The sequence below is a fragment of the Myxocyprinus asiaticus genome, chromosome 38 (genome assembly GCF_019703515.2).
Source record: "Myxocyprinus asiaticus isolate MX2 ecotype Aquarium Trade chromosome 38, UBuf_Myxa_2, whole genome shotgun sequence".
Lineage (NCBI taxonomy): Eukaryota > Metazoa > Chordata > Actinopteri > Cypriniformes > Catostomidae > Myxocyprinus > Myxocyprinus asiaticus.
Window position 1 is genome coordinate 27,428,139 of NC_059381.1, and position 62,140 is coordinate 27,490,278.

The 62,140-nt window shown below is 37.0% G+C and overlaps 5 protein-coding genes and 1 non-coding gene across 10 annotated transcripts; 4 read left to right on the forward strand and 2 right to left on the reverse strand.

The window, feature by feature from the left end:
* The first annotated feature begins 16,399 nt into the window (after positions 1–16,399).
* mrps17 (mitochondrial ribosomal protein S17) lies at positions 16,400–19,662 on the forward strand. Its single transcript, XM_051677697.1, has 3 exons — positions 16,400–16,523; positions 16,700–16,844; positions 19,307–19,662. The coding sequence occupies exons 2-3, from the start codon at positions 16,722–16,724 to the stop codon at positions 19,598–19,600; spliced, it is 417 nt and encodes a 138-aa protein (XP_051533657.1). The 5' UTR covers positions 16,400–16,523; positions 16,700–16,721; the 3' UTR covers positions 19,601–19,662.
* Positions 19,663–20,832: 1,170 nt separating this feature from the next.
* Positions 20,833–30,646, reverse strand: fam114a2 (family with sequence similarity 114 member A2). Of its 5 annotated transcripts, none has more exons than XM_051677694.1 (15): positions 30,512–30,612; positions 30,267–30,311; positions 29,401–29,647; positions 27,767–27,866; positions 27,529–27,633; positions 27,312–27,439; positions 25,991–26,125; positions 25,069–25,227; positions 24,783–24,906; positions 23,824–23,909; positions 23,629–23,742; positions 23,367–23,506; positions 23,202–23,274; positions 21,449–21,502; positions 20,833–21,338 (listed from the first exon to the last, which is right to left on the reverse strand). In XM_051677694.1, the coding sequence occupies exons 3-15, from the start codon at positions 29,626–29,628 to the stop codon at positions 21,240–21,242; spliced, it is 1,545 nt and encodes a 514-aa protein (XP_051533654.1). In that variant the 5' UTR covers positions 29,629–29,647; positions 30,267–30,311; positions 30,512–30,612; the 3' UTR covers positions 20,833–21,239. The 5 variants fall into 5 exon arrangements, with proteins under 5 accessions (XP_051533654.1, XP_051533656.1, XP_051533651.1 ...); XM_051677696.1 differs by having other exon boundaries at positions 30,267–30,308; positions 30,512–30,592; XM_051677691.1 differs by having other exon boundaries at positions 30,215–30,311; positions 30,512–30,547.
* A 2,469-nt stretch (positions 30,647–33,115) lies between these two features.
* Positions 33,116–35,436, forward strand: LOC127429206 (membrane-associated progesterone receptor component 1-like). Its single transcript, XM_051678080.1, has 3 exons — positions 33,116–33,472; positions 34,289–34,444; positions 34,695–35,436. Exons 1-3 carry the CDS (start codon positions 33,184–33,186, stop codon positions 34,787–34,789), a joined length of 540 nt encoding a protein of 179 aa, XP_051534040.1. The 5' UTR covers positions 33,116–33,183; the 3' UTR covers positions 34,790–35,436.
* A 3,242-nt stretch (positions 35,437–38,678) lies between these two features.
* On the reverse strand, positions 38,679–38,789 carry trnal-caa (transfer RNA leucine (anticodon CAA)). Its single transcript has 2 exons — positions 38,752–38,789; positions 38,679–38,724 (listed from the first exon to the last, which is right to left on the reverse strand). It is a non-coding gene; the product is annotated as a tRNA-Leu (tRNA).
* Positions 38,790–39,085: 296 nt separating this feature from the next.
* On the forward strand, positions 39,086–40,208 carry LOC127428897 (cytochrome c oxidase subunit 7B, mitochondrial-like). Its single transcript, XM_051677564.1, has 3 exons — positions 39,086–39,210; positions 39,795–39,916; positions 39,991–40,208. Exons 1-3 carry the CDS (start codon positions 39,174–39,176, stop codon positions 40,063–40,065), a joined length of 234 nt encoding a protein of 77 aa, XP_051533524.1. The 5' UTR covers positions 39,086–39,173; the 3' UTR covers positions 40,066–40,208.
* A 1,642-nt stretch (positions 40,209–41,850) lies between these two features.
* Positions 41,851–53,576, forward strand: pgk1 (phosphoglycerate kinase 1). The gene is made up of 10 exons (XM_051677578.1): positions 41,851–42,018; positions 43,935–43,985; positions 44,207–44,362; positions 44,700–44,844; positions 46,637–46,740; positions 46,880–46,999; positions 48,343–48,457; positions 49,339–49,518; positions 52,579–52,756; positions 52,864–53,576. The coding sequence occupies exons 1-10, from the start codon at positions 41,954–41,956 to the stop codon at positions 53,001–53,003; spliced, it is 1,254 nt and encodes a 417-aa protein (XP_051533538.1). The 5' UTR covers positions 41,851–41,953; the 3' UTR covers positions 53,004–53,576.
* Positions 53,577–62,140: the final 8,564 nt, after the last annotated feature.

Genomic DNA, 62,140 nt, shown 5'->3' on the forward strand with positions numbered 1-62,140 from the left:
GCAATTAATGATAACACAATCATTTAATTATTTGTTATGAGTTGGTTGATTTAATAGGTTGATTAATTCAATGTTGGTGTTTTTAGTCAATTATAATGGTCTATTTTATTTCATTTTATTTTTTTGCAGTCAGTCACCTCATGGACCATTTGGAATCCTCTCAGGGCCATATCTGAGCCTATGGGAGCTCTAAAGGAATTCCTACTAGGAGGAAAAAAAATAAAAAAAAATAAAAATTGAATTAACATTTAATTTAAAACAATTATTTTGCTTTGCAAGGCCCCCTGGTGGCTCTGGGGCCATAAGCGCCCACTTATAGCTAGAAACAAATGGCCCTGAATCCTTCACAGACCACCAGTTTGAGAACCACTGTTTTAGAAATGTCCTCATTTCAACCAACTTCATTAGCAAAACTTCCCTCAAACCTCCATGGTGTACTCTATTATATTTTATTAACTATGGCAAGGCAAAGTGAAGTCATCAATGTTCAAGTGTGTCTACATGACGTCCCCTGCAACGACATTCATGTCTAGAAATTTAACTCTGGTCTCACAGTTTAGATAATTTGATACACCTTTTTGAAATGGCTGTCTTATTCATTCACTTCCACTCACATCAGTTTTTGTAACAACTTTTGGACAACACAAAAACTATGGGGGGAGAAAAACTTCTCTATTAAGGCATGTCTGTCCATGTCTATTAATCAAGGTTCCCCTGAGAAGTTTGAATATTTATGCAGGGAACTTAAATAAGTGGAGCATGACATTTGTAATTACTTAGTTAAAGAAGTCAGAATAAATTCAGGCTTGATAAGCAGAAAATGTAGTAGAAGAAATACCCAGGATGGGCTATAAAATGTAAAGACCGACATTTTCAAGCCCTTAATTGGGAGTATACTGTAAATGTGTTGCTTATGTTTCATTGGCATTTTCAACAGTGGTCTTGGACTCTATACTGACACCTATCGGTGTGGATGCAGCATCACACAAAAGCAAATGTTTCTGGTTACTGGTGCCATTGTAAAAAATACCCTTTTCAGAGGCATATTTATTGGTGAATAATTAATTTACTCAGCAACCAATCATCTCAGATAATGGGGTTATAAAGATAATGCAAGTAGTATTTGTGTGGTCATATGATATCTAGATGGCGCCCCTTGTAGGATATATATTTTTTATAGACAACTGATATGAGTGCAGTTTTCATATTATGTGCATGTTTGAGTAGTACTCGCAATAACTGTTCATTTCTTTAGGGGTATTTTTTATTGTGGTAAAAGTAACTGAGTAAGGTTAAACTCATGATATTTGCGTTAGCGCCTTGTTTTAAAGTAATATTCCATGTTCAATGCAAGTTAAGTTCAATCGACAGCATTTGTGGAATAATGTTTATTACAAAAAAAATTAATTTCGACTCGTCCCTCCTTTTCTTAAAAAAAGAAAAAGCAAAAAAACGAGGTTCTAGTGAGGCACTTGCAGTGGAAGTGAATGCAGCCAATATTTGGAGGGTTTAAAGGCAGAAATGTGAACCTTATTTTATAAAAGCAATTACATGAATTCTTCTGTTAAAACTCATGTATTATTTGAGCTGTAAAGTCATTTAAATCATCTTTTTTACAGTCGTTTTAGGGTTTTGGGTTTGTTGACATTTCATCGTCATGGCAACGAAGTTGTAAAATTGGCTATTACTTTAAAAGGATAGTAAGCGATTTTATCACACTAAAATCATATCAACATGCATATTGTTTATATCTTGTGGATATACTTTTTGAAACAGTGAGTATTTTAACGTTTAGGGATTGGTCCCATTCACTTCCATTGTAAGTGCCTTACTGTAACCCAGATTTTTGCTTTTTTTAAACAAAAAGGAGGGGCAAGTCAAAATTATTTTTTGTGTTAATCAACATTATTATGCCACAAATGCTGTCGATCAAGCTTAAATTGTACTTGTACTGGAACCGAAATATTCCTTTAAGAACCCAAATGGGACATTTCTTCACTACAGTACTAAGCAAAGGTACCATAGCTGATCTCTGGTATTTGAAAGAAAGTTATCAGCGGATACAATCTATACTGGCAATGACATCAGATTGCATGATAATGACATCGCCAAGCTTTACAAAGAATATGATTTTCTTTAAAGCAGGCCCTGACGTAATGTTTAGAGAGAGCTTTGTTCCAAAAACTCAGGAATACGACAAGGTCAAAACTAGCAAATCGGTGTGGAGGAATAAAATCATTGCCAGTTGAGTTTCAGATAAATAAAAGCCTAATATGTACATGTTTTCTGTTTACATAGGATAAACTAAGAATACCATTTAGGATACTGGCACTCATTAAAGGGATATTTTACCTAAAAATAAAGATTGTAATCATTTACTTACCCTCATACTGTTACAAACTAGGGCTGTCAATCGATTTAAATTTTTATCGAATTAATTACATGACATGCCGATTAATTAATAGAATTATTCAAAATGATATCGAATTATTGTTTTGTATATATATATATATAAAACAATAATTCGATATAATGATTAAATAATTATATTTCAATCATTATAAATATATTATATATTTTAAATATAATTCAAATAATTAAGATGCATTATATTATTGTAGCAGATGAGTAAAGAATTGATAATACCATACAAAAAGTGGCTTTAGAAGGCAATATATTGTTTATTTCCATATAATTGAACATAAGCCTGTACATATGTACATATGCGTCAGACGGACACTTTTGGGGCGTCTCACTTTGGTAGTGTCACGACATAAACACCGCATTTTTAGGTATAAAGTTTTACATTCAAATTTAGCTTGTATCTTTAATGATGAAACAAAGACACCTATAAAATAATGTTTCATTATTTTTATTTTTTTTTCAATTCAAAGCCGAAAAGTCATTGACCAATCTACTGGTCGGGGACTTTCTTCCATGGAAGAAAAAAGGAATTGCATATTTTTTCCATAAAATGAAAGTGAATGGTGACTGTGGCTGTCACTATGCCTAACACCTCTTTTGTGTTCCATGAAAGAAAGTTATAAGGGTTTGGAACAACATGAGGGTGAGTAAATGATGACAGTATTTTCATTTTTGATTGAACTCTAGTGTCTCTGTCTGTAGCGCTCACACTATGTTCCCTGTTTAAAGCTTGACAGGCACTGTTTGCTGAGGGCAGTGTGGATGGCAGAATTGAAACTTTGTGTTCATGTAAACAGCATGACAAGACTTGGACCGGACTGAAAGTCTGCTGCAACACAGATGACAAGACGGGCTAACAGAGAAGAAAGAGGCACTCTGGGATATGTCCTCACAATACGCCTCACTGCTGCCCAGCTAGTTGAGACTGTTTCTCTTGCGTGTTGGTGTGTGTGTGTGTGTGTGTGTTTGTGTGTCTATTTGAGTGTTTTGCTCCATTGCTGTGGCCTCCCAAGGACACCAAGGCTGTGAGCTTCATTCTTCGCAGATTTTTCCTTTATGCATATGGTACATTATTTATATGTTTTAAGTGCTATGCATTCCTCAAATGTATTTAAAGGAATAGTTCACCTAAAAATCATTTACTTACCCTCGTGTTGCTCTAAACCCATATGACTTTCTTTCTTCAGCGGAACACAAAAGGAGATGTTAGGTTTAATATTAGTTTGACTGACAGCCTCATTGTTAGTGTTTTTGAGCATATGCGACTTGCATGAAAATAGCAGGTGTGTTGTTGCAGGTGTGTGACACAAGAGTGAAACTTTTATGGGCCGAGACCTACGTGGTGATTCAGATGGGGGGATAAATATTATTGAAGTATTTAATAAATGACTTGTGACGGTATTTCCATAGTGATCTCATGTTTGTTTTCAAGGGACACTGACATCAGCTTGCAACAGACATGTACCAAGGCAACATCAACATTACAATATAGCATCTGCCATAAAAGTACACAAGCCATTTATCATCGTAAATGTAAAGTCAAATCATTGAAGCAATGTGAAAAAGCAATAAGAAATACATTTGTACTGTGTGAACAGATTTGGAGCAATGTGGTTGTAAACAGGAAACTCTAAACAATCTAAGAAGACAAATGATTCGAATTGTACAATCACTAGTTCTTCCACTATAGCATTAGGAATTTAAAATTTAAAGGGGCACTCAGCAATATTTTCCTAACTGCTAAACTTTTAAACAGAAAGTTAAAATATACATTAATATACGGAATTAATAGTATTTTGAAGATTATGTTTAAAATGGTGTACACTCCCATGAGAAGATGCTAGTCATTTTAGTCTTAGAGAAAAAGCTGCTTTATTCTACATATTGTGCTTGGCATATTGCACGCTTTTACTCGCAGAATAAATTAATCATGGCTAAACTCCAATTAGCGAATTTCTATAATGATATTGTAACTGAAAATGTTTGCTATTGTGTGATGTAAAAATTGTGTGATGTTTGAAGAAAATGTGCGTGGTGCTGCTTACCCATACAAAAGTCAATACCACAATACTAAGGTGTTGTGGGTCATTGCCAGGGCGTTGCTATGTGGTTGCTAGGTGGTTGTTTACTCACATTATTTTTTTAACCCTTTTTATGGCTTGGGTCCATCCTTTAATGTAAGTCTATGGGAAATGTTTTTTTTTTTTCTTAGTCTGTTTTATCATCCGGCAAGCAAAAATTCTACAACTACCGGTAATCGCTTAGAAAAGTATTAGCACACTTATGCACATGCCGATGGTGCAGGTTTTTTTATATCCCTATCCCTAAGTTTGAGCAATTAGAACCCATCACTAATTAATAAAAGTCACACTTATTTTTTAATAAAGTATTACAAAAGGCAACAGTATGTAGGGTTGCCACCTGTCCTGTAAAATACGGGCTCGCCCCGTATTTAAAGATAAAATGATGTGTCCCGTATATAAAATCGATACGGGAATCGATTTGTCCCGTATTTAAGCTGGTCATATGGCGTCACGGTGAAATCGTTCCAGATCGCTAATTTAACATTGATATAATTTGAAAAATTTGCCTACTGTGGGTAAGGGACCGTCCACAAATGGTGGTAAAACTGTGGAGTTTTTTCTATATAAATGTTCAGTAAGATCAAACAATGTATGAATACAATCATAAAGACAAGTACAGGTGAAGGAAAAAAAAAATACAAATTATTAAAAAAAATTAAAACAAATATCTATAAACCATCCAAAATGTATACATAAATAAGATAAAGAAGACAAAAAATATAATAAATATATTTTTAACATATAAATGATGTATTCTTTTAATAAGACATGGGTCAGGAAAGTTCTCATTTTAGCATATAAGAAAGGATATACAATGTTTATTAATAATGCATATTAACTCAACACATTTATTGCTAAAACTGTGGAGGATGTGGTTAGGGGCCGTAACCATCCAGCCAATCACAGGTGAGTTTCATGACAACCCTTACGTAACAGGCCATCAGTCAGAGAGTCTAATCAACATGGATCCATTCATTTCTACAAAGCTGCTTTCAACAATGCTCATTTATCCATGTTTTTATCAGCATTGATGTTGATCTAAATTAATAATCTAGAGACGAGGAACACGCAAACGAGAGTTATTTATCGGCATATCGTTCTTGATTGGCAGCATTACATGAAATGCACTGCAGAAAAAACAAAAACAAAGGACAATCCTTCTTTTAAGCACACATTGTAAGTGGAGTTTATTTTAGTGCCTGAGTCTTCATTAAGTTATGCTTTTTACATTATGTTTGTGAGGTAAAAGTTTGATCAGTTATTTTTGCCAATTTAAGCAGATTACTAGATCTGTGTTAAATATGTAAAGCTATTTTTAATATCAGCTCCTGTTTTTTAACTAGATGTTGGTGTGCAGTCAACAAACTGTAAGAAAAAAGATAGATCTGCTGTGATCTTAGAACATATTACTGAAGTGAATAGATTTGTAGACACGCTTTTTTATACATGCAAACGTATGGATGTTATTGAAACTCAATTATTATAAGACTTTTATTGTTGTCTTTTGATAAAAGTTATGCTCAGCAGCTCACAAACTGTAGGGAAATGATAGATTTTCTTTGTTCTTATAATGCATAAAACCTCTACTAGTCTCTTTAAAGTCTCTTTCAAATTTTCTTTTGATCATTGATTCAGTGACTAACTCATTTCACACAAGACATCACCAGGTGGCATCACTAGAAATGGTCACAGAATCATTAAATGGATCTGAACGAGTTTTGGTGAATGTAGTCAAAACACTCGAGTCGGGGGGTCTGGGTAGCTCAGTGGTAAAGACGCTGGCTTTGGTGGTCATGTCTGGAATATGGCCAACAATAATAAATGACATCACTGGAGGGACAAGGAAAGAGAGACAGTGTGTTTGTGCTTCATGCTTTTTCAGAGTTTTTCTATGCAAAGACTAACATACAGTAAACAAACTTACAATGCAAATAGCCAAACCTTACCCTACATTAAAAACTGTAAAAGCAGGGACCTGGGTAGCTCAGTGGTAAATGGAGTTCGCTAGTTCGAATCCAGAGCATGCTGAATGACTCCAGCCAGGTCTCCTAAGCAACAAAATTGGTCCGGTTGCTTGGGAGGGTAGAGTCACATGGGGTAAACTCCTCGTGATTGCTATAATGTGGTTCGTTCTCGGTGGGGCGTGTGGTGAGTTGAGCGTGGTTGCCACAGTGGATGGCGTGAAGCTTCCACAGGCGCTATGTCTCCGTGGCAAGGATTGAGGCAAGTCACTACATCACCACGAGGACTTAAAAGCACATTGGGAATTGGCTATTCCAAATTGGGAGAAAAAGGAAAAAAACAAACAAAACAAAAAAACACTCCAGTCACTTGGATACATTTAAATCGCAAAAGCACAGAGTAAAAAATTAAATTGTGCACATGCACAATTGGCATTATTGTAATTGATTAAATAATTTATTCAAGGACCAGCTTGTGCTCAGTCTTTTAGTAACTGGGTTTTCATCTAACTATTTTTATGCACATTTTGAAATTGCGCATAAGAAATCCTGAATAGAAACGCTTGATATGTGAATAAACTTTCTAAATTCACATAAAATTGAATGCGCTAGGAGAAGGTGGATTTTCCAGAGTTTCGCATTATCTTGGATATTAAAACGCTCCCCGAAGCAGGGAGGTCATTAAGCTGCTCCGTCATGACGAGGCGGTTCCCTTATGAAAATACGCATTACGTAGTAGATAGAAATGCGCAACAATTTGTAGTTTCTTAAGCCTAATATTTAGAAATGCACTTATTTTTATGTGTGAAACAGAAGCAAGTGCTCCACAAGAATTCATTTTGCAGCTATTTTTGCTATATTTTGCAATTAATTTGCAATACTTGAATCTTTAAAATACTACAAATACTACAAATAGACTGGTGGCCAAAAGTTTGAAATAATGTACAGATTATGCTGTTTCGGAAGGAAATTGGTACTTTAATTCATGAAAGTGGCATTCAACTGATCACAAAATATAGTCAGGACATTACTGATGTAAAAAACAGCACCATCACTATTTGAAAAAAGTCATTTGTGATCAACTCTAGACAGGCCCCATTTCCAGCAGCCATCACTCCAACACCTTATCCTTGAGTAATCATGCTAAATTGCTAATTTGGTTCTAGAAAATCACTTGCCATTATGTCAAACACAGCTGAAAGCTATTTGGTTTGTTAAATGAAGCTTAACATTGTCTTTGTGTTTGTTTCTGAGTTTCCACAGTATGCAATAGACTGGCAAGTCTTAAGGTCAATTTTAGGTCAAAAATGTCAAAAAAGAAACAGCTTTCTCTAGAAACTCATCAGTCAATCATTGTTTTGAGGAATAAAGGCTATACAAGGCTTGAAATTGCCAAAAAACTGAAGATTTCATACAAAGGTGTACACTACAGTCTTCAAAGTCAAAGGACAACTGGCTCTAACAAGGACAGAAAGAGATGTGGAAGGCCAGATGTACAACTAAACAAGAGGATAAGTACATCAGTTTGAGAAATAGGTGCCTCACATGTCCTCAGCTGACAGCTTCATTGAATTCTACCCGCTCAACACCAGTTTCATGTACAACAGTAAAGAGAAGACTCAGGGGTGCAGGCCTTATGGGAAGAATTGCAAAGAAAAAGCCACTTTTGAAACAGAAAAACAAAAAGAAAAGGTTAGAGTGGGCAAAGAAACAGACATTGGACAACAGATAATTGGAAAAGAGTGTTATGGATCTTAACTCCATTGAGCTTTTGTGGGATCAGCTAGACTGTAAGGTGCGTGAGAAGTGCCCAACAAGACAGCCACATCTATGGCAAGTGCTACAGGAAGTGTGGGGTGAAATGTCACCAGAGTATCTGGACAATCTGACAGCCAGAAAGCCAAGGATCTGCAAAGCTGTCATTGCTGCACGTGGAGGATTTTTTGATGAGAACACTTTGAAGTAGTTTAAGTTTTTTTTTTTTCAAATTGTAATAGTAATTTTTCACATTATTAATGTCCTGACTATACATTGTGATCAGTTGAATGCCACTTTGGTGAATAAAAGTACCAATTTCTTTCCATAAGAGCAAAATCTGTACATTATTCCAAACTTCTGGCTGCCAGTGTATATAATAATTATATATTAATATAATACTTATACTTTTTATATTAATATATACTGTAATATATCAAGTCAAGTCATTTTTATTTGTATTGTGCTTTTCACAACAAACATCGTTTCAAAGCAGCTTCACAAGAAATCATGCATTAACAGAAAAAATGAAACTGTAACATCTATAAAGTCTAAAGAATGATCATTGTGTAGTTTGATTAAATATGATTGTAAAATGTGTATAAAATTAAATAATTAAATAATAATTGTATTTAGAACCCCATTGAGCAAGCTGAAGGTGACTGTGGCAAGGAACACAAAACTCCATAAGATGTTGGTTAATGGAGAAAAATAACCTTGGGAGAAACCAGGCTCACTGTGGGGGCCAGTTGCCCTCTGGCTAAAAAACATGAATATAATGCCAATATTACTTATTTATGTGCAGTACAAGTCATGGTTTTAAATTTGTCAATTAAGTTCCATTGTTTAAAAAAAAAAAAAATGTTTTTATGAACTTTAAGATTAATAACAAATGTCTTTGAAGTCCATCCTGGATTAACTGCAGAAGTTCACATAGATGCATTGTCCTTTGTTAGTTGGGTGATGAAGGCTTTTGTTGCAGTTAAATGATAGTCTGTGTATTCCATTTCAAGAGTGTAGTCCATCAATAGACAAAGTTGATGCAGGCGGAGATCAACGAGGTGCATCGCAGTTCAACCTGCAGGTCATTTCGGTGAGGTTCGGTGGGGTCCATCCTAAATCCAAGATTCAGGCAGTGGCATATGAAGTATCCGATGTCTTACAGTTGGAGTTGGCATCATTTCATCTTCTGCAGTCAAAAGACTGAAATGATGTCTGGCTAGCACCGGCTGTAGTTTGTCATCATCACTCAGCCACATGTAGCAGTGGAGTTTGATACCAAGCAGGAACGGAGTTGGATCTGGCCGGCTCTGGTAACTGGTATGAATCCCAAGGTTGAGACATGGAAACAAATAGAATAACATTAGCGTAGATGCCATTCAATTTTATGCAGAGTTATAGATCATGATAGATGTTTCTGGTTCTGGAAGACCTAACTAAAGCAGACTAATTTTGAGTTGATGGATAAATTTGGTGTATGCTTGGCTAAATAGATGAGTCTTTAGTCTAGACTTAAACTGAGTGTGTCTGCATCCCGAACAGTGTTAGGGAGACTATTCCATAGTTTAGGAGACAAGTATGAAAAAGATCTACTTCCTTTTGTGGATTTTGATATTCTTGGAATTATTAACAAGCCAGAATTTTGTGATCGTAATGAACATGACGGAATATAGCATGTCAGAAGGTCACTTAAGTCCTGTGGAGCTAGACCATTCAAAGCTTTGTATGTAGTTAACAGAATTTTAACAGGTAGCCAATGTAACAACAATAGAATGGGGATAATATGATCATATTTCTTGGATGTAGTCAGCACTCTAGCTGCTACATTTTGAACCAATTGAAGTTTATTTATTGAACTTGCTGGACATCCTCCCAGTAATGCATTACAATAATCTAGTCTTGAGGTCATGAATGCATGAAAGTTTTTTGGCATAAGCAACAGAGAGCATGTGTCATAACTTAGTAATATTTTTGAAGTGGAAGAATGCTGTTCAACAAACATTGGAAATTTGATTTTCAAAGGACAGATTGGTATAAATATAACACCTTAAGTTCTTCGCTGCAGAAGACGATGTAACAGTACATCCATCGAGAGTCAAATTATATTTTAGCGGCTTATTTTTTGAGGTTTTTGGTCCAATAATTTGTACCTGTTTTGTTGGAATTGAGTAGAAGAAATTTCTGGCCTTCCAATCTTTGATTTCATTGGTACACTCTACTAATTAGGAGAATTGTGAATTTTCATTAGGTTTAGAAGAAATATAAAGTTGGGTATCGTTGGCATAACAGTGGAAATGTATTCCACGATTCCTGATAATATCTCCCAGGGGAAGCATGTATAAGGAGAAAAGCAGAGGCCCTAAAACTGATCCCTGTGGCACTCCATACTTAACTTTTGTTTGATTTGACAATTCCTCATTTACACATACAAAGTGGTGGCGGTCTGATAAATAGGACCTAAACCATACTAATGAAAGTCCACTAATGCCAACATAATTCTCCAGTCCATTCAAGAGAATGTCATGATCTATCGTATCAAAGGCAGCACTAAGATCTAAAAGCACTAGAAGAGAAATGCAGCCGTGATCAGTTGATAAGAGCAAGTCATTTGTAACTCTGATAAGTGCAGTCTCTGTACTGTGATGGGGCCTTAATCCTTACTGAAATTGTTCATATATACCATTATTTGACAGCTGTGAACAACAACCCCCACAAAAAAAAAAAAAAATATCAACACACTTTTAAAATGATTGCTACGCCCCTGGTTACAGGCTACACAGAAAGCCAGTGACTCACATAAAAAAGACTTTAAAGACCCCATGAAATTAGAGTTTGTGGCTTTTAGTCCATGTCTATTAGCTTTTTATTAAAACTCTTATTTTGAAGTTTTCCACTGGACTACGTTTCCCAGAATTCACTGCCCTAATCGCTTCCATCTGTTCATCGTCATCCCCACCTGCCTTCCATTCCCTCATTAGTTTCCCTGTGTATATATACCCTCTAGTTTTGTTCATCATTTGTCAGTCCTTAAAGTGTTTTGTTGTGTTAAGGTTTGATGTTTAGCTTTATAGTTTATTCAACTCCAGTGTTTGTTCCACTCCAGCGATTACTACTGTTCAGCTTTTTGTTTGTTCTACTCCTACGATTATAATTAAATGATTGAAAGAATCTACTCCCGCGTCTCCTCTCTTCCACTCCACGACCCAACATTACAGTAGTGCAATTATCAAACCGCAAAGGCTGTGATTCATTTAAATAGTCTGCACGTGCTGCTTGCAGCACTTCCTGTATGTGTGCAGCTCTGTTCTTTGTAGTGTACTCCACATGCTCAAAGCACATTTGAGTCAATGAGATGAGCGCATTAACTTTACAGCTCTCTAGATTCACTAATGCTGCCTTCACATGCTTTTGGAATCACCAAATCACAAAGTAGACAAAAAAAAACAAGATCATTCTTCTCTGTAGATCCTCTCAAGCGCTTTTAGGTTGGATGGGGACCATCGGTGGACAGCCATTTTCAGGTTTCTCCAGGGATGTTTGATTGGGTTCAAGTCTGGGCTCTGGCTGGCCACTCAAGGACATTCACAGAGTTGTCCCTACGTCATAATGTCCTCTGTTTCACTGTTTATTTATTTAGTCTGGTTATTTTTAAATGGTGTGAACACCCTTTTTCTTTTTTTTTACAATATTTTTATTTGCAGTAGAGAATGTTTGCACAAAATTGTTAAAATTAAACACCATAAAATGTATGTTAATAATCATATCGCAGTTCAAATCACAATCAGATTTGTTGTCTAAATCGTTCAGCTCTATAGATCAAATGCTCTCTAGAATGAGAATGTCCCTCCCACTAAAACCACCTGCAACAAACTTTGCAAATAGCAAATCATGTTTCATTGCTTTGATGTAACTAAAGCCTTTTGACTATTTTTAAAATAGGGGGCATATGCCCTTAGTTATCCTTCATGTTTCAATAGGAAATATGTCAACACAGGAAAGAAAACTCTGCTCATCTAGTGAATTCACTGCTTCTTTAAAGGTGAAGTGTGTTAGTTCTGAGCCACTAGTGCCACCAATCAGAATTGCAGAATTAGTGTTCAAACAGGTTTCCCAAACACTCGCCCATCTTACATTGGCCAGACTAAAAACAAAAAATGTCCTAACCAAAAAACGAATTAACCAGTGTTTGAGCACTTTAGGGAATTAACCTAAAATGGCTTATTTATAGTTGTCTAACCACTTTAAGCTGGGAAAGTATTAAGTATGTTAACATTTAAAAAATTTCAAACATCACCTTTTCACTGTAGCACCAGACAAGATCAAGACATGTTAAAGATGGCCGATGGCAAAGTGACATTACATTTAGAGAATCTTCATGGCTTTTTGGAAATCTGTGTCCTGGGCTGGCATTGTGACCACTCACCAGAGCCGCCGATAAGGGAGTACAGCTTGACTGATATGGAACAGACTGGTCAGAGTCAGTACATTGATGGATATATTACATGTTCCTGAATGAGCAGGAGCATTGCAGAATGATGGTGTGCTAGTCCTCCACTAAATATTCCATTGCACTGCCTTAAATGGGAATCACATAGAAACAGGCCATGTTTTCTGTGTTGTTCTGATTAATACCAGATTTGACTGCGCTGGCCCTTTTCCAGTTCCCACCCAGGGACAAACTGATTTCTTTTTCTTCCACTATTAAACACACATTAGCGTGTATCATGATCTGTTCCCCTATTTTAGACACATTTTTCATATTTTATAAATGCCTGTTCCCTCAGTCTTGACTCCAAGCCACTTGGAACAACTGGCCAAATAGTTCAAAAGGGAGTTGGATCACTACACACAAAACACAATAAAATTTGCTCTGTGCAGGGCAAACTTTATAGAGTGAGTTTACAACTTCAATGTTGATGTCGGTTTGTACCTTAGTGAAAAGTGACATTGCCATTACACACAAATCAGCATTACAGCAGGTTTGAGCGTAAAAATTATGTCTAAATATGTGTGAGCTCTTTTTTTGCATCAAAATCAGGTCGTCATCGGGGAAGGGGATGTGGGGGCAACCAGTAACATTGTCCCAGGACCTGTGATGAGGGGGCCCCACTAAGGTCCTCTATGGTATATTATGGACCCACCCATAAGATTTTGTCTCAGGCCTTGTGAATTTTAGAAGCGGCCCTGATCAGAATACACATAAACACAAAGGTAGTCTATACAAGAGAGAGAACATACAAAAATGATTAATTCGAGAAATGAGCATTTAAAAAACTATCATCATCGTTATTATTATTATTTGACTATCATGTTGTATCATTACATATTTTATCACGTGGACGGCTGTGGACGTGTGCGCCGTTTACCTGGGGAAGTAACGGCACCAGGATGCACTGTGGGAAGATGACAAGCCAGTGGAGGGAGTGTGATGCACTGGGCAATATTCTGCTGGGAAACCCTGGGTCCGGCCATTCATGTGGATGTCAATTTGACACGTACCACCTACCTAAACATCATTGTAGACCAGGTACACCTCTTCATGGCAATGGTATTCCCTGATGGTAGTGGCTTCTTACAGCAGGATAATGCGCCCTGCCACACTGCACACATTGTTCGGGAATGGTTTGAGGAACATGATGAAGAGTTCAAGGTGTTGCCCTGGCCTCCAAATTCCCCAGATCTCAATCCGATTGAGCATCTGTGGGATGTGCTGGACCAACAAGTCCGATCCACAGCTGCTCCACCTCACAACTTACAGGACTTGAAGGATCTGCTGCTAATGTCTTGGTGCCAGATACCACAGGACACCTTTAGGAGTCTTGTAGAGTCCAATGCTTTGGCAGGTTGGAACTGTTTTGGCGGAGGACCAACAGCATATTAGGCAGGTGGTCATAATGATTTGGCTCATCAGTGTATAAGCATTTAAAATCTTAACTCTCTCTTCCAGCTAAAAAGACTCATGAACATCCATGACATCACATGAGAAACCTTGTCCAATGAAATACTTTCTAGAACAAGAACGCTTCCTCCCCCCACAACTGTTCAGCACGTCTGGCTGTGTTCTAACTGGTGCTGATCATGCCTTTGCAGGGCACTTCGAAGGGAGCACAATCCATGCTGTAGGGTCATTCTAAAAAGATTTCCCAAAAATAATTGCTTAAAAAGTGAGTTCTGACTGACTGTTAACACCTTTCAGCCATCTGAAGCTCTCACAGTGGAGGGTAATTGTCTTCTGAGGGAATAGGGCATAGGGATGATCATTTCTGAATGGGACGCACCAATGCGGGAGTGGGAAGCGAGGTAAGTTGCTGGAGTTTATTTTTTTTTTGTACAGCCAGAGGTATCTTGGGATGTTTAGCTCGACTACGTTTTATTTATTCTTTATGCATAGTGTATTGTGATTCAAAACATGGATATTATCTATTAACTGCTTGTTTCTCATTCATCTGCATTGGACTTGCACAACAGCAAAGATCACAATGTGCTGTATGCGTTTGTAGGTTGGTTATGGATTAATGTTGTCAGTTAGATCATCATTCGGATCTCAAGTCTTTGGAAAAGCTGGCCGGTATTGAGATCGCTTCTCAAGTTTCCCCTGTAAGCGGCTCTGACATTAGCAGCATGGTGGAAAGAGGTGTGTGTGTGTGGCTGAAAAACAAAGCCTACTGACTATTTTTAAAAGTGGGATGAGTCGTTCGACATGTCCCACCCCCACTTCCTGTTTCAATAGAAAATATATCAAAACACCAAATCGAACTGCGCTTGTCAAGGCACTTCACTGTGACTTTTGTGTATATTTTAAGTAGATTTTAAATATATGTAAAGTGGGACACTTTCTGATAATTTGTCATTGCAATTGTTTTAAATATGATCCAAATGGCTACATCAGTGTTTTCCCATACTAGTTTAGGATGTACATATGCTGCCTTCATGTGCTATCGGAATTATCCTACTTCCCACTTCTGAAGTGGTAATTATGAGTACGTCGTGTTCACGTGCTTTGTTGTCGGAAAGAACAGGAAACATGGACGACGCCAGGTTCATTCATAAATATTTCTTGAGGAACTTTTATTTTGACACCCTAATACATATTACTCAGTTAGCTTGCTGACGATAATGGAATTTTGGTCAAATACAAGCTATTTTCACGGTGTAAAAATGTACAAAATGCATAGAATGGTGCTGATATACATAAATGAATATGACCAAAACGACAAGCGCTAACAATCAGCTGTATTTAGAAAAATGAACAAAACATGTACTTCACCTCCGCCATGTTGAAAGTTTAGGACTCCTCACATCTCGGAAACTCTGGTATCTTATCTCTGAGTTTCCCAGTTGTATTTACGACTTGAGGGGTCATTCATGTGCAAGTTCTGAGTGGGAAACTCGTATTTACGATAATTCCGATAGTATGTGAAGGCAGCATTAATGCTGATTGCTTTTGTAATGGTAGAATATGCATACAGTGATGATTAAGAAAATTAATCTTCAGATTCCACTTTGCCAGTTGTCCCACCTGTACCTGTATTCACCCAATATATTATCTAATTTTACACTTATAAAAGAAGAAAATAAAAAGAAGAAATAATAAGAAAATGTATTGTGTTTCGTGCATATGCTTATAACACTTGACAGATACTTGAAAACACAATTGCTACCTACATTTTTTTTAAATATTTGGAATGTTGTTGGAGGACAAGAAAGTACAATATTTAATTAATGTAATGTTTGTCTTCTGTAAATTGTTTATTAATACATTGTAGTGTGAAGAATTTACATTGATCATTGTATAAAAAAAAAAGAAGAATTTTTATGGGGGGGGGGGGGGGGGGGGGGTTGATCTATGTCCCTGTGCAGTGTATGTAGACAAAACCTTACTTTTCAGTTTTTATAAGAGATCTTATTTGTAACTATTTTCCATCCCTAAGATTTATGAAAATGAAACAATTTTATGACAAAAAAAAACACAAGACTTTAATTTATTAGGAGATGAGAAAAAGACTCCTATTTGTTTTGTTTTGTTAATACCTGTTGTCCTGTAATGTTTCTGTATGTGCCTTGATTTATTGTTTATTCATTCACATTTGATAGAACATATTGAATGTATATTTCTATTTTTTTTAAATAATAAATAATATACTTCCAAACCCTTCAAGTTGCCATCGTTCCGTTATCTCCTTTGACACTCCGTATTACGTCATCAACATGCGCGATAAGCCTTGACATTCAGACGCATGCGGAATATTTTCATGAGTTTTTGACCTTTACATTAACGCTTGTCTTTCAACTGAATTGGGTAAGCATATTGGTTACATGTTTCACTTATAAAAAAAAAATAAAAAAAAAACACAGAACCGCGTGTTGTTGTCCAATGGAAACTATATAACTTGAGCAAACTTGTTAGCTAACGACTGTGTATTCTGTTACTGAGCTTTACCAGTTCGTTTTACATTGATGTAACCTGAATTCCAGAGCTTTCTAAGCCGCAAACGACATGTCCGTCAAACAAGCATCGGTCCATGCGAAATGGATCATTGGCCGGGTGATCGGGACCAAAATGAAGAAGACGGCAAAGGTTCGTGTTACCAGACTTGTGCTTGATCCATACCTGCTCAAGGTAAGAGACAGTCATAATGTTGCCTTAAAATACATGTAGCAGTAAGCAAGACTGTTCTAATCGAACATGTACACTTATTGTGTCGTGATACAGTGCATTCAGAAAGTATTCAGACCCCTTCATTTTTTTCACATTTTGTTATGTTGTAGCCTTATGCTAAAATGCTTTAAATTATAATTTTTTTTCACATCAATCTACACTCCATACCCCATAATGACAAAGCAAAACCAAGATTTTTGATAACTTTGCAAATATATTAAAAATAAATAACTGAAATTTCACATTGACAGAAGTATTCAGACCCTTAACTCGGTACTTAGTTGAAGCACCTTTGGCAGTGATTACAGCCTCAAGTCTATTTGGGTATGATGCGACAAGCTTTGTACACCTGGATTTGGGGATTTTCTGCCATTCTTCTTTGCAGATCCTCTCAAGCTCTGTCAGGTTGGATGGGGACCATCGGTGGACAGCCATTTTCAGGTCTCTCCAGGGATGTTCGACTGGGTTCAAGTCTGGGCTCTGGCTGGCCACTCAAGGACATTCACAGAGTTGTCCCTAAGCACTCTTATGTTGTCTTGGCTGTGTGCTAGGGTCTTTGTCCTGTTTGAAGGTGAAACTTTGGCCCAGTCTGAGGTTCTGAGCACTCTGGACCAGGTTTTCATTAAGGATATCTCTGTATTTTGCTGCGTTCAGCTTTCCTTCAACTAGGGCTGGGCGATATGTAAAAAATGTTTTATCGATAATCGCCTTAAAAAATATCGTGATATACGATTACATCGTCAACCCCCTGCCAAGGGTTGGTGAATGTTTTTTTTGCTTTATTGATTTTGCTTTAAAAATGTAATTTATTTATTGAAACACGAAAAACATAAAAGACATTTCTATTCAAATAGCAATTTAAACTAAACGAAAAAAGCAATAAAATAACGAAGTGATCAAAAAATCTTAATTAACCACCTCCCCAAATCCAAATATTTACTGTCTCCAACCGCCCCGTTTGCCATCACGCAAGTATCAGTCATCACAGTTGGAAAATATAAATGTAAAGACAATAATAATCAAAATAAATAAGCTTAATAAATTCCCTTGTGTTCCCAAAATAATGCTGCCAAATGTGTTTTTTCTTTTCTTTTTTTCTCCCCTTTTCTCCCCAATTTGTAATGACCAATTCCCAGTGCGCTCAAGGTTCTTGTGGTGGCATAGTGACTTGCCTCAATCCGGGTGGCGGAGGACGAATCTCAGTTGCCTCCATGTCTGAGACCGTCAATCTGTGCATTTTATCACGTGGCTTGTTGAGTGTGTTACCGCGGAGACATAGCGCATGTGGAGGCTTCACGCTATTCTCCACGGCATCCACGCACAACTCACCACACGCTCCACCAAGAGCGAACCACATTATAGTGACCACGAGGAGGTTACCCCATGTGATTCTGCCCTCCCTAGCAACCGTGCCAATTTGGTTGCTTAGGAGACCTGGCTGGAGTCCCTCAGCATGCCCTGGATTCGAACTTGCGACTCCAGGGGTGGTAGTCTGCGTCTTTACTCGCTGAGCTACCCAGGCCCCCCAAATGTGTGTTCTTATCGAATTTGTGTTTGTATTGCGTTTTGGTAATACAGTTAATGCTGCCTAAAGAAAATAAAACAGAACTCAATTTTAGGTTTAAGGTGAACGTGTCTTGTATTACTTTGATTTAATTACATTTGTCTTTGTTTCTTTAATACAAAGATATATATTACTGAACCTGCAGAGTTGCGTTCACAATGCATACTAACCGTGTAAATATAAAGCGAACTAAACTCACAGCACCTTCTGAGATGATCGGAGATAATTTGCAGGATTCTTACAGATGACATTATTCTTGCAAACGGTTTTCAGATGAATGAAACAGAGGAAAAAAGTGAAAACTCTTTACATGCGCTTGTTCCACGAGACAGGCTTGTGCTGCATGCCTCTGAACAAACAGCGAATCAGACACAAGTATTGATGGTTTTTCTTTTGTCGGTTCTTACAAATATAAATAAGTGTGTTTCTTCAAGTGCGTGTCTTTGTGACTAACAGCATTTCTTGTCACGTGTCACTCCGAGACGTCTTACAGGTCGCCCGCCTGTTGCGGGTAGATAAGCAAAATTACCTGTGCATGAAATACATCTAGATGAGGAACTGGATTCAGCCTCGTCATCAAAAATGTATCAAAAATCTGGTTTTTGCTTTGTCATTATGGGCTATGAAAAGTAGATGGATGTGAAAAATATAAAGCATTTTAGCGTAGGCTATAACATAAAAAAAAATATGTAAAAAAAAAATGAAGGGGTCTGAATACTTTCTGAATGCGCTGTATATTAATGAAGGTATGTAAACCCATTTGCAACATGAGTAAAATCATTGTTACGCTGACTGTAAAATAGTTAAGTGTGGTTGTGAATTTACACTAATTAGTGTGTTTACTTTTCTCCTTTACAAGTATTACAACAAGAGGAGGACCTACTTTGCCCATGATGCTTTGGAGCAGTGCACTGTTGGTGATATTGTTTTGTTGAAGGCCTTGCCAGAGAGAAGGACCAAACACGTGAAGCATGAACTCTCAGAGATTGTGTATAAAGTAGGGCAGGTGGTGGACCCCCTGACTGGGAAGAGGGTTGCTGGACAGCAGTTTTTGGAGCCTCTTACAGAAAGCACAGAAGATACAGAAGCATCATTAACAAAAAAATTGGAGCAACTAAACATTACTTCCTCTGCGTCTCCCCCATCCTCATAGTATTGTGTTTCTGTGTTTAATGTAACTGTCGTATATCTTTGTCATAAAAAGCTATTACACTGCCTTGTGCTTGTGTGGTAATTAACTATACAAGTATTACAATACAGCAAGTGATAATCTGTGCTTTCCGTTTGGTGGTAAGGCTTCTTGGCATCAACCATGTCACTGTGTCAGCTATCCGTTTTGACAAGGAACAATAAAACATCAGAAACATAATTTTTCAATATAACTTGGCACTGCAACATATGTTACATATTACAAAATTCTGTTGTGGAGAATGGCTTGCAGACATCCTCCTAAAAAGCTGGACGAGATGTATGTTCATATACTCAGATTCAAATTTCAAAAACCTTGTGATTTGAATAACATTACAGTGTAAAATTGCCCTCTAGTGGAAGTAAAAGCAATCAATCCAGTCAAGTTAAAGGATAGTTCACTCAAAAATGAAAATCCTCTCATCATTTACTCACCCTCATGCCATCCCAGATGTGTATGACTTTCTTTTTTCTGCAGAACACAAACGAAGATTTTCAGAAGAATATTTAAACTCTGTAGGTCCATACAATGCAAGTGAATGGCCATAACTTTGAAAACAGGCACATAAAGGCAGCATAAAAGTAATCCATATGACTCCAAGTCCACTTTCACTTTCACACTCTTCTTTTGATTTGGTGATTCGCATTCTTTGTGCATATCGCCACCTTCTGGGCAGGGAGGCGAATTATAGTAAAAAAGGACTTAAATATTGATCCTTTTCTCACCCACACCAGTCATAGTGCTTCTGAAGAAAAAGCTTCACATTTCTGGTACCCATTCACTTGCACTGTATGGACCTACAGAGCTGAAATAATCTAAAAATCTTTGTTTGTGTTAAGCAGAAAAAAGAAAGTCATACACATCTGGGATGGCATGAGGATTTTCATTTCTGCATGAAACCGGTGAACTATTCCTTTAATGATTAAATAACGATAGCTTACATAAAAGTTGGAAAAGGCAGAGTGGTCGCTTGTGGAACAAAGGATTATAGGTTCAAAACAAAAATCAATAGGTTTAAAGTAGACATTTGTGTGTTATACTACACTCAAACGGTAAGAATAAATACAGAATGTCAATGCAAAAAGGCAATGTGTACTGCTATGGTTGGTTTGTTAACATTCAATAGCATTATTTGTGTAGTATATGCATTGCATTTTCTAAGAGAGAAATGAATGTATGCTTGCTTTTTCCAATAATCCAGAATACACTCAATTGTTTATTTAAAAGGTAACTTACAGATAATACTATGACTTTCATAAACCAAAGTTTTAAAGATTAAAAATAAGATTATATCCATTTCATTACACATTTAGACATGACAAAAGAAATTACTGTATTCTTTTATACATTGACAGTAATAGGGAGAGTTCTGACACAATCTATTCAAAAAATATATACTAAAATAGGAAAAGCCAACAGCAATGTATTTACAGTTAACAATCAACTGCAAGCTGTGCACTCCATTCAGTATGTGCTTACCAAGTGGATAACTGCACAAGATTACTGAACCGAAAACAGATTTACATCCATCGTAAGATGTTGCATGTTGGGTTTTATGTTATTAAAATCCATTGCTGGCACAGTAAAGTGTTTGGAGTGGTTTTCACTGTGCAGATTCAACTGTTTTTTGAATATGAGACACTTCCAGCACTGGCATTAACAGCTGGAACGCGTCCTGGATATATGATGCACTGTTTGAAGCCTTCAAATGAAAAATAAAGTGAAAGAGATCATGTTAATATTCCTGTGCAAACATGAAAATATAAAACAAACCTTTAGTAGAAACTTTAAGCAGGTTATGAACAGACAAACCTCCAGAAAAACACTGGTAATAAGTGGATTGAGAGCCTCTCCCTTTTCGTGTGCCTGAAAAACAATCATTTACACTTAGTGGCATGCAAAAATTTACCAGAATCAATATACAGTGCTGTGAAAAAGTATTTGATATATTCTATTTTTGAGTATTTTTCATACTAAAAAGTTTTAGATTTTCAAACAAGATATAACATAAAACAAAGGCAACCTGAGTAAACACAAAATACAGTTTTCAAATATTCTTTTTTTATTGAAGCAAAAGTTATTAAACACCTAAATCACCCATGTGAAAAACGAACAGCCCCCTTAAACTTAATAGCTGATCGTGCCATCTTTAGCAGCAACAACTGCAATCAAACGCTTCCGATAACTGGAGATCAGTCTTTCACAACACTGGTGGAATTTTGGCCCAATCTTCTTTGCAGAACTGCTTTAGTACAGCCACATTGGACGATTTTCGAGTATGAACTGCCCATTTAAGGTCCTACCACAGCATCCCAATCGGGTTCAAGTCAGGACTTTGACTAGGCCACTCCAAAACTTTAATTTAACTTCTTTTGAGCCATTCAGAGGTGGATTTACTCCTATGCTTTGGATCATTGTCTAGTTGCATACTCCAGCTGCGCTTGAGCTTCAACGCACGGACTGATGACCGGACGTTCTCCTTTAGGATTTTCTGGTAGAGGGCAGAATTCATGTTTTCCTCAATTACTGCAAGTCGCCCTGGCCCTTAAGCAGCAAAGCATCCCCACACCATCACAGTACCACCACCATGCTTGACCGTAGGTATGATGATCTTTTTGTGGAATTCTGTGTTTGATTTACGCCAGATGTAACAGGACCCCTGTCTTCCAAACAGTTCCACTTTCAACTCATCAGTCCACAGAACATTCTCCCAAAAGCTTCGAGGATCATCAAGGTGTGTTTTGGCAAAATTCAGATGAGCCTTAATGTCCTTCTGGGTTAGCAGTGGTTTTCGCCTTGCCACTCTTCCATGGATGCCATTTTTGGCCAGTGTCTTTCTGATAGTCATGAACAGTGACCTTTATTGATGCGAGAGAGGCCTGCAGTTCCTTGGATTTTTTTTGTGACTTCCTGGATGAGTTGTCACTTCTGGGAAGGTTCACTACTGTGCCAAGTTTTCTCCATTTGGAGATAATGTCTCTCACTGTGGTTCTTTGGTGTCCCAGAGCCTTTGAAATAGGTTTGTAACCCTTCCCAGACTGATGTATTTCAATCACCTTTTTCCTCATCATTTCTGGAATTTCTTTTGACCTTGGCATAGTGTGCTACTGGGTGAGACCTTTTAGCCAACTTCACGCTGCTGAAAAAGTTCCATTTAGTTGTTGATTTGATTGAACAGGACTGGCAGTAATCAGGCCTGGATGTGTCTAGTCCAGCTGAACCCCATTATGAATGCAGTTTCATAGATTTGAGGATTTAGTAACTAAGGGGGCAAATACATTTTCACACAGGTGCAGTTGGTATTGGATAACTTTTTTGCTTCAATAAATAACATTATCATTTAAAAACTGTATTTTGTGTTTACTCAGACTGCCTTTGTTTTATGTTAGATTTTGTTTGAATTTTTGAAAAATTTAGAATGAGATATTTACAAAAACAGAAGAAATCAGGATCGGGGCTAATACTTATTCACATCACTGTAATTATCTTAAATAAACTTTTGATTCAAGAGTTAAGATTTTCAGCAGACTAAATGCATATAGACACAGGCAAGGAGCTTTCTTACCCCAATGGTAGTCAAACACGACGTGAACTTTTTGGATAGTAGTGATATCTCCTTGCAAATAATGATGGTAACTCTAAAAGTGAAATACATCAGATTAATTTTTCAAAATGCCACATGGAGCACCATGCTTGTAGTGTTTTGCAGCAAGACACTGTGATAACTCACTGCGATAAGACTTTGGCTTGTTCTGCAGCTGTCACCTCCTCAGTGTTACAGTAAAGCAGCATTTCGGCAGTTTTGTGGAACTGCTCTATGGATCTGGCTGTGAACTCGGCCAGGCTTGTAATGGCAGACAAATGGGCCTCCTATAAAGAAGCAAAACTCAAATGATCAAAACACATTTGCAAATATACATTATTCAATCTAACATTGATGCAAGTACAGTTCAAAAACATATAGGGCACTTTTGGTAACAAGAGTTTCAGACCTCAATGCTGCATTTTGTCACTGTTGTTTCCTGCAAGTTCTCCTCCTGTTCTTGCTGTGAGTTTTCACTTTGTGGCTTCATGTTTGTGATTTGATTGAATGCGTTCTTTCTGGCCTGTGTAGATATGATTAAGTGTGAATGTTTTGACACAAAAGAGACATGAACATTAAGACTAAGAACATGCTTAAAAGATACCCTGCCAAGCTTGTCTGCTGATGTAGATGTGTGAAGTCTTTCAAGAACATCTGTCAGTTCTTTTAAGAAATCTTCTCCATCATCACCTGAGAATATCAATGGAGATTTATTCATTTTTCTGTATTTACACTTTTTGATTGATACATTTCTATGACTTTTAAATGTCCTTTTCAGTTGTTTGTGATTACTGGATATGGATTTTTTAATTAAATTTGTTAATGTATTATTCAAACCAATGTATGTACTGGTTCAGCCAATTCATCAATAAGGACTCAAAAGAACCGTTTGCTCACAAATGTACTGTATATTCACAACAGAAATTTCCATGACTTTTCCAGGCATAGAAAACATAATTCAAAAATTCCCTTAAATTTTCTGGTTTTACATGGCTGTGGGAATTCTGAATGTTTTTTCAAACAATTACAAAACTGAGTTTTTTATTTTAAAACATGTTGTAATGGTTATGTTGCCTTATTTGGGTTTTTTTCTCCAATTTTCTCCCCAATTTGGAATGCCCAATTCCCAATGCGCTCTATGTCCTCGTGGTGGCATAGTGACTCGCCTCAATCCGGGTGTCAGAGGACGAATCTCAGTTGCCTCCACATCTGAGACCATCAATCTGCGCATCTTATCACGTGGCTTGTTGAGCGCATTACCACGGAGACGTAGCGCGTGTGGAGGCCCACGCTATTTTCGCGGCATCCACTCACAACTCACCACGCGCCCCACCGAGAGCAAGAACCACATTATAGCGACCACGAGGAGGTTACCCCATGTGACTCTACCCTCCCTAGCAACCGGGCCAATTTGGTTGCTTAGGAGACCTGGCTGGAGTGACTCAGCACGCCCTGGATTGGAACTCGTGACTCCAGGGGTGGTAGTCAGCGTCAATACTCACTGAGCTACCCAGGCCCCTGCCTTATGTGTTTTTAATTTTAGGTTTCTACTTTAGTGTTTACCTTTTGTATCATCCTCCATCTCATCATCAAACTCCATGAGGGAAAAAGGCTCTTTAATCTCCTGTATTTCCTCTCTCAGTTTAGCTAACTCCTCACCGGACAGAGTGGTCAACACAGATTTCACCTGCACTCAAAGACAACACCAGATAAGTTCAGTTGTTCATTGTTTTAAATTTGGACATCAATTACAATATTAATGTCTATAGATTTGACTGGTAAAATCTTATTATTTAATTTCAGTGCAATAGCTTCAATAATTGTGATGAAGTGTAAGATTTCTATTGACCTTAGCTTCACTCTCTCTTGAGAGGATCTCCAAAGCCTCCAGGTGTGACAGCCCTTGGAACTCATCAAACAACATCCCATAATGAGCCTTCTTGACTGTTTCCGAAGTGACATTTTCAGCTGTCTGTTGCTCCTCACGCTCTTTTGCCTCCCTTAACACCTTAGAGAGAAAAAAATGGAATCAGATCAGTTTCATTCAACAGCAGAATCAAAGACTGAATCGGTCAGGATGATACACTTGTTCAGGTACAGGTTAGCATCAACTTCAGGGAAGCTGCCATTACCAATATCTAGAAAGCAGGGTTGTCAATGTTTTATAGAATGACAATTTATACAAAATATAATACACAGATATGACACAATGCAACCCCTTAAACTCTATGGACCCGGGGCGCTATATCGTGAAATAAATTTACATTTAAAATGTTAAAGTCCCTGGATACATAAGTCAGGCATATGTGGTATCATATGAAATAAGTCTTCTGAAACTCTTATGCATTTATGTACATAAAAGAACAGGGCTGAAGAGATCTGCATGCAAATACGCACCACCTAGAGGTAATGTGGTAGAATTATTCATATAAATATAAAAGTCTTTCACATACATATACATACATATATATACATATATTATTTTTCTAAAAATGCGGCAGCCCAAACATGCACCAGAGTTTAAGGGGTTAATTTAGCAAATGAGAAGCACATAAAAAAAAATAAAAAATAAAAAAATGTACACAATATCTATTCCAAAATCACTAAAAACAGAAAATGCTTATTATCCATTGGCAAGGCTGTTGGTAGATTTAGAAAGGAGGAATACATAAAGGAACTACACTACTTTTAATAGGCCAAGCAGGCATGGTTTTTGGCCGATGGTGATTATTACAAAATGTATCTGCCTGTTTGATCTCTAAATTACACACCTGTGACAGTGTTGTGTTTCTGACCATCAGCCCCTTTGTTTTCTTAAAGCCGGGATCTCCCTCTGCTATCACATCCATAGTCTTCTTCCCAATAAACTCCAATGCATCCAGACCACCGGTTATTACTGTTTTACCCTGGCCAAAATGAAGATGAAGAAATACAGAATAAATAAGAATACAGATATAGACATGTACTAATATATATATATATATATATATATATATATAAAATAGTATATAAAACATGTGTCATGGCACCATTCATAACAATTCATAACAATTCAAATAGCATTATTCACTGACAAAAATCAAATAATATGAAATAAGATCATAAAAATCGCTTCAGTTTTAAAGGATTAGTTCACCCAAAATTGAAAATTCAGTCATTGTATACTCACACCTGTGTTGTTATAAACCTATATGACTTTCTTTTTTTTCTTAACACAAAGGGAGAAATTGTGAAAAAATGTTGTGCTCAGTGATGTCATTCAATGGCAGTTTATGGTGACTACCTCTTCAAGCTTCAAAAGAATGCAAAAGTATAATTCAGAAGTATAATAAATTATTCCATGAGACTCATGATTGTTATGAAAGCATACGATAAGGTTTGGTGAGAAACAAACAGAAATCTAATGTATTATTTAGTGAAAATGTTCACTGACCATTGATCTCCTGTGCGCAAGAGGCACGAGAGCAACAGTTCAGCCCCCTCGCAACATTGCTGTGTTCAAGCAAAAACTCGATGTTTATCTAAAAACAGGTCCGCCACAGCAATAGTGACAACAGAACACAACACAGCTGCATAAAAAAACAGAGATTAGATCTTACTAAACATGTCTAAATAGTTTGCAGTCGAAGAATTGATGCACATGTTATTGCTATCACTGTGGAGGACCTGTTTTTAGATAAACAAACGATTTTTCGATTGAACGCCCCAATGTTGCGAGGGGGCTGCATGAACTGTTCATGCATCATGAATGCGCACAGGAGATCAACAGTCAGTGAAAATTTTCACTAAATAATACATTTGATTTGGGTTTGTTTCTCACCAAAACTTATCGTATGCTTTCATAACAATCATGAGTCTCATGGAATAATTTATTAGACTTCTGAATTATAATTTTGCATTATTTTGAAACATGAAGATGTGGTCACCATAAACTGCAATGCATCATTGAGAATTTTTTATTTATTTTTTCTCAATTTTTCCCTTTGTTTAAAAAAAAAAAAGAAAGATATATAGGGTTATAACAACACAGGGGTGAGTAAACAATGACAACTATCCTTTTAACATAATCTAACCTTTATTTAGTTTGCTTACCGTACTTTGAACAACATTGGTTAAAGAAGAAAGCATTCCCATACTACTGGAGGAGATCATTCCCATAGCACCACCCATTCCATAAGACCTCTCACCTTCCTCTTTATTTGCCTCACTGCTGGCTGAGCCTGCAGGCAGATGGCAGAAATATCAGTCAGCTGACCCAATTAGATCACCAATAACAACTTTAAGTACAAGATCAAGTACTTTCCATTACCGTCAGTTTTTTCCTCCTCCTCCTCCACTTGAGCAGAAAGCTCCTCAGGACTTGGGATTCCAAGAGATGTCTCTGCCTTCTCAATGACCTGTGACAATCCTTGACCTTAGCCAATGCAAGAACAGTATCAGTCTCTATGAAACATAAACTGAGCTGCTTGCTACAGAACCTGAATGTGAGAAGGATTTTGTCAGTACAGTAATAGTAACTGTTTCAAAAAAGCAATTGTGCCACATACCCACAGTTGCCACAGTGGCAGTAGCAGTGGACAGGATAGACTTTCCCCAGCTGCCCCAGTAACCCCACCCTCCTTGGGAAACAGTGGCCTCCGTGAAGGACTGATGAAGGACAAAAACAATGACACAGTTACAAAATACATCAGATATACATAGGTAAAACATGGAAGAGCTACATTTTGTTCGCTATGTCAAAGCCAGTGTCACAATGTCAGGCTGGTCGGGATGCTCAAACAAACAAAGAAATGTTTTTATAATAGGGCCACAGTTTTACACATTTCTGGAAAATCGACCTACAAATGGCTTACTTATATTTCCTCAGAATATTGAGCTTACCATAAAAAATGTACAAACTTCACCTTTAGAAGCATGTTATAGTATAAATATTGCTATTGTACATATATGGCTGGGCGATATGTCTTAAAAGTATATCTCGATATTTTTCAGCCTATTGACGATATTCGATAAATATCTCGATAATTATGTACTTGCTCTAAAATGGCTCAAAAGTTTTTTTGTTGTTGTTGTTTTTTTTTTAATCAGAGAAACCATCATTTCATCCAAACAGCCAAGTAGACTAAATATTTTTAAGACATTAAATAAAAATCTAATAATTAGTTTTTCATTAAATAAACACATGGGAGAATGAAATTCAATCATTTTCATTGCTATGCACTTTATATTTCATACACAATGATACATAGTAGCTTAATAAAAAGCATTATTTACCTTCAGATGTCTTACTGGGCAAAGCTACTTCACTGACTTATTTTTGAAACCCCAGTTGAACATAACTCATTGCATAATACTAAATTATTACTGTGGGACACGTCAGGTTGATTATTATAATATAATGCTGAATTATCATATATTCGTTATACAAAAGTAATGTATTTCTGTCCTGTTTACTTCATCTTCACCTGGGGCTTTTATTTTGACACAGAAAGTGCAGTCGTATTTACTTCAACTTCACAAGGAGCTTTTATTTCGACACAGAAAAGGCAACGTGTATTTGACATTTTATAATGTTCTGCATTTCCAGAAACGCTGTAATCTCCTCCTTTTCTGTTATTCTGTGCCACGCTTAAAGATCTGTATAATATCTTGTAACTATTACTAATGTTTGGAATTGCGTGAATGCTTGAACCTGCATTACTCTGATTTCACAATGCACATGAACTGATCTGAGAGCACCGCCATGTGCGTGCACACAGATCAGCACGTCACTGGTTTGTTCTGAATCAGACACAGACCATGTTTATCTGTCTTTAAATCACAGACTTTTGTGGATTAATAATCACACATGACCAATTTGCCATTTTGATGGTATTTTAATTGTGCAGCCCTGAATGATCGTTAATGAAAATTAATAGCACATTAAAATCATCGCGATATTCACGATATTGGTCAATTTTACATCATCAGCAAAATTATCTTGTTTATATCGTTAATATTTGATATATCACCCATCCCTAATTGTACACTATCTGCAGCCAGCCATTTCTGAACACATTTAAAGATAATCAGTGCAAATTGACACCCCTAGCTCTTGCCCAACACACCCAGTCTTGAAATAAATAATAACAATAATAACTGAATTGTTTATAGTATCAGTAAGAGCGTGCTAAAAGCCTACTTTTGCATCATTTTCAGCTGGTTTTGGTGTCTCTGGGATCTTCTGGTCCTCAGGTGGAGGTTTGTGATCTGGTCTCCTCCTGGTCTTACGGGTTGGAGCTACATCAGTTGAGCTGTCTCTCTGAGTATCAGCAGAGGGCTCATCGTGGGTAGGTGATAATGGCTCTTTGGGCTCCTGGTCCATTGATTTCTCTGTTTGGTCACTTGCGGAGCTTTCATTGTCTGACATCTTGACACAGTCCAATCTCCTGAAGAGGGTAAACAAATAGCTCATTAATTAATGATCTTAAAGGAATATTCCGGGTTCAATACAAGTTAAGCTCAATCAACAGCATTTGTGAGATAATGTTGATAATCACAAAAAAATCATTTCCACTCTTTTATTTCCAGAAGTAGCTACAATCTGGGTTACAGTGAGGCACTTACAATGGAAGTGAATGGGGCCAATCCGTAAACATGAAAAAAACTCACCGTTTCAGAGGTATAGCCACAAGATGTAAAAAAATATGCATGTTAACATGATTTTAGTGTGATAAAACCACTAACTAACCTTTTAACTTTATGTGTGGTTATATCCAATTTTACAACTTTGTTGCTATGACAATATAATGGTGTAAACCCTAAAAATGATAGTTTAAACAGCTGAAATAACACAGTTTAACAGAAAAATTAATGTAAGTGCTTTTATAAAATTATAAGCTTCACATTTTTGCCTTTAAACCATCGAAAAATGTTAATATATATGTGTGTGTCTGTGTGTGTGATGAAAACACTATACATGTGGAATTTATCAGAGCTCACAAAACATTGCTAACCTATTCATTCAGTTTCTGATCAAAATATGATGACTCAAGACACAAATCATACTTAGGTGAACCATTCGAAGAAGAGCTGATCAGGAAAAGTAAGCTGCTAGAATGCAAGAGGCAAAATAAACCAAATTACTTCTGTCTGTCACACGAGTGATGAATTATAGCAACATAATGTACTGTACTGCATGTAAAGCTAAGCTAACTTTCAGCAATAGTTTTAACTGAGCTGAATATTATAAATACCATTCTAAGAGAGAAGTTATTACAGTAGTAAATAAGGATAAATATGACATTACCGACCTTTAATGAATGCCTTTACTTCTCCATCAAGCAGCCACGTCACTGGACTTTAAGCTCCGCTGTGGTTTGTTTTTCCCGTTAAACTCTCGCTTCCATTGAGGAATAAAACACGGTATCAAGATGTTATTTCGCCACCTGTAGTTTGGAGGCTGCACTTACAGTTATGTATACATAAGTGGGCGCTTATATCATGCTGAGTACATTATTCGATATATATAAAAAAAGGCGCTTTTACACCTTTCTTAGCAAACACATTGCATTACAAAAAAGAGCTGATCTATCCTCCTACTGGCATTCAGCTTCTTATCCCTGAACTGTGTAGTTGCCATCAAAATAATAATAATAATAAAAATAGTTCACACAAAAGTGAAAATTCTGTCATTATTTACTCACCCTCATATTGTTCCAAACCCGTATGACTTTCTTCTGTAGAACACAACAGGAGATGTTATGCAGAAAGAATGACAGCCTCAGTCACTGTTCACTATCATTTTATGGAAAAGAGCAATGATGCAATGAAAATACAAATGGTGACTAAACACCAAACTATACTTCCGTTTTTCACATGTCGCTATATCTCGTGCACAGTGCGCATGACACAAACTTCAGCATCAGCACAGTCGGCTGCCGGCAGTTTTGAAGCATTTATTCAACTAACGTGTACGTAATAGATAAAAAAACTACAACATTTAGAATGTGTGAATGTTGTTTTTTAAGATAGAACATGCAAGTCAGTTGAATGAACACTTGGAAGCCAGCAATGTTTTAATGCAATGTGTGGATCTTTCAGCCGGTCCCTTAGGAAGAATTGGCAAATATTCAGTGAATATCAAACTTAAAACAAATTTTACCTTTGAAAAAATTATTATGCATTCAGTATGCATTGATATTTTATTTAAATGTTATTTGTTTGGACTAGTTAATGTGATGTGGGTCACTGAACTCGACCACTGTTACCATTCTACCACTCCAAATTTAGGGGGGCCACTGGGGGCTTAGGCCTCCCGGGCCCCCACTTAGAACTGCCCCTGCTGCTTTCCCTAAGCAAATCATATGCCATACTTTCATTTCAAAAGAAAACATATTAATTTCCATGCTTGCAAATTAAAAACTTTTGTTAATGGAGTGGATTATGAATATAAGATGATGTTACAAAGCAAAGTATTTTGAATAACTTAAATATAAGTTTTCATAAAGACCGATGTTCCATAACTCTCATTATTTTCCCCTTAATTACATTTTATAATAATGTATTTTTAACATCTGTATTTCTTTAATTATGACATTTGTAACATGTGCTGTTTTTATCTAGTTGCTGAGCCATATCGTATTTGTTACAGTTCATGTCTGAGTCTAGAGAGTAAGTTATAACCGCTATGTTGTCTATGGAAAATGCTTCATGCTTTTCAGAGAACATGTCAGCAGTAAAAATGTACATGCCTCTTTAATCCGTAAGGTATTTAACGGTTTAATAATTTGATTCATATCTAAAAAGTGATTAAGTGCATTATAACTACTGGGCAACCATATTAAAATATTTGGCAATTTCCAATCTCCATGGTGACATTTCCTGATATTGTCAATCATTGTCTACGACTGTTGCGATATTCAATTACATCCTTTCACCTAGTCCTAACGCCACATGAAAAAACTATACTAAGTATTTCTGAGCCATAACATACCGCCTAACATCTCCTTTTGTGTTCCCTGAAAGAAAGAAAGTCAAACGAGATTGCAACAAGATGAGAGTTAATAAATGATGACAGAATTTTCATTTTGGGGTGCACTATCCCTTTAAAGGTGCACTCAGTCATTTTTTCCTCAATAAAAAAGCTTTACTCTTAAAAAAAAAAAAAAATTGAATTGAAATTTTGAAACATATGTATAAAATCATGACAACTCACATGAGATGAAGACTCTAGTCATATCAGTAACCATTTAAAAGCTGTTTTATTCTACATGAAGAGGGTCCCCTCAAGGGGGCTGCCATGTTGTGATCACATGAGCAGCTGAATACTACTCACTCAATCTCAGTAAGCAGAGCTTACTAAAGGATTTAATTAATCCTGGATTCCTGGCTGACTGTGAATAGTGCATTTCTACAGTTGCATTGGTAACTAAAAACTGTTGCTTTTAAATCATGCTGCATCCATGCTCCCATGTGTCAGCGTAAGTCGAAGACAACATATTTAAAAAATGACTAGTGCACCTTTAATTGTGATATTGTAACTTTTTGTTTGTTTGTTTGTTTTACATGCATATTCAAACCTATTTTATATAGTTTAATACATATAAAAGGAACTTTACAACCATTACAAAATGTACAGCTTCGACTTACAGCTGCGATCTGCAACACATTTCTGCGTGTAAGTATTTTAGTAAATACATTTTTTTTATTGAATAAGCGAACATGAAGTAGCATTCCATTATTGCATTATGACATAGGGCATAAGTTAAGAGAAATTTAGTTTAGCCCCGTTATTAAAAGACAAGTCGCGTTCGTCTCACCGCCTTCAAACCCCTTTGGGGAAAAAAACTACACGCTCCAGAAATCCACCTCAAATCTGATTGGCTGGCGTCACACGTCTGTTTACGTCGTCTGTGATTGGTGCGCCGTTGTGATTGTCGTTAAGTCTCGATGTTCTCACGCAGTACTATGTATCAGAAACGAAATGGCTGAAGAAGAGGTCGAGCAAACTTCTGGAATTCTTCAGGAGATTTTCACGTCGCCTCTGAACATAAGCTTGTTATGTCTCTGTTTATTTTTGTTATACAAAATCGTCCGCGGAGACAAGCCTGCAGACATGGGCCAGTATGAGGAGCCGTTACCTAAACTCAAGAGACGAGATTTCACATTAGCAGAACTGCAGGAGTACGATGGCGTGAAAAACTCAAGAATTCTGATGGCTGTCAACGGGAAAGTGTTTGACGTGACAAGAGGGAAGAAGTTCTACGGGCCAGGTAATACATGAGCATTGCAAGTATCAAATTTACCTCCAGTGATTTATCAGGGGCTGCAAAACCAGTTTCCCTGATATCTGCGAAAAGGTTAATGGTGGCATTTTTATTCATCATGTTATTGTATTTAAAAAAAGAATTGATTAATTTCTCCACTTTTCAGCCACGCCCTTTGTACACATCCCTTTTAAGTTGCACCTTTTGTAACTACATATAAATACTAATATATAGAGTAATAAACACTATAAAAAGCAAAAGGCACCATTTGGGGTTCCTCAGCTGCCACATAATTGGAACCCTCTGGAGATCCTCCAGACTCTCGTGGTTCTTACAAGATCTCTAAAGACTGTCAATGGTTTCTTCTGGAAACCTTGAGGCACTTGAAATATATTTTGAAGTTCACTGAGTTCACATATTGAGGCTCTTTTAAAAGGGTTCCTCTGGTGTGGCAGCTGAGGAACCCTACATGATGCCTCGAGTATAGTTTTATGTTTACAGTGATTCACTGTGATGTCATGTATGTCGCCCAACTTTCTTTAACTGTATTCTAACACTTTTGCTCAACAACTTCTTCGATGTTTACACATGTGCCTTTTGTGCACACTTTGGCAATGCCAAAACTGCTTGTCATCAGTAAATGATTAACTTATCTCAGATAAAGGTCAGGGGATGACAAGATACTTAAGATGTCCATTGTCTGATGCACCAATATTCATTCAAGAACTACTTAATCTGCATTACTGTCAATATGATTTATTTGTGAAGAGCTCAGATTAAAAAAAAAGGCCATGCTAAACACTCACTTTGTTCACCTTTTAGAGGGCCCTTATGGGGTCTTTGCTGGCAGGAATGCCTCCAGAGGGTTAGCCACATTCTGTTTGGAGAAGGAGGCCTTAAAAGACACTTATGATGATCTTTCGGATCTCAGTGCCATGCAGCAGGAGAGCCTGAGCGAATGGGAGACCCAGTTCACACGTGAGTTGAAGGACTTTTTTTCCTTCCCTCAGCTCCCAATGGGTTTAACAGTTGATATCTTGTACAAATGCAGTCAGAGAGGGGTTCAGTTTGTTGTCAGCCGACAACGAGTCATTCCCACTTGGGAAGTGTGGCATCAAGCAAGCTTTCCTTATCCTTTATCTGCTTTGAAAGGCAAATATTTTTGTAAATATCCATAATTTTGAAATGAGTGTAAAATACTGAGTAGTTCTTTTTTTTTTCTCCACAGAGAAATATTATTATGTAGGGAAGCTTCTTAAACCAGGAGAAGAACCGACAGAGTACACAGATGATGAGGAAGTCAAGGACAAAAAGAAGGATTAGAACATGCAGATCACAAGATGGATCCAAACCTACTACTTCCCATCTGTTCTTGTGTGACCTAGTTTTGTTCCAGTCACACTTGCTGATTGCTCGGTTTGACTGTTTTGTCTGAACCTCCATGTCATTTCAGATGCACCACCATGACCTTAAATTAGCATCTCTTAAGTTTATAAACAGAATTTCATATCAGTGTTTTCTTAAAAGTAATGTAATAACTGCAGCAACTGTGACCTGTAATGTCATTTGTAGTTATTCCTAGGCAAAAATATGTTTCAGGAATATATGGCGTGCTGTTAATATGGGACACAATTCTCGCTCTTTTTATTTTGATTGTTGACAACTTTTTTTTTTTTTTAACCAAAGAAACATTAAACCAAACAAATTACACAAACATACACTTCAGAATATTTTGTGGAATTTTAAGATGAAATGTGGAAGAGGAGATTTCGCTAAAGGGTGCTTGAGGGGCCAGTTTCACTGATACAGATTAAGACTAGACCCATATACTATACTAAGTGGGTTTCCAATAGGGAATCAGTAAGATCATCACATGCTAGTCTTAATATGTGCTCAGGATAATTTTACATAGATGTGACATTCCATGAAGTTTTTGACATTGTTACCAATACAAGTATTTTTAAAACACATTTTTGTTCATACTGTTCATTTATTAAAGAACATAATTTAATAACATAATGTTCACAATGTATTTTTTGTGCATTGGTCTAAAGTTAAGTTCTCCTTTTGGTGGGGGGGTAATATATATATATTATATATCTGGTGGCCAAAAGTTTGGAATAATGTGCAGATTTTGCTGTTTCGGAAGGAAATTGGTACTTTTATTCACCAAAGTGGCATTCAACTGATCACAAAGTATAGTCAGGACATTACTGATGTAAAAAACAGCACCATCACTATTTGAAAAAAGTCATTTGTGATCAACTCTAGACAGGCCCCATTTCCAGCAGCCATCACTCCAACACCTTATCCTTGAGTAATCATGCTAAATTGCTAATTTGGTTCTAGAAAATCACTTGCCATTATATCAAACAGAGCTGAAAGCTATTTGGTTCATTAAATGAAGCTTAACTTTGTGTTTGTTTTTGAGTTTCCACAGTATGCAATAGACTGGCATATCTTAAAATCAATATTAGGTAAAAAATGGCAAACAAATTTAACAGCTTTCTCTAGAAACTCGTCAGTCATTGTTTTGTGGAATAAAGGCTATACAATGCTTGAAATTGCCAAAAAACTGAAGATCTCATACAAAGGTGTACACTACAGTCTTCAAAGTCAAAGGACAACTGGCTCTAACAAGGACAGAAAGAGATGTGGAAGGCCAGATGTACAACTAAACAAGAGGATAAGTACATCAGAGTCTCTAGTTTGAGAAATAGACACCTCACATGTCCTCAGCTGACAGCTTCATTGAATTCTACCCGCTCAACACTAGTTTCATGTACAACAGTAAAGAGAAGACTCAGGGGTGCAGGCCTTATGGGAAGAATTGTACAGAAAAAGACACTTTTGAAACAGAAAAACAAAAAGAAAAGGTTAGAGTGGGCAAAGAAACACAGACATTGGACAACAGATAATTGGAAAAGTGTGTTATGGATCTTAACTCCATTGAGCTTTTGTGGGATCAGCTAGACTGTAAGGTGCGTGAGAAGTGCCCGATAAGACAGCCACATCTATGGCAAGTGCTACAGGAAGCGTGGGGTGAAATGTCACCTGAGTATCTGGACAAACTGACAGCTAGAATGCCAAGGATCTGCACAGCTGTCATTGCTGCACGTGGAGGATGAGATGAGAACTCTTTGAAGTAGTTTAACTTTCAGAACTAAGAAGTTCAGAACATTGTTTTTCAAATTGTAATAGCAATTTTTCACATTATTAATGTCCTGATTATACATTGTGATCAGCTGAATGCCACTTTGGGGAATAAAAGTACCAATTTCTTTCCATAAGAGCAAAATCTGTACATTATTCCAAACTTTTAGCCGCCAATGTATATATATATATATTAGTATTTGTTGATTGAAACAATTTCTCTTAACATTGAGGAATTTTGCTGAGGAACCATCATGGTGACTGTAATTTTGCTAAGTAGAACATGCTCATTAAAGGATAGTTCACCCAAAAATGAGAATTCTCTATCATTTACTCACCATCATGCCATCTCAGATGTGTATAACTTTCTTTCTTCTCCTGAACACAAATTAAGATTTTTAGAAGAATATCTCAGCTCTGTAGGTCCATACAACGCAAGTGAATGGTGGCCAGAACTTTGAAGGTCCAAAAAGCACATAAAGGCAGCATAAAAGTAATCCATAAGACTCCACTGTTTTAATCCATGTCTTCACAAGTAATTTAATCGTTTTTTGGTGAAAACAGACCAAAATGTAACTCCTTTTTCACTATAAATCTTGACATCTGCAGTCTCCTTGGCGATAATGATTTCAAACTTGATTACACTTCCTAGCGCCATCTAGCACTCTGCGCATGCATCAAACACTAGGACGTGTAATAGAGCTTGAAATCATGATTGTGCCTGGAGACTGCAATGGCAAGTTGGACTGTAAAAAAGGAGTTATTTTTTGGTCTGTTCTCGATTGGATCACTTCAGAAGACATGGATTAAACCACTGGAGTCTTATGGATTACTTTTATGTGGCTTTTATGTGCTTTTTGAGCTTCAAAGTTCTGGCCACCATTCACTTGCATTGTATGGACCTACAGAGCTGAAATATTCTTCTAATTATCTTTGTGTTCTACAGATGAAAGTCATACACATCTGGGATGTTAGTAAATGAGTAAATTAGACAATTTTCATTTTTGGGTGAACTATCCATTTAAAATATTATGTTGGTCTTGGAAGAACATTCCTGTCAAGGAGTAATAGGAACCATAGTAGATAGCAGCCACAATCCACCCCTAAAATCAGAGGAAAATTAAAGGTGAATAAGAATGTTGTTCAAGCCCAACCTTGAAATGTAATCCTAAAAGCTGACTGGTTGACCCAAGTTAAACAATTTAAAGGCAATGCTACCAAATAATAACAAAGTGTATGTAAACTTCTGACCCACTGGGAATGTGATGAAAGAAATAAAAGCTGAAATAATTCTCTCTACTATTATTCTGACATTTCACATTCTTAAAATAAAGTAGTGATCCTAACTGACCAAAGACAGGGAATGTTTTCTACGATTAAATTTACATTTACATTTATTCATTTGGCAGACGCTTTTATCCAAAGCGACTTACAAGAGAGGAAAACATAAGCGAATCATCTTAGGAGACAGTGGTATGAAAAGTGCTGTATTACAAAGTATCACTAGCATCATAATAGTATTCAAAACAGAATAAAGTGCAACAGAAATGTGTTTTAGTCGTTTTTTGAAGACAGAGAGTGAATCAGCTTCACGGATGGAGTTGGGAAGGTCGTTCCACCAACGTGGTACGATGAAGCTTAAAGTCCGGGAAAGTGTTTTGGTGCCTCTTTGTGTTGGTACAACAAGGCGACGTTCATTAGCCGACCGCAGGCTTCTAGTGGGCGCGTAGCTCTGCATAAACGATTTTAGGTATGCTGGAGCAGACCCAGTAACTGTTCTGTATGCCAGCATCTGAGCCTTGAATTTGATACGTGCATCAACCGGTAGCCAGTGGAGAGAGATGAGGAGTGGTGTAACATGTGCTCTCTTTGGTTCATTAAAGACCAGGCGTGCTGCTGCATTCTGGATCATTTGGAGGGGTCTAGTTGCACATGCAGGGAGGCCTGCAATGTCAGGACTTTTCAAATGATCAATATTATAAAACATTATTCATTATTTAAAAGACACTACTGCTAAGATATTACTAAACAGCATAAAGTTTATTAATGAAAAAGTATGTGTCAGAAGTGGGATTCGAACCCACGCCTCCATTCGGAGACCAGAATACCCGTTGTATTGGAAGGGAACAGCCCTTGAGTCTGGCGCCTTAGACCACTCGGCCATCCTGACACGAGTGATAAGCAATGTATTTCTGCAAACAAATGATTACAACTAAAATACACTTGGATATATTTTTAAAATTTTTTTAAAGTGAAAAAACTAAAATCTAAAAAAAGATGAGAATGATGGTTCATTATACAAATGAAATACATATTAAAACATTCCCTCACGTTCCTAAAATTCAGCACAGTGTTAACCATAAGCCACATCTTATAAAACTACACGAGTTTCAAGACATATTTTAGTGTTTAATATTTATTTTCATGTTGAATCTACTGCTCATTGTCTAGCGTGCATGCGCGCAAGTCTCGGGCACGCGTTTCCGCTCTGTACTTCTCTATTTTGCTTCTGTCATTCAGTTCAAGTGTATTAGCACGCGACCAAGATATCGCCATGTATCACTTTGCCAAGGCTGCTTTCAGCCTCTCCGGTAAGATACAATCTTAGTAGATCCATATCCCTTTTATTCGAGTTTTCAGCAATCTGTAATTGATATAACGATGGCCTTTAACTGGCCGTTCGTTGTCTGTATGCTAAAGAAGTTCATTTAGATGAGATACATCCGTAGTTAGGCAGTCTAGCCTGCATATTTTTACAAATTAATTTAATATATTTGCACCTTTCACTCTATATAATTTTCACGACATTTAAATCGGTTTATATCTTCATTGAGTTGTCATACGGCCTTGAAATGAACAATCTGTCACCAGATAACCCATATAGCTGATATTGATAATCAACATAATATTGAAGCAAATGCTGATTGCAACTTTTATTTTTCATTCCCCAAATGACCCCATTAAATCTAACAATCTCAAATGTGACCTCCACCGTGGTTTGTCAATTAGTTGTACTCGTATACGAACATTAAAAGGTCATTGTGTTTTGAGTTGACTCTCAAATTCAGTGAATCTTGTTTGTGACTTTCTTTATTTACTAAGTGATGTTATAAATTATGTATTAAACGATTTGGAAACGTAATCATTATTATTATTATTATTATTTTTTTAATAGGTCAAAGTGCCCGTCAGGTGGCTGTGCGACACAAGTCAGATCTGTCCCAAGACCTTCATGCAAAATATGGAGCCCCTCTTCTGATTTCTGGAGTCACATTTTGCACTGCTGTTTGGGCATATGTAAGTGACTGCAAACACAAATGTTACATCAACTCTGTGTAATAACTAACGTTTTATACATATTATATTTGCAGGTGATCACATCGACAGGCATCGCATGGAACCTGTCACCTGTAAGCAAGGTGCAGCCCAAGGAATGGAAGGAGTAATAAAAACATTCCCCAATGTGGAAATAGAAAAATAACATTCTAAACTTTTCCATTTCAAAAATGGAAACAATTTTCACCTAATCCAATCCCGTTGCAGTCTTGGCATGTCTGTAAAAATGTAATAAATGAAGTATAACTCTTAAGATTTGTCATCTTGATTACTTCATGTCCATGTTGTTGTTAAAGAAATTGGCTCTGTGACATTTCTATCCAAAGCTATTAGTGTTGGACTGTGTCAAGTGGTAAATTAAGATATTTTAAAATGTGAGAGTTTGTTTGATTTGAACTTACTTTACACACAGATCTCATATATTCCGTTAAAGGGATAGTTCTCTCATCATTGACATTGATGACCTCATTCCTTTGCAAAACAATGATTTTTAAAAAAAATAATTTAGGTGTTTTTGTCCATATCATGCAAGTCAATGGGGTCCAAAACTTTCGAGCTCCAAAAAGGAAATAAAGTCATCATAAAATGTATCCGTATGACTCAAGTAGTTTAATCCATGTCTTCTGAAACAATCTGATTACTTTGTGTGAGAAACAGACCAAAATGTAAGTCCCTAGTCATTATAAATCTTGACATTTGGCCCAACTGGAACACAGTGCAGGCTTGAAGATGGTGGTTAGATGTTGCACATAATTCCCAGGTACTCAATCCCAGAATAACTGTACATCAATGAGACCATTTACCTTTTAGTGACCAAGGAACATTTCAAAGGTATCCCAAAAAAAATTCAACACGCCACTCTATCGTTTTAACTTGCGTCTGCATTCTCAAAATAGCCCAACTGTGTGTGAAAACCTCAAACCTGGCAACACTGTGTATCACTCTGCGCACGCGTCCAGTGCATGGAAGTGTGTGAATGAGCTTCCTCTATGAATGCACCAGAGACTGTGGATTTCAAGATTTATAGTGAATAAGGACTTAAATTTTAGTCCGTTTCTCACACAAAGCTATTGTATCTCTTCAGAAGACATGGATTAAACCACTCAAGTTGCATGGATGATATCAATGCTGACTTTATATCCTTTTTAACTTCCTGTCTTACTGTCTGTCTTGGATGGTACTTTTCTAATGCGATTCAAACTTAAATGTAGCACTTTTGTGATACTGACTCCTTAAGATGAATCACTCATGTTGTATCCTTCCTCATTTTGTAAGTCACTTTGTATAAAAGCAACTGCAGCTAAATTAATAAATGTTAAATGTTTTTAGAGCTCGAAAATGTTGGACCCCATTGACTTACACTGTATTACAAAAACACCTCGAATTCTTTAATAAACCTGCGTTTGTGTTCTGCAGAAGAAAGAAAGTCACACAAATTTGGGATGGCATGAGGGTGAGTCAATGACGAGAGAATTTTCATTTTTGGGTGAACCTTCCATTTAACTTGCAGTATTTTACCATCCAGTGCAATTCCATGGAGACATCTTTGATAAGTAGGCCTACTGAGGGAAACTTTTTTTCTTTTCTTTTTAAAGCATTCATGCAACATTCTAGCAATGTCAATTCTAGGCCTGCATCTGTTAATGCAGCTGAAAATTAAACTAAATCATAATGCGAGTTGATCATTTACTGAGCTGAGAATGTACTGGTTTTGCATAACTCTGAATTGCATGCTGCTATCTGTGCATGAGGGTATATTTGATTGACAGTAATGTTGCAACAGCGTTGTACAACATCCTGAGTCCTCAGTTAGAAATATTGATTGACAGCAACGATATCCAATGAGCGTTTGATGTCTTGAACCTTATACCTCGACAAGACCCGCCCATCCCTTGTGCATCATCATCATCATCAAGCTAAGGTCATTCTCATTCGGGAACTTACTCAGCACTGCAACACAGAAGCTACGGGGAGCTTTGCTGCAAATCTACAGCCAGAATGTCTCTGTCAAACAAACTCACTTTGGACAAGGTAGATGTGAAAGGAAAGCGCGTTATCATGAGGTGAGTGTGAACCGTCACCGATAAATTCCGTCGGAAGCGCCAGACTCCTTCCGTTATATTAGTCATTAATGATGTGCTGACATGTCCATGCTCTTCAATAATATGCTTCCAGGCTTAGTGTAGCTATATAAAAACCTTGCTTGATTTATCGGTAAGATTGTTTGAATGAACGGCGGTTTAATCATTGATAACCGGAAGTGTATCTGTCACGCGTCACGTTTTAAAGATTCGTGATACGTGCAGTATGGCAGATACACCACGAGGACACGCACATCCTTTAGTATATGTTGCTTAACCCTTTTAATAATCCGTTTATCTGTTAAAAGCAAGTCTTTAAGGTCCTGACAAAATTATGCCAATGTCTTCGTGTAATGACACCACCCTCAGCTGCAAATGTCAAAGGATCACTGAGCCTCTGCTCATTTTATTTTTGTATCCCATCGACAACCAGCGCGTTTTCATATATTTTAAAACCCTAGGGCTTTTTCATCATGTGCTATTCCCCATTCAAGTGTAGGCTTGCTCTGGCGGTTTTATTCATATATAGACTGTGCACGTGTATTTAGTGTCTTGCTCTTACTCGTTTGTCATGCTCATGGCGACCACGCATGTCATGGTGTGTTTTTATTATACACATAAATGAAGATTGTTTGTCATATATTCTCTAAAAAGCCTCTACATCTTCTCAGTGGCTCTTAGCATAAATTACCTTTGGTATTCAACACTGAGTCACAAACCCAAAAGGCATGCCAAAAACAACCTGCCTGCCCCGCCCACTTTCTCTACTTGTATATAACATATATAAACAGCAATGATATAATGGCACTTTGGTAGATACATTTAAACTTGTACTGATGAGTCAATATGCATTTAGTCTGTTGTAATGGCACATGTTCTTATAGCATATAACTTGAGGAATTAATATCTGCTGTAAGCTTCTTTCCTTGTATTTGTGTAGCCAGTGCAACAGTGTCTACATCAGTGTCATCTGTCCCCTGAACACATCTGACAGAGGGGGCTTTAGTGTTACATAATCCATTGTATTCATGGAGACAGTGTGAACGTGCAGCAGTGTGTGTGTCCTGTATGTAAGGAAATTGAGGGAAAAACTTATAAACACGTTTTATTGAAATTAGCTTTTACTTATAGACTCATAATTCCCAACTGATTATCCCAATGTTCATCACTAACTCTTTATTAACAACCAATATAAAGATGTTACGAGAGCAGTTGAAGTTAAATGCTTTTTATTAGTGCATTTCTTTTGAGGCATTCATTTTTTACAGACATCTGAATACATACTTCATGCCCAAAATGACTACACACAAATGGCTATGAAAAATTGTGACTCGTTAACGGGCGGACTGGTCATAGGGAGAACTGGGACTTTTCCCAGTGGGCCAGCCATGAAACGGGTTATTAAACGACAATTTAAACAACTTTAGAGGTCAAGTAATGCACAAGTTCAAACAGATGAATTAATGTAAGTGCTTTTATAAAATTATAAGATTCACATTTCTTCCTTTAAATACTAAAAAAAATTGGCACCATTCACCTCCATTGTTAGTGCCTCACTGTAACCTCTATTATTTTTTTTAACATTTTTTTCAAAGAACAGGAGGGACAAGTCGAAATTACTAAATGCTGTCGATTGAGCTTAACTTGTATTGAACCTGGAATATTTCTTTAAAAGACTGTTAGTTAGCAAAGCCAATAACAGCTTGTAACCAAGGAATGCATGGCCATCAATATATTGATTTCTAGGGATACAGCGTCAGGTAGAATTTTGTTTTCAGTTCTTATAGTTTTAATGATTTTACTGGGAATCATTTTTTCTACAAATAGGGGTTCTGCTACATATAGGGAATGCATTACTATAAATTAGAAAATAAGCTTCCTTTTTCTCTCTCCAATAGGGTTGACTTTAATGTCCCCATGAAGGATAAGGTGATAACAAATAACCAGAGGTGAGATATTGACATTCTACCAATATTTTTACATTCTTTGCCTGAAATAACCTGAGATATTCTGCTATGTCTGATGTATTTTTGGGGACAATAAAATCCCTGTCTTGGATAAGTGGATTTCAATCATTATTTTAATCATTTTAAAGAAAATATATATTTTTGCATATAAAGCCCACCCCTACTTGTACTGTTTGTAACTAACAGTATAACGCTCCTCTCAGAATTAAGGCTGCAGTCCCATCCATTCAGCACTGTTTAGATAATGGGGCTAAAGCTGTGGTCTTGATGAGCCACTTGGGCCGGCCTGATGGAGTCCCCATGCCAGACAAATACTCTCTGGAGCCTGTAGCAGCAGAACTCAAGAACCTGCTGGGAAAGTAAGAGAACCATGCCAAGCACAGCACTTAATATGGGATATCTTGACCTAAACATATTTCCCTAAGTTTTAAACCATAGGTTTGGAATAATCTAAACATTTAGCAGACACTAAATATGTATGACAGCAGTGATGAAGTTGTGCAGTTTTGCTATGTAAATACCATAACATTATGGAACGAGCACATTCTCAAACTAACGTCTTGAAATCCCCATGTAATCACTTGATGAGCACCATTTTCTGTCCTGTCTGCTTTGCTGTACCCATATCTGCATAACTGCCCAATGCTTTGCCATACTGGTCAATATTAAAACTTGTTGGATCATTTGTCTCTGAAGAGATGTTCAGTTCCTGAAGGACTGTGTGGGTCCAGATGTGGAGAAGGCCTGTGCGGACCCACCTGCTGGTTCTGTCATTCTGCTGGAGAACCTGCGGTTTCATGTGGCCGAGGAGGGCAAGGGCAAAGATGCATCGGGTAACAAGGTCAGTGCCATGACAACAGCTGCGCCGTACTCCAATGGCTCTGCAGCACAAAAAGTGCTTGATCATCTTGTACAGTGGGATCTGTCGCTTGAAATGGCACATGCTGAAGTTAATAAAGACATAAAGGGCAGGCTAGTTGTATACTTCGGGATAACAAATTTTCTATCAAATCTATTGGATTTGTCTGCAAGAAGCTACTTATTGGCTTTTATGTTTGCTTCAAAGCTTACTAACTAAAATAATCTACTGCACTCAAAGGCCAGAGGTGGTTGTGCATGTGTGCAGAGATGCTGTATGCAGTCAAGTTGGCCTATTGACATTTGTACGAAGGTCATGTCGGATCATGTAGCTTTTTTGGTCGTCAGAGCCCTGGCTGGAATGCAAGCTGGGAAGGGGAGAAGAGAGGGGAGGGGTGGAGAGACCAAAGAAAGAGAGATTGAAACTGTCATACTCTTTGCTGACAGACAACTATAGTAAATTTATACCTGGCATTTAATGGGCACCTCCGGAACCTTTCATTCACAATAGGTCAAGAGTCATGAACTTTGAGTGCTTACAGACAGCTGTAATGTAATCATGATTATGTGCAGATGGGACATGAACCAGCGGTGAAACTGTGCCTTCAATGAGATAGTTGTTGCATTCATAGATTAATGTAGTGCATTAAGACCCTTATTGTCCCAAAAAACACTCCACACTGTGTGTGGAAATACTTTCTTACTCCACAGATTCAGAATCTGCCGTTTTTAGTTCAAAAGATGTGGCCAAGCGTCCGTAAATAATTTGAAAACCACACTTTAGAGCTAGTAATGACAGCATGGGCTGTTTCGAACAAGTTATTGGAGAAACAAGGATGTGTTTATTAGAGAGAGAGAAAACCTGAGCATGTGATTACCTGCGTCTGTTGCATCGATGAACCGTAATCCTGCAGCTGTTAGTTTAACTCTGTTCCTCAGCTCTAGTGTAATAATCCGTTCCAATCATGGAGTTATGCTGTCATACGTGCTATCGGAATTATCCTACAAGTATTTCAGTCACATTCAGGTGTTTTGTTGTCGGAGAGAAAACATGAAGGATGGCAGTTTCGTTCTTGTATATTTCTTGAGGAACTCTCTTTTTGAAACTGACACAAAGCGTTCTTTCCTCCACCATGTTGAAAGTTTACATCTTCTCCTAGACTCACACCTCGGAAACTGGGTATCAGTTAGGTGCCCTGAGCATGTTTGATAACTCCATCTGTCGCGACTCTCAGCTGTGATCAGCAGTAATGCTGAAGTTGTAAGTTGAACTTTATTTCTCAGCTATAGTGTAGTAGTAATCCGAGCAATCATGGAGTAAATGACAATTCCAGATGACTTCAAAGAAACTCGCACACTGACTGACACCGTTTGTCAATGTCAGCCCAACTCGCTCATAACGCACACAAGACGTCACCACCTGCTCGTTTAAATCTTTAATGTCACATGAAAGTTCAACATCTAGTTACTTTTACACGCTATTTTGAAATGCCATGAACACAAGCGGAGCGATACAAACACTAAAGCATCCCAGTGCTGATAGTGTGACTCATCAGCACTCTTGGAACGCCTCAGATTTGAGGACCAGAACTAACTGTTTTATAAAATTAATTATTAGATTCGTCACTAAAACTCAGTATACAGTGTTCAATGTTATGTTTTTCTTGTTTAAAAAAGCAATAAAACATTTAGGAATAGTTACTCAATTAGTTACTGCGATTTTAATTTTTCAGGTTGCATTATATGACCTATAAATAATTTTGATTCCTCTACAGACCAAAGCAAGCCAAGCAGAAATTGACTCTTTCCGAGCATCCCTGTCCAAGTTAGGTGACATCTATGTCAACGATGCCTTTGGAACTGCGCACAGAGCTCATAGGTACCTCATTACAAAGGCTGTATTACATAAAAAAAGCGAATGCAAGGTTGTTTGCTTTACTAATTTAGTTAGAATATGTGTAAACTTCATGTTTGCCTTGGTTTGCAAGTTAACTGGTTAGATTTTTTACTTTCTCCAGCTCCATGGTTGGAGTGGACCTCCCTCAGAAGGCTGCTGGTTTCCTGATGAAGAAGGAGCTGGACTACTTTGCCATGGCCCTTGAGAAACCACAGAGGCCTTTCCTGGCTATCCTTGGAGGGTGAGTAGCCTTTGAAAAGGTCTGATATCTTATCTCATCCCAAGAACTATTTAAGTGAAAAATGATAAGTTAGCAGGTTTTAGTGATATAACATCAAAAGTCATTTCTTTGGTCTTTAAAGGTCTTGTCCTTGATAGAAAGAAAGAATTTATCTTGAGGCAGGGTTCCTTAAAGGGATAGTTCACCCAAATATTTTGTCATTTACTCGCCCTCATGTTGTTTCAAACCCATATGACTTTCTCATGTGGAACACGAATGTCTCGGCCCATCTTTTCAATACAGTGGCCGTTGATAGCGACTCAAAGCTTAAAAAAATTGCCCAAAAGTATCATAAAGTAGTCCATGAGACTCATGCGACATATTCCAAGTATTCTCAAGGCAAAGGAGGTTTTGGTGAGAAACAACCCAAATGCAAAGTTTTTTTTTCCAGTAAAACTCTTGACATTCATGTGCTATGTGAGAATACAGTGTTCATGTGAGACCTTGCATTCTTTGGCAATTAAATGAACCATTATATTATATAAATTAATTATAGACTGTTTTTTACATGCTGGATGCTAACATTAAAATCACTAGCAAAAGTTAATAAAAGAAAATTGGATTGAACTTCCATAACCCTCCTGAAGAGGTTTTGGTGTAATATTCAGTAGATATAACGGACAGCTGAAGGTTAATGCATTGATAAGTGTTTGACATGCTTTCTTGGAAGCCTTTGTCTTCTCTTCACTGAAGAACCCTTCAGAAAGCATCAATGACAGTCCAGGAATAGCAGAGTTTATCTTCTTATGTAATGGCTAGAGGTGTGACTGCTCTTCTTAAGAGCACAAGCTCTGCGAACTCGCCTCTCATATCTGATTCTAAAAAGAATTATTTTCATTAAAACATTATAGATTCCTTCCTCTTCATTTCTTCTATTATGTCCTGTTAATGGCTTTTAAAATCTCTGGGTACTAGTGCAAATGATTTGCAGAAGTTATTGACAGTAAGCTGGGTCCAAGCAACGGGTGGTTGCTCAATTTCCATACATGCTATTTGTTTTCTCTCTCTCTTTTTTTTTTTTTTGCACAGTCAATGGTTGTCACTACTTTGCATTGATTTGAGCAGTTCTTGTCTGTGGTTTGTTCTAGTAACAAAGTTCATTGATGAAACTGACTCACTGATAAGCCATACTGAAATGGCCTTATAGTTTTGTAGCTTAATGAAAAGTTCTTCCCTATAGTTTCTCTTAGGTGAAAGAAAGATTAATCCATTTTTTTATTTCATCCCAATAAGATGTGAATTAATTAAAAAAATTAAATTTCAGTGAAAACACTTTTTGATTGCTGTTGCTTTGATCTTCACAGGGCCAAGGTCAAAGATAAGATTCAGCTGATCAACAACATGTTGGACCAGGTGAATGAGATGATCATTGGGGGAGGAATGGCATTTACCTTCCTCAAGGTGCTTAACAATATGGAGGTGAGTGGTCTGACAGAGAGATTAAGTTGTTAGTGAAGAAGCTGAAGACCTGGGTTATTTATTGTTTTACTCTGCTTAGCAGCACATGAATGTGTTTGGGTAATTTCTGTAAAAAAAAAAAAAAAAAAGCTCATGTACACACTCGCAATAATGAAGTCAGAAAAAGAGGAGCAGTATATTTACTATGGGTGAGTGATATAAGAGAATTTTTTTATATCACAATAGTTTTTTTAGTTGATATTGATGTATGTCATGATATACACTTTTTATGGAAAATAGATTAAAAAAAATTGAAAGTAATGAAAGGTCTTTTGTTTTATGTATTTAAAATAATTTAAAAAAGTAAACCTTTCACACATTTGAAAACCTTTTATATATATATATATATATATATATATATATATATATATATATATATATATATATGAGGCACTTTTTCATGCAAACGTATGTAATGATGGACAAAAATATTCCATTTATTCCAAATTGTACAGCTCAGATCCATCATACTTCGAGTGCAGCCTTTGTTTGGAACGCGCATTTTGTGTTTTTTTTATCATGCGCCGGCGTTTCTCATAACCGCGATTAGAGACAATATTCGAAAACTTTTACCGATTGACACATTTCTACCAGGATAACAATTTAACCAGTATATCTCCCACCACTAATAGTTAAAAAAAACAATTATAGCTTAAAGTTTGACACACTGAAGTGTCCTTGATTGGCATCACAATATCTCCATAGCAACCACAATGTAGCACGATTATGCCTTTTGTTACTGTCATGCCTGAATGCCTGAAAATTGTATGACACATTTATGCACCAATACAGTTCAGATCTGCAAAATTTGTTTTAAAATACGTTTTTCTTGTTGTGCTCAGATTGGCACTTCCCTCTATGACGAAGAGGGTGCCAAAATTGTGAAAGACCTGATGGCTAAGGCCGAGAAGAACGGTGTGAAGATTGCACTTCCTGTAGACTTTGTCACCGCCGACAAGTTTGATGAGAATGCCGCTACAGGGACTGCATCTGTTGCAGATGGTATTCCAGCTGGCTGGATGGTAAGGCATACTCATTTTAGTGACAAGATATTATGTGATATCTTATTGCGATTGTTCAGAGAGTTAAGAATTAAAAGATCTACTTGCTTGTGTCTGCTAAGTAAGGGATAATATACAGCCTGTAGGTAATTATCTCAAAATAAGCCCTGTCAGGTTAATCCGTTCATGTATGATCCTGAAGGGTTTTATTGTGCAATTAATGACAGGCTGACTGTACAATATCCTGCTTATAGCACTACTATTTGCCAAATAAATAAAAACATGAGTTGAAATTATCTTACCTGTAGATTCTGCAATCCAAGTTAATTAAATAGTAACGTCTTTTTTTTAATTTTTAATAGTTTTTAAAATATTGTTTTATAAAATTGTTTCTTACTGGTTCCTTGTTCTTCTAAGCAATGTTTCATTTTCTTGCTTTAACTGTGGATTTCAGAGCTCACCCTATATATTAAAACTGCACTATGTAAGATTATTTGGTTAAAAATGAACAAATTGCCATTATTGATTGAGTACATAAACAACCAGTGTTCAATACCATGTTCTTACCTGACCCCGATTCACTACGGTAAGCCTATAAAAATTATTTGTATTTTGAGCTGTCGGATCCGATTTGGTGCAAAATCGCTGGCTTTGACCAGCATCCTTGCGTCATTATGTCATGTCTGTGAACACAGGAAATAAGAACCGGCTGTCTCGTTCCCATGTAAACAGTAGATGGCGGTACTGTTTTAGTTTACGAGTAGCCATTAAAAAACTACAGTTCAGTCAGTCACTCACTCTCACACAGTTCAGGACAGCAGTCTGGATGGGTTCTTATCTGTTTTCCATTTTTGCAGGGTTGTGTACCTGCTATAATGCTTGGATATGTTGTCTGGTAGGGTTTTTGAAGCTAACATTGCTTGTCAAGCTTGTTTGAAATTAACATTACTTGTGTGTTAACCGATCGCGATGTATCTACATTGTTGGTGGAAGTTACTGTGACATGTTTACTAATATTTATGACTTCTAAAATTGACTTGTAATTGTTATATTGCATATTTAAGCATGATTTTTCATGTTTAATAAAGTATATTTTATCCCCATCATTATTGAATGTTTTTCGTTTACAGTGTTATGTGAGCGTTGCATAGACATACTATTGTAGTATTACGGTTCACTTGCAATATAAACTGAGGCTGAACAATATAATATAACAATAATAATGTCTTCCATTGGACTCGTATCAGCTCTTAAATTGATAAGTGTAGTACAATACAAACATTAATAGTTGATACAGGGGCAACGAAGGCTATCCCGTCTGGCCCGAACCGACAGAAGGTCTACTGTGGCACAAGTCACAGAAAATTGTAATGATGGTAACAGGAGGAATGTCACAACACACAGTGCATTGCACCCTGCTGCGTATGGGGCTGCATAGCCGGATCCCAGTCAGAGTGTCCATGATGACCCCTGTCCACCATCGAAAGCGCCTACAATGGGCATGCGAGCATCGTAGCTGGACTTTGGAGCAGTGGAAGAAGGTCGTCTGGTCCAATAAGTCCCGTTTTCTTTTACATCACGTGGATGGCCGTGTACGTGTGCACCATTTACCTGGGGAGGTGATGGCACCACGATGCACTGTGGGAAGACGACAAGCCAGTGGAGGGAGTGTGATGCTCTGGGCAATGTTCTGCTGGGAAACTCTGGGTCTGGCCATTCATGTGGATGTCAATTTGACACGTGTCACCTACCTAAACATCGTTACAGACAAGGTACACCCCTTCATGGCAATGGTATTCCCTGATGGCAGTGGCATCTTTCAGCAGGATAATGTGCCCTGCCACACTGCACACATTGTTTGGGAACATGATGAAGAGTTCAAGGTGTTGCCCTGGCCTCAATTCCCCAGATCTCAATCCGATAAAGCATCTATGGCAGCGCTCTCCAATTAGCGGGCCGCGGTCCAATGGTGGTTCCATCCGGACTGCAAGATAATGAAAATGGTTGTCCAATTTTAGATGTCATCATCTCTGATTATTAGTTATAATTAATAGAAATTATTAGTTAGCCTGGCTAATAGATCTATGCTTCTGATGAGAACGTTCCCATTATTTCATAGTCAGCTCATTTATACTTAATACATTTTGAAGATGTAAATTGTTAGTTTATTGTTATTAGATTCTCACTTTAGGAAAATATATAAATGGTCCATTCAGACTTTTACATTTTCTAAATTTTCTCTCAGGGGTTACCCCTGAACCCCCATACAGTAACCTATATTTTCTCAGTCGAAAGTACTCCTATGTCCCATACATAGGTATCTGAATGTAAAAATAAATATTCGGAATGTAAAAATATTCTAACACAAAAACTGGACTGCTGTCACCCAGCTTGAAAACAAATGTTGATCTTACCTTTAATATTAATGTCCAAGTGCCCTCAAATAATGAACTCTATGAAATATATTAGGCTAATCTTTTGGTAGAAAAGATCCCTCACACCCCCAGTTTCCTCATCTCTGCTTTGAAGAGATTTTTAGACTATTTTTTTCTTTTACAAAGTACTATTGCTGCCAACATAGAAAATTATAATAACTCTTCCAAATAAATATAATTTCAAAGCAATACTGACTACTGATACCATGCAATTTATTATTTTCTGGACCTTTACTGGGAAGGAAATGTAGAGACCGGACCTCTTGAAACTTAAATTGAATACCCCTGATCTATGGGATGTGCTGGACCAACAAGTTCGATCCACGGCGGCTGCACCTCGCAACTTACAGAACTTGAAGGATCTGCTGCTAATGTCTTGGTGCCAGATACCACAGGACACCTTCAGGGGTCTTGTAGAGTCCATGCCTCGGTGGATCTGTGCTGTTTTCACGGCACATGGAGGATCAACAGCATGTTAGGCATAATGTTTTGGCTCATCAGTGTATACAGATTAGTGGTCATTCTACAAAAATATTTGACTGCTCAATGCCATGATTCTCCAAAGCTTCAAAAGTGACACTCCCCACACACAACTGATCTCTCAAAAATATCAAAATCTGTAAAAAATTTTATTTATTTTTTTCAGGGTCTGGACTGTGGTCCTGAGAGCTCAAAGCTCTATGCAGAGGCTGTAGCCAGAGCCAAGCAGATTGTGTGGAACGGACCTGTTGGTGTGTTTGAGTGGGACAACTTCTCTCGCGGAACCAAGAACTTGATGGACAAAGTTGTGGAAGCGACCAAAAATGGATGCATCACCATTATTGGTGAGAATTTCATGTCGTCCAATAATCAGTTGAAGTGCATCAAGAAGGTTAATGCAGGTTCTTTTCTTCTTTGCTTTATTAATAACCAATGTATCTGTCCCTTTCAGGTGGGGGAGACACAGCGACCTGCTGTGCCAAGTGGGACACGGAGGACAAGGTCAGTCATGTGAGCACAGGGGGTGGAGCAAGTCTGGAGCTGCTGGAGGGTAAAGTGTTGCCTGGTGTGGATGCCCTCAGCAATGTATAAGCACTCTGAGGCTCTTCTGCAAGAGGCTGGGTGCTCATCTCCCAACATGCTGTCATTCTTACTCATTCAGCGTTTGTTCACCTATTGGGGAAGCAAATTTATGGACCGCTAACAGTATGCTGTGATAGACTGTCTGACCTGTTTACTCATACATATTCAGATCATCCATTTGCTTTTCTTCAATAAAATTACCAGATTGTTTGGGGGGGAGGGTTGAGAGAAAAGAGAGAAAGGGAGACTTGATCAGTAATGGCTGTTTCTGTATAGTTGTTTTTGAGAGATGGGTCATTTGTTGTTCCCGCTTAAGTGTTAATGTGTGTCATCCCATTATTGTCTGAATGTGTTTATTTGGTGTGTAGGGTTTATACTTGATGTTTGTTGTCTCCTCACAGATGTTGAGTACATGTAATACTGTAGACTCTTTCCTCCCCATATTGCACTTGTCATCCTAGACCTGCAGCTTATGAAATAGATGTTCCGCACTGGAATTATTATGATGGGCTAATGGTAGTCCCAGGCATTCTGTTGCGGAATACGAACAAAGATGATAATAATAAAAAATAATCGAAACTCTCTCTTTAGTCTGATTTAGTCATTTTCATAAATTAAAAAAACAAAAAAGTTTGTTATATTTTATTTAGATAAGGCATTTATTGGTCTTAGCAATTCATATTTCTTTATTAAAAGGGTGATTATAGCATGGAAACATAGTATTCCTTTCTCTTTTGAAATAGTATCTGACATATTCTAATGCTCACAATGCAATGCTTCCTCTCACACACAGTCTACCCAGACAATTTATTGAAATTGACCAGCAAAAATGTGTTTTAGAAATCTTCATGACATCACAACCATGAGCATATTAACATTATGACCACAAGCGTTTACATAGCACCTATTTAATATTCAGCAACTCAGTGCTACTGATTTTACATGCGAAGGGGTTAGCCAATCATAATAAATATCATATACAATTCTTAAAGGAATAGTTCACCCAAAAATGTCATCCCAGATGTGTATGACTTTCTTTTTTTTCTGCTGAACACAAAGATTTTTAGAATAATATTTCAGCTCTGTAGGTTCATACAATGCAAGTGAATGGGTACCACAAATTTGAAGCTCCAAAAAGCACATTAAGATAGCATAAAAGTAATCCATATGACTCCAGTGGTTAAATACATGTCTTCAGAAGTGATATGATAGGTGTGGGTCAGAAACAGATCAATATTTCAGTCAATTTTTTACTATAAATCTCCACTATTATATTCTTCTTTTGTTTTTGGCGATTCACATTCTTCATGCATATTGCCACCTACTGGGGAGGGAGGAGAATGTAAAGTTAAAAAAGTACTTAAATGTTGATCTGTTTCTCACCCACACCTATTATATCACTTCTGAAGATATAGATTTAAACAGTGGGGTCTTATGGATTACTTTTATGCTGCATTTATGTGCTTTTTGGAGCTTAAAAATGCGGTACCCATTCACTTGCATTGTGTGGAGATTTATAGTAAAAAAAAAAAAAAAAACCTGAGATATTCTTCTAAAATCTTTGTGTTTAGCAGAAGAAATAACGTCACATCTGGGATGGCATGAGGGTGAGTAAATGATGAGAGAATTTTCATTTTTGGGAGAACTATCCATTTAAATGTACAGTACATTTAAACCAGCTTTTTAAAGCTTAAGTGTGTTATTTCTGCGCTACTATTACCACCGAATGGAATTGCAAAAATAAACATTGTTTTCAAACAGCTTTCTGTGTACGACCCCATCTGCTGTTAAACAAACAGCTTGGTTGAGTCAATGTTGTGTTGGGGTGGATGGGCCCCTCAAACCATAGGAATTTTTATAGCGCCACAGAGAATTGTGAGAAAATGAACCTAGTTGTTTCTGCATACTAAGCTGATAAAGGAGAAGTGCTGGGTAAATTAGTCAAAGTAATCTATTACAAATTACTAACACTCATCAAAATTGTAATTGGATTACTTTATGGATTACTTATTTGGAAAAGTAATCACAATACTAATTACTTTAGGGTTACTTTCTTAAACACTTTTCACAGAAACTTTTCTTTTAGATTTGCACAGCCATTTATTATCCTTTTTCTGACTCCCACACTAACGCATTTTCAATTGAAAATGCTTATGCAACTCATTTGGAAAACGGATACTTTTGAAAACACTCTCTAAAACTATTTTGGAATCTGTGACTTTAGTAAACAGAAAATAGTTTTTGTTATTAAAGCTGAAGTGTGAACCTTATATTACATCTGTTTATTTATCAAAATGCATGAATAAAGTAGGTTTTTTGCCAGATTTCTACGAGCCCTAGCTTTGTAACCAGTGGAATCTCAAACTTGAAATTTTTTACAGCAGAATGCTACTACAGAGCAGTGGTTCTCAACCTTTTTGACTCCAAGGCCCCCCATTGTCGGAGAAAATATTCAAAGGCCCCCTCATGTAGGCTATTAGATTTTTATATTATAAGATATATCTATTATATGATACTTCCTTAAAACATGTGATTCCAGAAATGTTTAGAATTGTATATTCTTCATAAAAAGCAAGTTATTGATGAGATTTATTAACTTTGTAACATTTTCAGTAAATTGAATTATAATAATGATATACAAATTATAATAATCTGTAATATTTTAAATACATTTAAGAGATCTTGAGGCCCCCCTGGAAGTGTGCTGAGGCCCCCTAGTGGGTCCCGACCCCCTGGTTGAGAACCACTTCTATAGAGGACTTATTTCTGTGAAAATTTCAGGTTCCTATCTGGTTCCCCAACAGAGACATTAAGCCCGAAAGTTAGGGGAATGTAAAAAAATTGCACTTTCTGGCCCCCCCCAGAAAGTTCTGCATGCACACAATACTTACCTACGTACCCCCTAAAAACATTAAGACTGAGACTTGAACTCTTCCCATTATAAATTGACCCTAAAAGTGGAACCTTGAACAATCTTGATCATGTGCAAAATGTTTATATATGTACATGTACCTTGTAATGTGCTCAAGAGCAGTGGTTCTCAACCAGGGGGTCGGACCCCACTAGAGGGCTTCAGCACACTTCCAGAGGGGCCTCAAGATCTTTTAAAGTTATTTAAAATATGATAGATTATTATAATTTTTATATAATTATTATGAAGAATATACATTTCTAGACATTTCTGGAATCACAAGTTTTAAGGAAGTATCTTATAATAGATATATCTTATAATATAAAAATCTAATAGCCTACATGAGGGGGCCTTCGAATATTTTCTCCGACAATATTCTTGGGACCTTGGAGTCAAAAAGGTTGAGAACCACTGCTCTAGAGATGTGTTTTTGTTCCAAGGAGCTAGGACCATCCTGAGCTGAGATACTCAGGTTTCTGTAAACAGCTATATAAACAAAATTTGTCATGTGCCATGACACAAAGATGGCTGTTGTGGTTAAACCAGGTAAAATAAAAATAAAAAACTGATGGTTTTGCAATACCAATAAATAGAGATAATCACTCAAAAAAAAAAAAAAAAAAGCATTCAAGCATCAGGCAGGGGCCTGGGTAGCTCAGCGTATAAAGACACTGACTTCCACCCCTGGAGTCTCGAGTTCGAATCCAGGGCGTGCTGAGTGACTCCAGCCAGGCCTCCTAAGCAACCAAATTGGCCCAGTTGCAAGGGAGGGTAGTCACATGGGGTAATCTCCTCATGGTCACTATAATGTGGTTCGCTCTCGGTGGGGTGCCTGTGAGTTGTGTGTGGATGCCGTGGAGAATAGCATGAAGCCTCCACATGTGCTATGTCTCTGTGGTAACGGGCTCAAAAAGCCACGTGATAAGATGCGTGGATTGACGGTCTCAAACATGGAGGCAACTGAGATTCGTCCTCCACCACCCGGACTGAGGCGAGTCACTACGCCACCATGAGGACTTAGAGTGCATTGGGATTTGGGCATTCCAAATTGGGGAGAAAATGGGAGAAAAAATCAAATAAAAAAATTGTTAAGCAACCTGTATTGGACCACTTGAGATGGACTGACCCTGGTAGCATAAAAGTAATCCATATGACTCCAGTGGTTAATCCTTTCACACATTAGTTTTTCCTGTACTGACGTATCCTCCAGCATGTATTCTTTAATGCGTGCTGTATTAAAAAAATAAAAAAACCTCACCTTACACTACATTGCAGATGCACTGGAAGACAGAATATATTATCAAACATATAATGTGATTTTTAGATGTTTCTAATGGTTGATTATGATCGCGAATGCGATTACTGGCTTTGCATGCTGCCATATTGTTTACATTGCAATGCAGCATGGGATTCTAAGTTCATCAAGCATAGAAGGTTCTAAAAACTGGGCCCTTCCACGTTTTTTGCACCGGAAGTGGTGAGAATGAGTGACGGCTGGAATGAGAGAAGGCTCGAGTGGATTAACTAGTTTATGCATTCTTTGTTTGAAATCAGAAAACATGGCCGCTGGATCAAAACAGTCAGCTCCGATGGTAATGGTTTTAATCATTTATTGAATGATTGTTTGAATGTTTGTAACATAAAAATGTGATGTTGAAAAGACTATTTGAGCAGCTTGTTCATTATGACAACCGCTTCAGTCCCTCTTTGCTGTTAAACAGCAGCCATGAACACAAATGCAGATCGCACTAGTTTGATCGTATGACTCTGAGCCCAGCCTAGTGTAATCACACCGGCTTAATCGTACATGCAAAAGGGTTATATCCATGTCTTCAGAAGCGATATGAAGGTGTGGGTGAGAAACAGATCAATATTTAAATTGTTTATTTACTATAAATTCTCCTCCCTTTGCAGTAGGGGGCGATATGCACAAAGAATGCAAATCACCAAAAACAAAATAAGAATGTAGAAGTGAAAGTGGAGATTTATAGTAAAAAAGGACTTCAATATTGATGTGTTTCTCACCCACACCTATCATATCACATCTGAAGACATGGATTTAACCACTGAAGTTGTGTGGATTACTTTTATGCTACCTTTATATACTTTTTGGTCCTTCAAAGTTCTGGCAACCATTCACTTGCATTGTATGGACCTACAGAGCAAAAATCTTAATTTGTGTTCTGCAAAAAAAAAAAAAAAAAAAAGTCACATTTTGGATGGCATAAAAGTGAGTAAAAAATTTAAGAATTTTAATTTTGGGGTGAATTATTCCTTTTTAAGAAATTATCTTTCCAACTTGTGCGTGATGCATATTTCTAATCACACAAGTGAGAATGTATACAAATTGGGAGAAAATCCATCAGTTAGGCACATGATGGAATTATTCTCTGTACTAAAGTAATGAAATATATGTATGGACTACTGTCTTTAATTTAAAGACACATTCAGGCCTGATTTTAATCATTTATATTAGCCATCTTCACACATGATTTTGTTTAATGTCAGCACACATTTGTGAATTATGTTGTGTGGTTAATGCTGCAACCACAGGTAAAGATGTGGAACCATCGTAGGATTTTTTTCTACATGCCTGTTCCTCAGCGAGGTAGGTAATTTATTTATAATATAGGTTTGGTCGTGTTAATAACAATGCTATTCATATATAAATCCCAAAATAAACATTTCCATTGAACAATGACCTTACCGTTACTACATCAAATAAAAGTAGAGCTATTCATCTCAAAGAATGAGAAAGGATAGTAGCATGTAGGGAGTGCTATTGTTTATTTAGTGAAAAGACATCTTTCAAGCACTTGGCTGATATCATGCCATTATCACTGAGCTTTTACAAATGCAGTCATGTGCTATTGATGGCAGCTTTTCTGATAGTACAAGGTAATGTTATAGACCAATTATAAACTCTTTGTGTCTTGCAAGCAGGGCTCGAGTTGAGGGGGATGCGAGGGGATGCCATCCCCCTTGTTGCAAGAAATACCAAAAAGCATCCCCCTTGTAAAACCACCATCCCCCCTTACCATCCCCTTTAGATTAATTGTGTCATGTATTACTTAGAACTAATCATGCAAGTGAAATATTTAATTCTCTACGTTTGATAAATAACAGACTTTAAATAACTGCGATTAACAGGTCAAAATCTGATTCCGACGTGTGAGGTTGCCAGATTTCTATGGGTGAAATCCTCCAATCAAATCTTGACACTTGTACAGTTTGGAAATATTCTGGCAGGGTGACATTTTAGTCACACTATCTGGCAACCTTGAGCATTCAAGCTTTCTCTCTGAGAAAAGATGCCGGATTTCTGAAAAACTGGCAAACAGGTATGTTGGAATTTAGCGATGGGTTGACATGTTCTTCCCAGTGCGTTCACATGAAACTTATGCCACTGAAACTAATGCAATGTTTTCAAAAGGGACTTTCAAAAATGGCCAAGAGAACAGTTCAATGAAATATTTTGTCGATACAATTGCGATTGTACAGTTACAACATGTACATGTTTTTAATTCAAACAATTTTCAAGGTTTCGCCCATAAAATGCTTTTGTGTGTAGAACAACTTTTTTACACAACTGTTTAAGCATCCTTCATAGAAACAGCCCAAACTTCCTTTACTAGTTCAGTTAACGGAGTAGAAAAAAATGTGTCTGTGTCAGTGGGCAAGCTATCTATAGATAAAACCTTTTTCATGATCATAACATGGATTCTTTTCACAAAATTCATCATAAAATACAATAACATAGGGTAACAGGTGCATATTATGGCCATGTGTCATAAGGGTCAATAAAGTGACACTCATATTTGTCCAGATCTATTAAATTAAAAATACATGAAAAAATGCAATTCACACAAACCATTTACTTGAATACACCTTTTCTATGATGAGCACATTTTCAATAAGAGTTTAGTCATATTGATATTTCTTTCTGGGGTTTAAAGTAAAACATGTCATGTGGTGTCCAGAGACAGTAAAAAAAAAAGTAAAAGTCTCATTAAAAGCTGAAATTCCTGAAAAAAAGAAATGTTGGCATGACTAGTGCAGAATAATCTTTTATTTTTATTTCTTTAAAAAATAAATAATAATAAGCAGTGAAACAATTGTTTTAAAATATGATTCATATTTCAAAATGTTTTTGTCCACCAAATCAAAGTCATTGGGTTAAATCAACATTTACAGTTGAAGTCAGAAGTTTACATACACCTTAGCCAAATACATTTAAACTCAGTTTTTCACAATTCCTGACATTTAATCATAGAAAACATTCCCTGTCTTAGGTCAGTTAGGATCACTATTTTATTTTAAGAATGTGAAATGTCAGAATAATAGTAGAGAGCATGATTTATTTCAGATTTTATTTCTTTCATCACATTCCCAGTGGGTCAGAAGTTTACATAAACTTTGTTAGTATTTGGTAGCATTGCCTTAAAATTGTTTAACTTGGGTCAAACGTTTTGGCTAGCCTTCCACAAGCTTCTCACGATAAGTTGCTGGAATTTTGGCCCATTCCTCCAGACAGAACTGGTGTAACTGAGTCAGGTTTGTAGGACTCCTTGCTCGCATACGCTTTTTCAGTTTTGCCAACAAATTATATATCGGATTGAGGTCAGTTGGGATGGTGTTCTTCGGCTTGCAAGTCTCACCCTTTTTCCTCCAAACATAACGATGGTCATTATGGCCAAACAGTTCAATATTTGTTTCATTAGACCAAAGGACATTTTTCCAAAAAGTAAGATCTTTGTCCCCATGTGCACTTGCAATCTGTAGTCTGGCTTTTTTAAAGCAGTTTTGGAGCAGTGGCTTCTTCCTTGCTGAGCAGCCTTTCAGGTTGTCAATGTAGGACTCGTTTTACTGTGGATATAGATACTTGTCTACCTGTTTCCTCCAGCATCTTCACAAGGACCTTTGCTGTTGTTCTGGGACTGATTTGCACTTTTCGCACCAAACTACATTCATCTCTAGGAGACAAAATGTGTCTCCTTCTTGAGCAGTATGATGGCTGCATGGTCCCATGATGTTTATACTTGTGTACTATTGTTTGTACAAATGAACGTGGTACCTTCAGGCGTTTGGAAATTGCTCCCAAGGATGAACCAGACTTGTGGAGGTCCACAATTTTTTTTTCTGAGGTCTTGGCTGATATCTTTTGATTTTCCCATGATGTCAAGTAAAGAGGCACTGAGTTTGAAGGTAGGCCTTAAAATACATCCACAGGTACACCTCCAATTCAGTACACCTCCAATCAGAAGCTAATTGTCTAAAGGCTTGACATAATTTTCTGGAATTTTCCAAGCTGTTTAAAGGCACAGTTAACTTAGTGTATGTAAACTTCTGACCCACTAGAATTGTGATATAGTCAATTAAAAGTGAAACAATCTGTCTGTAAACAGTTGATGGAAAAATTACTCGTGTCATGCACAAAGTAGGTGTCCTAAACGACTTACCAAAACTATAGTTTGCTAATATTAAATCTGTGGAGTGGTTAAAAAAGTGAGTTTTAATGACTTCAACCTAAGTGTATGTAAACTTCTGACTTCAACTCTAGGTAGCCATTTTGATGTTTATGTTGACCATAAAAAACATAAAACAGAGCATAACACCTTTAGACCCTCAAGACTGAGCGTGAAGTTTTAAAAAACATCAGATTTTATGAAAAGGCACATTTTGTTCAAATCATGTGGTGTAACCTTGACAAAAGGTCTTTATATGTTTGATTCAAAAATTCATAATATATATATAATTATTATTATTTTTTTTATTTTTTTATCCTTGAAAAATGTGTTTAAAAACTTTTTGGAAATTAATAATTAAGTTGTTTATACTCTCATGTGTTCAAGGTGCAAAGAAAGTATTATACTTTTTACTTGATGGTTACACCACATGACAATTTTAAAGTTTGATTTTATTTATTTATTTATTTTGTAGATAATGCTATAAAGGTTTTTAAAAAATGTATGTAACCAAATTGGACACAAGGATTACATTTCTGAGAACATGACACAAGTGTTTTAAATTAGATTTTTAAAAGATTTCTCATTTTAACACCATGGACAATCTTATTTAAAGTTTGCTTATTTTCCACTGCTTGCAAATTAAAAATACATTACATTTGTGTGGTTACATTGACATATGCAGGATATATTTTAAACTTTTAAAGTTGCCACATTTCTGGTCCACTTTTGCTGGTGAGCTGGTATACTCGACAAGAACACATGTTAAA

Coding starts and splice junctions, on each gene's coding strand:
- pgk1 (XM_051677578.1), top strand. CDS start 41,954: ATGTCTCTGTCAAACAAACTCACTTTGGACAAGGTAGATGTGAAAGGA. Junction 42,019..43,934: donor GGAAAGCGCGTTATCATGAG/GTGAGTGTGAAC, acceptor TCTCTCCAATAG/GGTTGACTTTAATGTCCCCA. Junction 43,986..44,206: donor GTGATAACAAATAACCAGAG/GTGAGATATTGA, acceptor CGCTCCTCTCAG/AATTAAGGCTGCAGTCCCAT.
- mrps17 (XM_051677697.1), top strand. CDS start 16,722: ATGTCCGTCAAACAAGCATCGGTCCATGCGAAATGGATCATTGGCCGG. Junction 16,845..19,306: donor TTGATCCATACCTGCTCAAG/GTAAGAGACAGT, acceptor CTCCTTTACAAG/TATTACAACAAGAGGAGGAC.
- LOC127429206 (XM_051678080.1), top strand. CDS start 33,184: ATGGCTGAAGAAGAGGTCGAGCAAACTTCTGGAATTCTTCAGGAGATT. Junction 33,473..34,288: donor GAAGAAGTTCTACGGGCCAG/GTAATACATGAG, acceptor TTCACCTTTTAG/AGGGCCCTTATGGGGTCTTT. Junction 34,445..34,694: donor ATGGGAGACCCAGTTCACAC/GTGAGTTGAAGG, acceptor TTTTCTCCACAG/AGAAATATTATTATGTAGGG.
- fam114a2 (XM_051677691.1), bottom strand. Junction 25,228..25,990: donor GAAACACAACACTGTCACAG/GTGTGTAATTTA, acceptor TTTCTCTCTAAG/GTGTTAAGGGAGGCAAAAGA. Junction 23,743..23,823: donor CAGCAGACAAGCTTGGCAGG/GTATCTTTTAAG, acceptor ATATCTACACAG/GCCAGAAAGAACGCATTCAA.
- LOC127428897 (XM_051677564.1), top strand. CDS start 39,174: ATGTATCACTTTGCCAAGGCTGCTTTCAGCCTCTCCG. Junction 39,211..39,794: donor GGCTGCTTTCAGCCTCTCCG/GTAAGATACAAT, acceptor TTTTTTTAATAG/GTCAAAGTGCCCGTCAGGTG. Junction 39,917..39,990: donor GCACTGCTGTTTGGGCATAT/GTAAGTGACTGC, acceptor TTATATTTGCAG/GTGATCACATCGACAGGCAT.